The sequence below is a fragment of the Scardinius erythrophthalmus genome (assembly GCF_964197995.2).
Source record: "Scardinius erythrophthalmus genome assembly, chromosome: 16".
NCBI lineage: Eukaryota > Metazoa > Chordata > Actinopteri > Cypriniformes > Leuciscidae > Scardinius > Scardinius erythrophthalmus.
The window spans coordinates 9,413,023-9,485,111 of record NC_138236.1 but is presented as its reverse complement, the minus strand read 5'-3'; the positions used below and the strand labels follow the sequence as shown (position 1 = coordinate 9,485,111).

The following is a 72,089-nucleotide window of genomic DNA, read 5'->3' as shown; positions in this document are numbered from 1 at the left end:
TATTTGACAACATATCTGGCTAAATCAAGTTAGAACAGTATTAAATCTTACTTTACTCTGATGTCAGGAAAAGATGAAACTCCAAAATAAGACTGGTGGCACTTGAACAAACTGTGAACTGTAAGCTGCAACAGAACACACACACACACACACACACACACACACACACACACACACACACAATCTTAATATGATATGAAATAATTATCTGAAACAACATTACATGGGGAGGTGGTGGAGAATATATTTGTCATGATGTAAACAAAAATGGACTCAAACTAACCAAACCAGTACAGTATTAAATGCTGTAGTGTGGACCAGTGTCAGTATTTGACAACAAATCCAGTTGGAACAGTATTAAATCTTACTTACTCTGATGTCAGGAAAAGATGAAACTCCAAAATAAGACTGGTGGCACTTGAACAAACTGTAAGCTGCAACAGAACACACACACACACACACACACACACACACACAGTATCATATAATATTAATTATTTTTTTGAAACAACATTACATGGGGAGGTGGAACTGTCAAAATGTAAACAAAAATGGACATGTTATACCAGAAATTCAGTGAAAAACGTAAGTTGGGTAACGTTAGGCCTAACATGATAATATTGCCTGACATTTTAACGTTACTGGAGGGGAGAAAATACGCGATCAGGGTGTGATAAAAATCCGGACAGCTAACGTTAATTAAATCACCTAACCTCCCAGACAGAAAGAATATACCATCCAAATAGCTTTTTACTCAAAGTTATTAATTATCAAATACATTTTTACTCAAATCTACGCTAATGACAATTTGCTAACTTCGTTTGCCACAATCATTTCAGAAATAAAATCATCGGTATGTTGAACGGTATGAACGGTAATGTTTTACAGCTAAGTAACTGTACAAATAAAGCATATTTGAACCATTCTTACCGTGTTCCGTGCTTGTCGACCTGCCGGTTAGCTTTTCCACAGAGCGGAGAATGATTCTGTGACGATGGCGACAGTTGAAATTAGGCGCGTTTGGTCAGCGGGTCCGCCCAGCGTCTGTAGCGAGTCCGCGAGGTGACAGTGCGTTAGGGGGCGGGGCACATGTTAAGGCGCGTCCGAAGTGCGGATCCGTATGTGATCCGTTCTGGGTCCGCCGATTAAAACCGCAGGCTGGGCCGATCCTGGAGGCGGGGCTGATCCTGTTAGCGCAGCGAAAACGAATCTGACAGTCAGGCGGATCTGGCGGCTTGAGGGCGGGTCCGCCACGGACTCCTTTGCTGTGTGGGTAGCTTCACGGGAATCTTGATGCAGCAGAGGAATATTGCTATTGTAGACTTAAATATAACTACGTACATTGATCATTGCTTTTAGCTTAATCCTGAACCTCATTTTTCTCTTTGCACAATATATCTATTTTTAGACCATTCTCATTTATACGCAATGTTTATCGTCTCCACAGCATCGCCAAATAACTGGTGGTTTTTTATCACTCACTAATAGAAGTAATTTAAGAGATTTTGTTACCAAATATGCTCAAGTAGTCATTCTGCTATGTAAACAACATAAATTGCATTATTTTATTTTAGAGGGGTTGTCACACAGACTACGGAGCCCCTAAATGGACATGGTGTTGTAAAAAATATGAGATGGGAGGGGGAGGGGGGTATTTTGAAAGCTTTTGCATACCCCCAAGAAACTTTGCGTTTGCTCGCAAACTTTTTGCATTCCCCAATAAAATTTGTGTTCATTCGCAAAACCTTTGCGTTCCCCCAAGAAACTTTGCGTTTGCTCGCAAATAACTCAAATAAAATAAAATTTTTTGAGTGAATGCAAAGTTTCTCAGGGGAATGGAAAACATTTGCGAGAGAACTCAAAAGCATTGTCAAATAATTTTTCCTCCATCTCATTTTTTTTTTCATTACCATTCTTTCAGCTTACTCAATGTGTTGACTGTTGAGATTAGAGACCTTGATCATTTCAAAATCTGTTGTAAATGTGTTTCAAGCAAAACCCACTTTACTGATTTTTGCTCATTACCCTCATTTCACTCTGGTTATTCAAAGTACACTTGCCTGTTTACATTTTGACATCCAGAATAACTCGCACAGTCCATTTGTTTATGTTTATATAAACCCTTTTTAATGAGCTGATTTTTTGTTATTTCAGCAATCATGGTGATCTATTATACCTGAATGCAGCTGTTCAACAAGTACAGGACCCTGGAATTTTATTTTTGGCATAAATGTCATGTGACTATAGACTCTGCAGTTGCAGTGATGCGCTTATATGATGATGGCACCACAAGGACATGCAAAGAACAGTATATTTCACACTTGTAAGAGCCCTCCAAAATATCTATGCAATGAAATCTAATTTATAAATTGCAATATTAAATGTTGCTTGCAAAAAAACAATACATTTCTTAAGAGTATGGCTACTTTTGAATAGCTGTTATCAAAGAAATATGCTATTCGCAGCCAGATGGTGTAGTTACAGCATACTAGCAGGATAGACAGATGAAGCCATTCTAACCAGCGTAACCTTTCCCCTATGGTTTCAGACAAGAAATTTTGAGATATGACAGTTGTTTGTGTGCCATGAAAATGCATTACCACTCTGAATGAGCTGCTCTTCAGCACTCGAAGCATCTGAATCCAGTTGTCACAGCTAAATTGAATGATCCCATCATATCCTTATATGTGCCAATCACTCAGATGAGGGGTGAGCCCTCTGGAAGAGCCCCATTGTTTGATTTGAGTACAGTTAAGAGCTCTTCCTTTGAGTTGCAGCTGTTGGCCCGAGTGGACGGGAGGGAGGCTACGGACTGCAGGTATGTGGAGGTGAGCAATGACAGGCTTTTTAAGCCTCCTCTTTGATGTCCTGCCCCCCTCTGGGAGCTAAAAGGGTAATGTGAGAAGTCAGGGAGCACAATGACTCTCTCACCTGCACCCTTTGAAGATCCAAGCATGCCTAGGACATCTCCATCAGAGGATCCACAGACGTTTATGGGCCCTTTTTCTTTCTTTCTTGTTTTGAGTGCACTAGTCAAACTACTCCCGAAGTCTTTGTGGCCGTGTGTTTCTCAGCACTCTGGTTACAGCGGCTCTTGTTCGGGATGAGACCCGGTGTCAACCTGTTCCATGGCCCAATCAGCATCAATCGTTCAGCCTCTGTATGTCAGTGAACCTTGAGGGTCACCTCCTGCACTGACCAATTCTCCAGCCAGATTCTCTTTCCAGGACGGTTTCTCACGACTTACCTCTGCAACTGTAACCTGCCCTTTTATCTATAAAATACTGTTGCTTCTCAAAATTTGCCTTAGGTATAGACTTGCAGCTGTTGCATGTGATGCAAACTCCGGTTTGCCATACTTCCTAGGCAGAAGTCACAGTGACTGACCACGAAATTGACAAAGTTCAAGTTAAAGCTGTTTCCTGCACCACTATCATTATATTTTAGAGAAGTGGTTCTTAAAAGGACATAGGTTAGGGCGGCAGAGTAAACTCCAGGGAAAAAACATTCTAAATCCAATTTATTTTAATTGGCATGTTTTATTAACAGTTAGTAGCATGTTTTATTAACAATTAGTAGCATGTTATGTTGCTAGGGTGTTCTGTGGTTTTTTTTTTTTTTTTTTTTTTTTTTTTTTGCATGTTATGGTTTCTACCACTTAGCTTGGAGGTTGCTAAGACTTTCTGAGAGGCTGCTATCGAATTGTAGGAATGTTACTAGGGTGTTACTATAGCTGCGTCCCAATTCAGAGGCTGCATCCTTCGAAGGCCGCGAAGTTTGGACCAAGCATTGTTAAATAACGCGCAGTGAATTCTAGGATCAACCTGTTGTATCCTCAGGGCCGGCGCTAGCCATTTGGGTGCCCTAAGCACAAATGCTTGGTGGTACCCCCCCCCCCCCATGGGGGACATGTTACCACCACTTTTTAAAACATCTCGCGACACGAATGTACCAATTCTACAAATAAATAAATCTCCAGTTAACTGACAGAGCATTCATTTCGTTCGTTTTTTAAAATAAGATACTAGCTGAAATTTGTTTTTGTTTTTAAATCAAGTGATCAAAGTGCTCGTTGCCGCTTCGATCAGTGGCACGGATACAGTGTTTTCTTGTGTGGCTTGCGCACACACTGCACTGTCTTCACTCGACGCGCGCTTCAATCCATTGTGTTGCGCATACTCTCTATTCGTTCTGTTGAAATCACAAAACATAATGCAAACGTTTGCGTGTCCCTGCTTGATATACAACCACTGATGAACATAATCGTTTTGATGAGAGAAAAAAACTATACGAGAAAAAAAAACCTATACAAGGGTGGATTCGAACTCACACCCTCTGACACGACTGGCGAAAACTCTACCACTAGACCATCAAGGCTACATCTCATTAAATAATAAATTAAACCCCATCTAACCTACTATTTAAATCAATTGCTGGACATCGTAATGTTATTGGCGTCCATCTTCATTGAATTTTGAAATCAGATAGAGCCGGCCAGAGCGCTGCATAATAAGTAGCCACGCCGGCTTATTCAGTGGAAATACACACCGACAATGACACGCCCCTACTGCGTGCTAGAATCTCCGAAAAACAAGCCGATTTCAAACTCAAAACGTACGCTTTTAAATATACCAATACTGCTATCTCAAACATGCAGAGGAGGATCTTAACTGACAGATTCTGCAAAAAAACGAAAATCACCAATTTTGAAAAAAAAAAAAAAAAACGCTTCTTTCTCATTTTGCTCGAAAGTTGTGTTGCTGACTTGTGTCCCTGATTTCCGTGACGGATCACATATTTTATTTGTTATTTATACTAGTAGCCTGTTGTGATTGATTTTTCAAGACCCAGATTTTTTGGTGCCCCCCCCCAAGGACTTGGTGCCCTACGCGCAGTGCGTGATGTGCGTGTGCGGAGCGCCGGCCCTGTGTATCCTTCATTGCCCGGGAAATAAAGGATGCATTTTGAGGCCACTTTTGAAGGAGCCTTTAAAATGGGACAGCCGTTGTTGCGCCATTGGGCTTCCAGTGGAGTCTTCGAAGGATGCAGCCTCTGAAATGGGACGCAGCTTATGCCGTTTTAATGTTGTTTGGGTAGTTGTTAGGGTGTTGCTATGAGGTTGCGAATAATAAACTTTCATATTAAGCAAAACAAAGCCATGTCCAAAGTTCAGTTGATTTGCACAGGCTATGAATTTTCTTTTTTGTAAATTTTCTTATTCTTATTCAGCCTACATGTCATGTTAATGAGTTTGAGAGTTCGCCCTATATATGCAGGGCTTGGTGACATGAATCCATTTTAATGTTTTAATTTGTAATAGAATTTGGAGGAAAAAAAAATCTTCACTGATCAGACAGGCACCTCTAGCCCTGACATGGCCACAGGAGGGAGTCGGAGGGTCAAGAACATTTTCCAGCTTAGTTATTTTAAACGGGTCTGTCTCTAAAAATTGCTGTACTAACGGATACTCTTGTTGTAGGATGCTCTACAGCCAAACCAGAGGAGCCAGTGTGAATCAAAGCAACTATAGCCAATGGCAACAGTTCATGTGCAGACAGGTGAAAAAGATACTTCTGTAGGTCAGCACAAGGTCATCAAGCAGAAGACAGATAAGTGACTCTGCATGAGGTAATACCGCATCAACCACGCACACCTATTTGGCTTGGCAAAGGGAGCTCTTTGTTAGTGCATCGAAGTGCTGATGGCTTCTGTCCCCCTCTGGTAGGGTCACAGGGGCCCTTTTCTGAAACAGAATAGGCCATGCACCTGACAAAGATCCAGCATCATCAAATATTGATCTATATTTACACTACCAGTCAGGTTTGGACTTGACTGAATTCGTTTTATATGATTTTAAAACGTTTAGATTTTTCTCATGATTGCTTGAAAGTAGATTTGTAGACTTAAATGGTGCTTATGTATTTATTTTTTAGGTGAGTTGAAGTGTACATGCAAACTTCAATGCTGTTCAATATATATATATAGGCCTAACAAATTATATTTTTTATTTTATTATTAAATATTTAAATTTATTTTATTTTTAAATATTATTTATTAATATTTAAAAGTAATTTGATTTTTTAAACTACAGAATTCCCTTATAATTCCATTTAGTTATTTATTATTAATTTTAAATTAATTTTATTGTTTATATAATTTATTCATATTTAATTGTAATTAGATTTTTTTTAAACTAAAGAATTCCCTTTATATTCCATTTTGTTATTTATTATTCAATATGTATATGTATTTTATTTTTTATATGATTTATTGATATTTAAATGTTATTAGATTTTTTAAAACTACATAATTCCCTTATAATTCCATTTTGTTATGTAAAAGTTTTATTGACTTTACTATTATTCAAAAATGTGGAAAATAGAATGATTTGTCTGTTCAAGCTAGACATGAACTATATCTTCAGTAAGAGAAATGCAATTGTATGCATGCATATTATTTTGGAGGAGAATGGGGTAACGTGTCACCCACTTAAACTGCAAAGTGATAACATTTTATTCTTTCTCCTTGCAGTTTTGTGTCACTCTCCGAGTCCTATCCTATTTCCATCTGGAATTAATGACCACATGAATCTGGTCTCTCTGTTACTCATCACCCATAATTCCCATGCTGCGACCTCTATGACCCTCACCTCCTCTTGTGTCTGTCCTCTTCTCCTCCTCATCCTCTTTTCCAGCAGCATTCACCTCTGAATGACTCGAGGCTCTGGCAGGGTGACAGCCCCTGTCTGTCTTTCCCGGACCAGCCTGAACCAACACCAGCCTAATCCCCGGGATTACCTTTCCCCCATGGGGACACAAGTGTGGATCAGTGGGACAGAGCTCCAGGAATCTCCTCATTTAATTTGGGTACAGAACCACGCAGCGCCATACACGAAACATCTTTATTAGAACAGATGCCATATTTTGAGCCCCATTTAATGAAAGTTGGAACAGGCACGTTTTGGTACTCAGGTGTGTCCTTAAAGCTGTAGTCCGTAACTTTTTTGGGTTAAAAATTATCCAAAATCAATTTTTGAGCAAGTACATAACCAGCCAGTGTTCAAAACGATCTGCTTGCCTTAGCTCGATTTAAAATGGTAAGCTTGTAATAATGTTTTTAATTCCAGTGGTACTGATGGATTTCCGTGGGAAATTCGAGCATGTCTTTGCGTCATTACGTCACATCTGTATCTGTACATATAAAGAAGGAGTCTCGGCTAGTAGGCTATGTTGCATGTGAGGATGTTGGGGTTGGAGATTTATAGCCTTTTCTCACAGCACTTGATATAATTGAACTTATCAATTTGATGACGGATTCAGAAAGGTTCAAACGACAATCACCAGTGATGACTGGAGATTCACCCGTTGTAAAATGCAAAAGACTTCGCAGAGACAGCTTTTTTCTGCTGGACAGGTAAGAACCAGCTCTAAGGAACATTAATTTGTTGGACCGTCTGACAATTAGAAATTAGACTGCACAGAAATGGAAACTGAACTACAGGTAGCCCTAATACACATTAAATGTAGTCACGCAATGCTGATGTTGTAACATTAACAATTTGAGAACAAAGTATAATTTGCACGGTTTGACGTGATATGATGAGCGATCGTTAGATTTAATCAGCGCAATTTACTGCAATGCTTTTTTCCCTTAGTTGGTCAGAACAAAAGTGTACTTACTCGTTCAAATTACATTTTACGGTGAAAATTCTAATGTTGGTCATACTTCCAAAAAGTAAAATCTGTGATTCCGAATGACAGTATCCACACCGGCGCGGTGACTGACAGCCGCACATTCTCCTCAAAACATTGGATTCATTCGCGATGTGCCGTGCCGAGGCACAACCCACGTAAAGTTGATGATTCCGCGAATAACTGAAATTGCAGATTTCGAACAGAGATGGCGACAAAGAGGAAAAACTATGGATTGCAGCTTTAAAGGGATAGTTCACTGAAAAAGGAAAATTAAGTCATTATTTACTCAACCTCATGTTGTTCCAAACCTGTATGACTTTCTTTTTTTCTGTGGAATACTAAAGGAGAAAGTTAGTGGAATGTAGATGGAGCTGTTTTGCGTATAAAAAAAAAGTAAATGATAACGAGACTCTCATGTTCAAGAAATGACCACAGAAGTACTATTACAGTATATTCCACAAGTTCTGAAGCTATATGGTATGAATTTTTAGCTGTTATTCACATTTTCTCCTCTGCTGCAGATCTCAAATATCATTTATATTCAAATGTCACATCCAGGCTTGTCATCACAGATTTGACATCAGTGGTGATGATTGTAATTGGTTCTCTTTTGTCTTGTGACCAATTGTGATTTGCTAAATTGTAATATGCATGTATTCAAATCACATAAATGTCACATAATGACATTTCTGATGATCTCATAATCACACAATTGTGATTTGAGAGCTGCAGGGGAGGGCAAATTGTGTTATTCTTTCATATACACTACCATTCAAAAGTTTGGGGTCAGTAAGATAATTTAATGTTTTATAAAGAAGTCTCTTAAGGCCAATTCACACCGCACAGACAATCATCAACAAACACGTTTGTTGGATTTTGTTGGATCAGTGTGTTACATCTGTTGGTGTTGGTCTGGGTTTGTTTTCACCCGACTGAACATGTTTAATCAGTGTCGTGTCTGTTGTGGCAGTGTAAACATGACAGCTATTTTTCAGAATTCTAAATCCAACGGCCAACTTGTTTGTTGGCTTTTGTCTGTGCAGTGTGAATTGGCTTTTATGGTCACAAACTGTTTTCTGTTTTAATATATTTTAAAATCTAATGATTTTTCACCAGCATTACTTCAGTCTTGATCACATGATCCTTCAGAAATCATTCTAATATGCTGATTTGGTGCTCAAGAAATATTTCTAATTATTACTTATATAATTACAGGAGTGTAAAGTATTTTATATTTTTGTGAAAACCGTGATATACAGTACTGTGCAAAAATCTTAGGCACGTTAGTATTTTCACCCCAAAAAAAATGGTTTTAAGGCAGTTATTTCTATATTTTCCTGTAGTGTGTCAGTAGGAAATATCAGTTCACATTTCCAAACATTCCTTTTGCCATTAATTGTTATAATCCAGTGAGATATTTGTATGCTCAAAGAGTCTGACAACAGCCGATATGATCCACACAGAGATCTGATCTCACCATCATCGAGTCTGTCTGGGATTACATGAAGAAACAGAAAAAACTGAGACAGACTAAATCCAGAAGGACAGCGGCAACATCTCCAAGACACTTGAAGATACCTTATGTTTCTTACTTACACACAACAGCAAAAGATATAAATAACTGGCTTAAAACCTTTTTTGGGTGAACAAACGAATGTGCCTAAGACTTTTGCACAGTATTCTACTGTATTAGGATTTTTTTGATTAATAAAAAGTTAAAAAACAGTATTCATTTGAAAGTTTTTTTTTTGTAACAATGTAAAATTAACTTTTGAGCAAATAAATGCATCATTGCTAAACTTTTAGACGGTGATGTATTTAACAATCTACTGAGGTAAAGCACTTAAAGACTTAAAATCTTATGCAGTTTTATTTAATTTTGTCATAAGATGTTGATATTTTTAATGCAAATATCAAATTATTAAATTATTTTATTTGCAGTGTAAATCACGTCGAGTGTGCATCTGAGTTCATATTCAGATTATTTTGTTGGTCTTGCAAAGCATATTATAGCCTATTAATGGTACCACATCAAATAGAAATATATGTATCTATGTAATCTATGTATCATCTGATATGGTACTGAATAATTACCATTTTCATATAGCCTGCCATGATAATTGCATGACACGTCAAGGAAGAACATGATTACTTTTGTACAAAAAATTATTTACTTTCAACTACCAGCATTGCTAATACTTTTTGCTTGGTAGGATGAAAGCATAAAAGGTTCAAAGACAGAAATAATTTGTTTCGGATGAGTTTGACAAAAACTGCTTGATTTTGTAGTGCGGGGGTGTTTCTTGCATCTGTATCTGAATAATTTAGTTCTCCATAGCTGACACAAGCTCATCCAGATATAGCACTCGCACCAGAGTGGAGTGGTGTCAGAATCAGTAGCTCTCATGAAAAACTACTTGCGTCTGCTTAATTTCACTTCCCTTGTGACAAGTCAGAGAATGAATTACCAAGAGGGAGGATTTATTAGCCATGCTGATTTAAACCCATGGGTGATCACTCTGTTTTGCGTCTGTTGGACTGTGAGAAGCATACTTACATAGGAAAAAAAGCGCAAGTCGAACGCTAAACTTCTGGTGTCCGATGGTCGGTAAAGATAAGATCTAGTACAATGGAAACATTTCGGATGAGGAAATACCCTAAGACACCAGTAAAGGAGAGAGGGTGGGGGGACTTCAGTCATGAGAGGCATCTTAGCTCTGTACACTCATATGTTCACAGGCTGAGGTCAGTGAACCTGAGAGTAAAACAAACCGTTAAGCTAACAGAGGGCGCCATGCATCACTGCACATGCATTCTTGTCAGTGGGAGATCTCATGGCTCACAGAACCAGACTGGTGGATGCGTTTTTTTTACAGCATGGTTTACCAAAGTCAAGGAGACTGCAAAGATTTGCACATTAGCCTGGTTAGATATTGTGATGTGTCTTTGCCAGCATAGTCTCATAACATATGGTAACACTTTATTTCGATAGACATTCTACTTGTACTAACTATCAGTAACTTTACAACTACATGTCAACTACCAATCATTAGTGTATTTGAGACAATCTGCTTAATAACACTTTATTTTAATGCACTCCAACAGATTACTGATTATAATTAACATTGCAGGTACTGTACATGACTACATGCCTACAAACCCTAACCCTATCCTAACAGTTTACTAATACACTAATACTCTGATAGTTAGTTTGCATGTAGTTGCAAAGTTAATTATACTAGTAGAAAGGTAGTTGACGTAATTGTAAAGTTACTTATAGTTAGTATTAGTAGAATGTCTAAAGTGAACTATCGAAATAAATTGTAACAACCTTTTTTTTTTTTTTACAGCAGGATGCAATTACTTGCAAATAGTACTCAAATACTCGGTTGATTTATTTTTTGATTACTCAAGTAACTGAATTGGCCATCTCTAGTTTGAATGCTCTTCTGTATGTGTGTTTGTCTGTGTAAGGGTGTGTGCTCCCACCCTCTGTGCCCCCTCACCCTGGTGCCCTGTGGTTAATTGGATTCAGACAGGGCTTGTTGATGGGAGGGAAGAGTGTGGCTGCATTGTTATCTGAGGGTCTCGGTGCAGCATCGGCCTGATAACATAAGCTTTGCACTCCCTGAGCACTGACCCCTCAGCACAGAGAGACGCGCTTTTACACAAGACTCCGGAGCATGGCACAGCCGACCGGATACACACACACACACACACACACCACAAACATGCTTCATCAAAGAAAGGAATCCTGCTTATTAGGAATGGGAATTTAACTGACTCTGTTTCTGATTCCATTTGATGCTGTAAAATGTACATAATTGGAAATACTACCACTACTGTTTAAATATACTATCATACTAAATACTACCTCTTTTGTAACATTTTAAATGTTTTATTTTCACTTTTGATCATTTTAATGCATCCTTGCTGAAAGTATACATTTTCTACAAAAAAACAAAAACCTCACTGACCCCAAACTTTTGAACAGTTGTCTACACAATGTGTGACCCTGGATCACAAAACCAGTCACAAGTCGCATGGGTATATTTGTGGCAATAGCCAACAATACATTGTATGGGTCAAAATTATCGATTTTTCTTTTATGCCAAAAATCATTAGGATATTAAGTAAAGATCATGTTCCATGAAGATATTTTGCAAATTTCCTACCGTAAATATATAAAACATTTACTTTTGTGAGTGAATGCAGTACAATCGCAAACATAAATGGACAATTTTAAAGGTGATTTTCTCAATCTTTTGATTTTTTTGCACCCTCAGTTTCCAGATTTTCAAATAGTTGCATCTCGACCAAATACTGTCCTATCCTAACAAACCATACATCAATGGAAATCTTATTTATTCAGCTTTCAGATTATGTATGAATCTTAATTTAAAAAAATGGACCCATGTGACTGGTTTTGTGGTCACATATGTGAATATAAACAGAAATATAAATACGGGGTCGTATTTAACATGATAGCTCTATGTTTATTTTGCGTCCTTTTACAACAGTACAGTAGAAGAAAGTCATATGGGTTTAGAACAACATTAGGGTAAATGAATGAAATCAGCATTTATTACAACAAAACTCCTGTATCTTGAGTAACTTCAGTAACCCACCCAGTTCATTAATTGATTAATTTTAACCGAATCATTAAAAAGAACCATCTGAAAAAAGTGATTAAAATGTGAATAGGGCTATATGACCTTAATTTATGTAAATCATTTGGGTTTTATCTTTTTTTTTTTTTTTTTGTCTGGAATAGTTTTCAGCCCAAATGCTCATGATCTTTCCCTGGTCTCCTGAGTTCAGGGAGGACCAGAGAAGGGAGAACAGCGAGCAAATGTGTATTTGTGGATGTTTGTGGGTGTTCATTGCACAGGGGTGGTAACTCAAGTTTAGACAGTTTTATATAGTTGAGTACACTCTGAAAAGGTGCCGTAAATCAATTTTATTTGCTGTTTGCTCTGATCACACCTCTCTTGACCTTTGACCTCCTCTGCTTGACAGATATTGTGCAGCTTTGGGTTTGCTTGAGCAGTTATGCCTGTTTATGTTTTCCTTTGTCAAATGCATGTGACTTTCTCCCTGCACAGCATTTTAGGGGGAGTTCATGCAATTCCTTTGTCAGAATTAAAACTGAGGTTCATGCAATTTTTCACTCCTTTTGTACTTCCAGGAAGAGAGAATATAATACAGGATTGGGTGTGTAAGGAAATTATATCAAGAAATAGCCTGTATTGACTGTTTCTAGTGGTTGAGGCCTAGCAAGCACTGTATGTTGAAACACTGTTATACAGTGGTGGGAGCTTGTGATGTTCTGATAAGACAGTAAGCTAGTTGGAATATTCACTGTGTCTCTGACTCCTAGGAATGTCATCAGATAACAAACCATATGAAGTGAGACAGGAGTGTAAATCACTGTAAAGATACACAGCGAAGAAGGAGAGAGAAAAAGAATGAGTTAAAAGAGATGGATGAAAGGTCAGTAGAAGCGTAGATGTGGGAAAACCACTGCAAACACTGTGCTTTTCTCTATCATGTCTGGCTTGAATTCCCAGACAGCAAAATATTGATCTGTTAATGGGTGATTCATCAATTAGGGGAACTTTTTGTCTCTGAAGATGATTAAGGGAATGCTTAAAAAATATATTTAAAATGTAAAATTCTGATAAATCAGGAAAGTTCTATGTTGCACTAGATACCAAAATCCATTTGAATCCATTGAAGAATCCCTGATATACTTTGCCAGCATTCTTTAACATAACTGCTGCTTCATTCCCATAACAAATGGTCCATTCTCTGATAGTCTCTTTGTTTTTCTTCAATCAGAATGGGTTTGCTGTGTTTTGCGGCCTGTTTAATCCATGATCTTGTTGTTATTTTTCACGGTAAATGCAGGGAGTTCCAGTGTCCCCCGTTCACACGACTTCAGTCTGGCATGTCGTCATGCACTGTACCGCAGTGGACATAAACATAAAGGGGAATGCAAACAGCGCGCACGCTTTCTACTTTAACTCACTCTCACTCTCAAAATCTCACTTCCACAAGTGGTTGCATTTCAAAAGGCCTCTCAGACTCAAACTCTCGTGAACTCCTCACGAGAAAACGATGGATATAAGCTCCGACTTGATGGATTGGGTTTGCAACTAGGCCATTTAGTTATTTTAATGGCATAACGGAGAAGTAGGAGACATACATAGACCAGGCAGGAAGTATCAAAGCAGCCAATCAGTATTGTCATGACATCATCCTGCAGTTCCAGAGTGATCAGTCATGTGACATTTACTCCTCAGGTGATTGGCTAAAAATACCCATGAAATGTTGATGCTGTTTTCATTCCCATTCTGTTGCTTTTAGAAAAACTGTTGAAAACACACACACCCACAGCATTATCAGATGCATAATGCTGACATATATTTCACATGCAGGTTCATAATTTAAACAAAGACAGGAAGCCAGTGAGAAAAATGTTGAGTTATGAAACTCCCTCTAACCTTTTTTCTTCTCCAGGGATGAGATTCATGCTGAATCAACACCACTGGTCTCAGAACAGAAGAGATATTGTCCACATGGAGAGCACACTAACATGTGAGTTCCTTCCAGTAGTAGAATGAAGGGATTGAGCAATCAGAATGAAGTATCCCTGGAAGCATTAATAAGTTATTCATCTCATTACAGAGCAAGTGTATGAAAAAGATAATTTTCTTTGTTTTTTTTGCCCTCATGTTCAGTCTCTTATGTTCACCAAGGCCACATTTATTTGATCCAAAATACAGTAAAAATCAGTAATTTGTGAAATATTATTTAATATATTTTCAAATTAAATGTATTCCTGTGATGGCAAAGCTGAATTTTCAGCATCATTACTCCAGTCTTTAGTGTCACATGATGAAAAGTGGAAAGTTGCTGTTGAAAATAATGTGTCCTTGCTAAATAAAAAAAAATCTTTAGATCTTATATAATGTGAGTTGCAGAACATGATATTTTCCAAGCAGATGAAAATTTTCTGTTGAAATTGACTTATGAAAATACACTCACCTAAAGGATTATTAGGAACACCTGTTCAATTTCTCATTAATGCAATTATCTAATCAACCAATCACATGGCAGTTGCTTCAATGCATTTAGGGGTGTGGTCCTGGTCAAGACAATCTCCTGAACTCCAAACTGAATGTCAGAATGGGAAAGAAAGGTGATTTAAGCAATTTGGAGCGTGGCATGGTTGTTGGTGCCAGACGGGCCGGTCTGAGTATTTCACAATCTGCTCAGTTACTGGGATTTTCACGCACAACCATTTCTAGGGTTTACAAAGAATGGTGTGAAAAGGGAAAAACATCCAGTATGCGGCAGTCCTGTGGGCGAAAATGCCTTGTTGATGCTAGAGGTCAGAGGAGAATGGGCCGACTGATTCAAGCTGATAGAAGAGCAACTTTGACTGAAATAACCACTCGTTACAACCGAGGTATGCAGCAAAGCATTTGTGAAGCCACAACACGCACAACCTTGAGGCGGATGGGCTACAACAGCAGAAGACCCCACCGGGTACCACTCATCTCCACTACAAATAGGAAAAAGAGGCTACAATTTGCACAAGCTCACCAAAATTGGACAAAAATGTTGCCTGGTCTGATGAGTCTCGATTTCTGTTGAGACATTCAGATGATAGAGTCAGAATTTGGCGTAAACAGAATGAGAACATGGATCCATCATGCCTTGTTACCACTGTGCAGGCTGGTGGTGGTGGTGTAATGGTGTGGGGGATGTTTTCTTGTCACACTTTAGGCCCCTTAGTGCCAACTGGGCATCGTTTAAATGCCACAGCCTACCTGAGCATTGTTTCTGACCATGTCCATCCCTTTATGACCACCATGTACCCATCCTCTGATGGCTACTTCCAGCAGGATAATGCACCATGTCACAAAGCTCGAATCATTTCAAATTGGTTTCTTGAACATGACAATGAGTTCACTGTACTAAAATGGCCCCCACAGTCACCAGATCTCAACCCAATAGAGCATCTTTGGGATGTGGTGGAACTCCCGCTTCGTGCCCTGGATGTGCATCCCACAAATCTCCATCAACTGCAAGATGCTATCCTATCAATATGGGCCAACATTTCTAAAGAATGCTTTCAGCACCTTGTTGAATCAATGCCACGTAGAATTAAGGCAGTTCTGAAGGCGAAAGGGGGTCAAACACAGTATTAGTATGGTGTTCCTAATAATCCTTTAGGTGAGTGTATATCTGCCCTTCTCTTTTACCCCATGGAATATGAGTTTATATCCAGAGTCGTCCCTTTGAAGTTTTACTAGCAGAATTCCAGAGTTCAGGGGTCCATGACTGACTGATCATACTTGCAAAAAAAAAAAAAAAACTCTGAAAATACCTTCACAGACCTCCTGTGGCGAAAACCGCCATAAACGCAGTTTCTGTCCAAGAAACATACACTCATGATCTAATACAGCCAGGAATCAAAGACTCCCATGATGCTGCAGGAAATGTATTAGCCAATACTAAGATTTTCCATGGTAGCATCTTCAGTGTTATCTCCACCTGTGCCACAGTTAAACATGCCAACATGTGATTTGCTTTAATCATATGGAATGAGTTTCAGTTGCCCACAACCATGTTGACAAGGTTATTAATCCCATCATCTTCCATGAGGAGGATGTTCCTTTCATCTCTTAGGACAAGCAGACACATGTTTTAAATATAACTATTTTAAAGTGTTAAGTTTAAGATATTAGATATTTAAATGCGGTCATAATGGCTATGTGTGTTTCTTTGTTAATAACACATTCCGAACAATGTGTATACTAATGAAATGTATAGCTTGAATGTGCTATAAGTTGTTTTGGATAAAAGTGTCTGCCAAAAGAATGAAGAGTATGCATTTCAATAAAATATTTCATTATTGATATATAAAATGTATTTAAATGTTAAATAAGTACAGGGCACAATGATAACATATTGAAATCCTTATTTTGCACCTGTTCACAAATCCGTATGTGGAGCATATTTACCAAGGTGTTATGACATTCAGCAGGAGCTGAGAAAACCCTTAACACGTTTCTCCTGCAAATATGTGTGATATACTGCAGCATTTAAGCACCTGTTTTAAGTTACAAATCAATGCTGGAGGTCCATATCTGATTGGTCCCTTATCAACAATGTTGAAGCCTAAACTTTGATGCACAATTGTTTAGATCTGTGCGCTAGTATCCATTTCAGTAAAAAAGCTTTAGATGTCAGATATTATAGTGTTTAAATGCTTGTTCAGAATATATCTATGTAGATCATATGTTATCTTAAAGTAATATCTGTAGAACACCTGTTTTAAAAAGCTTGTTCTTTATCAAAGTCTTGCAACAAAGTACATAAAGGCTGTCTGAAGATTTATAATCCATTTACTCTGGTTTAAATTACGCATTGTGGCAAAACTTCAAACACTGGTTGCTACATTTATCAGCTATGATAAAACAATTTCATGACCCCCATTACTTCTTCTGTTGACCTGCTGTGTGCTTTATTTTAATACCGAACAGAGCGCAACACAAATTAACCTTCTTAGGTAGCATTTCAATGGGTTCCTATCACTGACTGAAGAGCTGATAAATTAGATGCACATTGGGACAATGTTTGGAGAAGGTAATTCACTTGTTCTAATATACGGCCCCTTCTTAGACCCCTTGATCTATCTGTCCACTTTGCTTGATTTACCAAAATGGTGATATCCACATAATAATCCACATAATATTATAAATCTGTGGCTTCTTAAGTGGTTGGGAGTGATTAGAGCACACATCTAAAACTGAAGTATTTCACCAGTCACAGTCTGCGTTTGTGTAGCATTATGTCTGTCAGCCTTTGAAACATGTGTCTGCGGTCCATACTCTCACCTAACAAAGGCTGCAGTGTGGAGGAGGAAACTGAATGAAAGCTTATCACCTCCATAACTGCTGCTTTCTGTGAATGAGACTCGGCTTCACAAGATTAATGTAGGAAATGGGATGGTTGGGCCTGGTAGAATAAAATATGGTGGTGTTAGTAGCTGTGTGTGAAGATGAGTGTGATAAAGCTTTATTTCCAAGAGTTGCCACGGCAGTGGTCTCGAGTAAATGATGCATGAAGCTTTGGCGGAGACTGCCAGCACATTCCATCAAAACAGGAAGTGGAAAAATCTGTTTAGATGCTGATTAGATGCTATGCCTAAAGAGCATTGTTCTTAGTGCATAATTATTTGTAATAGACATAAAAAAGTAGAAACATACCAAAATGGAACTGTTATGTTTATATGTATTGTGGTGTTAAACAGGGCTTAAGTTTTTTGCTCACCAGCCACTGTGGCTAGTGGTTTTCCAAAGTTACAAGCTCTCAGCATTTTCGCTGGCCACAATTTTGACCGATACCATGGGGAAAAACTGCCACTTAGATATTTTTTATGTTTTCTCATAATTTGGCAGCAGATATTTAGGCCGCTGTCACTTTAAGACCTGACGCACGGACCCATTACACCAGGGATCAGCAACTCCGGTCCTGGAGGGCCACTGTCCTGCAGAGTTTAGCTTCAGCCCTGATAAAAACTCACCTGCCTGTATCTATCTAGTAATCCTGAAAACACTGATTGCCTTGTTCAGGTGTGTTTAATTAGGGTTGGAGCTAAACTCTGCAGGACAGTGGCCCTCCAGGACCGGAGTTGCTGATCCCTGCATTACACTGTTACACACGCTTTCTTTATCAACTGTTTACGGTCATTTAAACATAACTGACTGTGTTTAATGGAATACTCTCCAAGACCGGCATTTTGACATTGTTTGTGTGTGTTTGACTGTTTCAATGCAATAAGCAGTGAAAAAGAACTCAGTTTAGAACTGAGAGGCGGCTTTGTGCACGTGCTTTGAGTTTGAGCCCTGTAACAGCAACAATATTTGAGTGAGTGAGTGGAGGCGGTTTGTGTGTCAACCCGCTGTCGGAGAGATGAGAGAGCGAGAAACCGCAGCTGTATATTCTGTGGAAAATGATTATTGGAAGCGTTTCAGATGTCAATATGTTTTGAAAAATCTAAATTTGACACCACTACATTGCACTTGTTTCAGATGCCTTTTTAAAAGACTACAATTGAAAAATGTATGTTACAAATAAATTTCAACTCACCAAAGTGGCTATGGAGTGACTGCATTACACGGTTGTCGGGTGTTATCAAGCCCAGGGTGTATATATTTTCCTCCTTTTGAAAAATAGTTTTGAGGTTGACGATGTGTCTCTATTTAGCCACCAATGCCACTATTTTACTGTACATACTTCTCATTCTCAATGTGTTTTAAGTACTTGGGAACAAAATCAAATCTGTTTTTTTATTCTCGTATCAAAATATGGCAAGTATTAAGTTAAGATATTTTCATTTAGTTCTGGGTGAAATTACTTGTGCACTCATCCATGTAATTACAAGAACCCTCCAGCTGAAAATATCTGATTGTGTATGAAAATGTCTCGATCCAAAAGATTCTTAGAATCTGTAAATGAAACCCACATGAAATACCATAACAAGAACTACCACTAATCAGTCCTTTGAAGTGTTGCTCCACTCCTTGTTTTTCTGTAGAAAACTCCCACGCTTACAAATGATGTTGTTTTAGTGGCATTCTGAAGTTAGAGTAAAATTAATATATATATATATACATGCAATAAACACTTAAAAATAAGTTTTCAATTACAGAAACCACATTGTTTCTTAACAGCTCAGTTGTTTTGTATCACAATTGATCAGTTAAGAAAGATCTTAAGCAGATAAATGAATCAGAAATGCAGATATGTTTTAAAAACACATTTTTGCTCCATTAAAGGGGAGAAATGGCCGTGCTTTCACAGTTGTATTACAAACCTGTAGTGAGAATGGGGGAAAAATGAGTGGGTCGAGCTGATACATTTTATTAGTGAATAAGATGAATAAAGCCTGGGGCTATTCTCTTTCATTTTCAACTCAGCCAAATGCCAAAGCCCAGAGCAATTAATAGAAACCATAAAACATTGCCATTAAAATGGACTCAAAGTTCTGGCAACGGTTCAGCTCCATCTTATATATTAATTTATTTTTAATTCAACAAATGCTTTGCAGCTGTTTTACATTCTTTGAGCTCAGGGGACAAAAAAGTAGCCTACACCTAAAAAAAGAAAGGAAATAAAAGTCTGATCTACAAAAGCTTTATGTCTTGTTAAATGTTTAGTTTATTCTCCTGTATTGTATTTTATATTGTTAATTTCTCGGTAGGCTATTATTTTTTTTTATTACCATTACTGGCATTTTTTAAGCTATGGCAATAAAGTAATTTGCAATTATTTGAGTTATAAAATAATGACATTCTTGTTGCAAATTAAATAGCTATAATACCTACTGAGGGAATTAAAAGATATCCTTAACAAAAAGGGTAAAACAAGACAGACTCTAAATTTACACTTGAGTAAAATCATTAGGCAAAAAGCAGAATCAGATGAATAAAATAAAAAGTGTCTGACTTTTTTTAATATATATATTACAATTTCTCCCTCTGGTCTATGTAAACACGCACAAAGCACGTGCTGGCGAGAGGGGCCATTGAGCTCTTTCTACGTCATCATCAGGAGCCGGTAGTGAAACGCGCGGTTTTTTGAATAAAACAAACACAAACAGACGCTAGCTTTACTTTCGATCTTCAAATCCGTAAACTAACGCTTTCAAGCAGCCAAAACATGTCAAAGAAAGCACCGAGGGCAGCGCTGAAGCTCCATATGAAGAAGAATGCTAGTATACGGATAGGAAAAAACGCGGACTTGATGGTGAGTTGATGAAAATGAAACACACCAGTTTCCTCCGTACAAACGCGCGTCACATTCGCGTGAAAATATACTTTCAGATTAATCAAATGAGTAATTTAACTGCCAACTGACGTGTACTGGTTTGCAGTTGTTGTGTAGTCAGAATGTTGTCTGTTTCGTATGTAGGATACGTCATATTTATTGAGTTGAATGTACATGCTGTCTTGGTCTGTGTTTCAAAATCTAGTAAGCTGCCTAGGTAGGCATCATTTTAGGAAGCTCGGAACGTTTCAAGCGCCCTATAAGCCCAGAAATGCTGTCTAGGTAGGGAGCTCCGTAGGTTTTAAGAATCAGATAGGTTGTCATTAAGCAGGTAATTTCGTATTTTGAGCGACTAAAAACATCGTGCATATTACAATTAACGTTTACACATTACAATATTTTTTTTCTTTTGAGTGTTATGTTCTGTTAAAAGATCAAGATCTGGTCAGATGTGATGTTAGTGGTGAGCTTTATAATGCTGTAATGTGAGGTCGCAAATTTATTAGGTTTCCTCTTTCAGTTCTGCCTGTATACTTTCCAAGACATTAGTATAGGTAAACCCCTTATATATTTGAAACAAACATTTTATATATAGCTTAGAGCATGGGTGAGTCTGTTTAATGAAAGGAGTACAGCTGATGTAAATACATGTGGCTTCGTGGGCTCCTTTCATGTTGTCTTTTTGCAGACCTCATTATGGCAAAGATCATAAAGTAGCGTTTTCCAAATTAGTGCTTTTCACATGGAGGTGAATTTAAATGTTTAATGCAACAGTAGTCTGATTCATTTTATTGCTCATTTGCATTATTATCAGGGAGCACTTGCTCTCTTCCATCCAGCCGCATGCAGATCGTAACTTTCAGTCAACACACCTGAACTCTTTAAGCAGATAATAAGCTACATAAGTTATTTTTCCCTTAGTTTTTAATGATTTTTGTTTGGTTTTTATGTACTACTACTAATAATCTTTTTGCTACTTTTTATTGCTATATTTATTATTATTATTATTATTATTATTATGTGGAGTGGGACTGGTGAATTATGCTAGCCATATTCATTCTCACATGTCTCCATGAGCTCCATATATGTGCAATAACTGCAAGACCATGGCTCTGACAGTAATGACTTGTTTGCCACCAGTGTGCATTTCTTGCCCATCTTGTCACTTAGCAAAAGATCTAATTCTAGGATCAGGAAACCACAAATGGGCAGACAAGCCATTAAATCCAAACCACCATGTTGTGACTTTTGAAGCTGGTTTTATTTGAAGGAACTTGGCCCCAGATGTTTACATTTGTTTAACGTTTTATATCCGAACAGCACTGATGAAACCAATTTGTTTTATGCATCATCACGTGAAGTGGCCACTGTAAATGTTGTTACATGCAATAGATGTATAGCAATGTCGCATGCCGCCTCTTTGATTGCTTGATACTGACCACTTCATAGCTCATGATGATTAAAAGGAACTTCTATTTTCAAAAGGGGAGTCTGGTGGTTTAGGTTGATTGAGGTTTGCCTCTCGGCAAGTTTGCCTAGTGTTTTTCGTGGGAATAGGGGAATTGCTTATCCGTTGTTTTTAAGTTGAGAGGCACTGTACATGGTTGATTGTACTCTGTGTGTGTGTGTGTGTGTGTGTGTGTGTGTGTGTGTGTGTGTGTGTGTGTGTGTGTGTGTGTGTGTGTGTGTGTGTGTAGGATGTCCGTGCACTAACAGGGTCCTAATTAAAGGTCCATTGCAGCTGGTCTCACTTTATGGAGACTGGAGGTGGGGATGTTAAAGCCGCCTGAAAGGTGCTCTGCTTTACAGGGGTCTAATCCAGCCATTAAACTAAAAGGAAAATTCAGGAAAAAATGAAAGAAAGGCTCATTTTTTGCCATCCTATGAATATGTCCTGGTTTGATCTGGTTTCCTGTGCTTTTAATGACAAAGTACCAAATAAGGCCCTTCGCATTTTGCTTTGTACATCTACTTGTAATTGTTGGTCAAGCTATGATTGTGTTTTTGGCTTTCTGATGAAGCCGTTTAGTCTTGGTTCTCTGATTGTAGACCTACAAGTATTTCCGCCACTGATATTGAATCCCTTTCTTTTTTCTTTTTTTTTTTCTTTTACTGGATTCACTTAAAATTCAGTGTAGTCTGATTCGCAAACAAATGACTATTACCAACCAGTTAATGTAATGAATCACACCAAAAGACTCACAAACTAGACAGTTTGGCTGCATGTGTCCTTACTGAGTAATAACTTGTTTTGAATAAGTAATTACTTCACAACTTCTAAAAAAAAAGTTGGCCTATGTTCTAAATAGTATGAATGTAATCCGGACATACACATCCTGTGGCCTCATGGGATAGTAAAGTGTCCCATCATATGTGCACTTCAGAATCGTGCTGGAAATCATCTAGGTCAGGGGTCACCAAACTTTTTTCTCTGGGGGCCACATTATCGTTCCTGACTGTGATGGGGGGCCGGGGCCCGGGTCAGCTATATAACATAGAATTGTATGACCCAGACCAAAATGACCACCAGCAGGCCTCATTGTGTAGTAGAGATTACTATCCCCACTACTATATCCACACTACTATATCAACACTTGATTCCTGGCACATATTTGTTTATCTTTACTAGTGGTTTGCAAAAGTTGTAATCGAGTCTTCACACTTACAAATAATCGTTGGTCCACTGTTCTTTGAAAACTCTGCACTCTCTTTTAGGGGTGGAACGGTACACAGAAGTCACGGTTCGGTTCATACCTCGGTTCAGACATCACGGTTGGGTACAATGAAGGGAAAAGCAAAACAAAAATGCAGAAGGCTTGTGCATGTCTCAGGCTGGCCCACCAAAAGAAAAATAAATGTCTTAAGCCTTGTATTTTTTTTAAAATAAGTTTTATTAATAAAGTAAAGGCATAGAACCAGTTTATTTGTAGTGCACTGACAATAGTTTTATATAATTAGTTCATTAATTCAATTAATAAAAATACCTTGATATGTTTGGTAATTGTACCTGAATTAATTGAAAATGAATCTGCTACATTTCCGATTAATATATTTGTTTTCCTTAAAAATGTAATTAACAGTAACTTAAACACTTTGCAGTTTGAATGATGTCCTGCATAAACTAAATGACGGAGTATGTTTTTATGTTTCCACTGTTCGATCGTGGCCGCGCCCCACACACACACACACACACACACACACACACACACACACACACACACACACACACACACACACAAATATAAGTAAACACTTTACGACTTTTCGATCGCGCCCACACCTCTCTCTCGACATATTCCAGCATAGCAATCTTTACACCGCAGCCTGCTTCAGAGCTTCAGAGCTAAGGCGGAGCTACAGATTAGGTGTCCCTAAGAATCCGCGTATCTAACAGTAGTTCCGCATTACATTAATTAAATTGCACGCAAGTTTTATTTATTTTTATACCGTGTATTCTCTGTGTAAATGTATGCACCAAACTGTGACGCCCGTACCATGACGTACCGTCCATGACGACTTTTGGGGATTGCCTCATAGGGCCGGTTCAAGTAGTGGGGGGCAGAGGGGCTGGGGGGCCAGTCAAAGGGGGGTGGCGGGCCTGAGTCGGCCCGCGGGCCTTAGTTTGGTGACCCCTGATCTAGGTCATTTAGGTACTTTTTGCTACTCTTTCGTGAGGACTGTGAATTTGGACATACTCGACTTGTCATACACTGTTTTTCGCCTTCTAAATAGTAGGGAAGTATATGATGATTTCAGATGAAGCCTTTAAATTTGTCTGATGAATCCTTCAGTGTATGAACATTGAATCCTTCAAGTGCTTACTTAATTAAAATCTTAGTCTATATCTATAATATATTCTATGTCTCGTGAAGTCATTTAACAGCTTGGTGTGTTTCTGAGGAACAGACTGAAATTGAAGTCATATGCAAAATCTTTCTGTAGAAAACAGAATAATGTGTTTTGCAGGTATTTATATAGTTTACAGAGGCAATTTTAGGCCTTAGTTAACTTAAATAAGCTGTTAGAGTAGATGTCAAAATGTCAAATTAGAAACAGAGATGTTTACACCCACTGATTTGAACTGTAAAACAATAACAGGAATACGGTTTCACTTTCCTCAGAAACTTCAGATCCAGATTTCCAGGACAATCACCTTGATGGCTTTTTCCTTATTATTCTGTGCCCTATCAAATGTGCTTAGACTCATGTTTTCTGTGTCCTGCATCAGATCTTACTGCATGAGCACCGAAACAGCTTGAGAGATTATCCCGGACATACTATTTCATCTCTCCTGTTTATAAGTGCGTCCTGCCGGGTGGAGCAGTGGCTTAGACAGCACTTTGTTCCCCATGCCGAACTGAGATAGCCTATGCTGCATTTGATGGTTGATTGAACACAAAAAATAATCAGCTGCATCCTGCAAGGAAGCTTTGAAAGTGTCTGTTTTCTTTTTCCAGACCACCCCCCAAATTTTAGACCCACTTTTGCTCCCCGACAGCAAAGTTTCCTCCCTGGTGTTAAGGATCTCTGGGAAAGTGGAGAAAATCTTGGGTCTGTTTTGGAGGCCCAGGCCAAGAGCTCCTGGCGTTTTCACACCAAGTCATTAGATGTTGTGCCTGGCTTGTGTTCTGTAATTGGATGATGTGTTCCTGAGAGCGAATGAGCTGAAGTTTGTGGTTGCAGGTTATTCAAAAGTGTTTATTTAAGAGCTGATAATGCAAATATTAGTCTGTTGAATCTGGTCAGGTGAATAGTTTGAATTTGTGCTCCGCAATTTTTCTTCTCACACCATGTAGGTAACATACAGACTTCATTCAAAATGTTTTCACTTTAGGTGTGCTATTTTTAGTTTTTATTTTAAACTTAAGGTGAAAATTTTGCATTGTTACAATGTATTTATTTCGCTAGAAGTTTCGGCATGAATTGCTGTTGGTCTTCTGTGTTTTATTTATTCGCATAATGAATCGAGATTGGACTTTTCTTTGTTATAGCCTATTTATTAATTATCTAATAGGGGTGCATTTTAATTTGGAATTTAAAAAAAATTGTCAATATTAGATTGAATTGTGGGTGCTTATTTACAGTAATCTTTAAAAGTACTAATAATTTTCACAACCAAAAAACATAATCAGAGCTTAAAGTCTAATAAACACTAATAGTTTTTGGTTTTGTTGGATCAGAGTGTTAACTTTTCTGGCGTTTATTGGGGCAGTGTGGACTAGGCTATAGCCTTAAAACTTATGCTTACTTGAAGCTTTAACACTATTTGTTTGCTGTTGTGCCGTATAAGTAAAGAAATGACCTTCAGGAACTGTAAATCCAGATTCATCTTGTTCTTATAGTGTGTTTTTTACACACAAGAACAAGATGAAATTTTTTGGACAGATCGCATTTGGATAGTGTGACTTCTGCTCTGCACTCTCTAAGGACTCTGTTCAGACTGGTTTTTTCTGCACTCCTTTGCCCTCGGTGAGGATTCCATGTGCTTTCCGTGTCTGCGTGAGTCAGTAGAAACGGCCTCTTCTGTAATCAGTTCAGCTCGGCCGTTTTGTTTTGGCAAAGCCTCTGGCACAGGGGAAACCTGGGCTTCTCAGTTTCCTTCTCGAAAACGCTCTCAAGACCAGCTGTTGGAGAAGTATTCAGACGCCCCAGAGATGACCCACAATTATGAAAATTAGGTATTAATAGATTTAAATTACATCCAAATGGCTGTCGTGTAGATGCACAAGGAGTGCTGCCTTTTTTCAGCTAAAATCATTAAGAAAACTAGCTGGATATGGTTCAGCGGATCTGGTCACTGGTTACGTTTCTCTGTAGCAGTTAGTAGTCAGTACTCAGACCACGGTGCAGGAAATAGGTTTCTCATTGTTATTATGAATATCTTTCTATTATTTTGTTATTATAAAGCTCCTTCCCCAGTATACTCAGTCAGTTTATGAAAGCTAAGCTGTAAAAACAGGCCAGTAATCATCAATATTATAATGTTAGAAGTCTTAAAGGTACAGTAGCAAAAACAGTCAGTTGAATTCTAAGTGTCAGTTGGAGAGTCCTATATAATATTGGATATTTATTAATGACATTGTATGTTTAATGGCCTGTTTTAATATTTAGATGACTTTTGCCTTCAGTCAGTTGTAACTTAAAGGCAAATGGCAACATTAAATGTAACAAGTCAGGGCTCCAGACTGCGACCAAATGGTTGCATTTTGCGACCAAAATTTGAGAGTGTGCGACTGAATTTTACATCCAGTCGCACATGTGCGACCAGTAAATTTCATCTTGTGTAGTGTGTCATAGTGGGCGACAACCGACGTCGCGTCTACGATGATTCAGGACATCACAACAAAAAGACTAGCATGTTTAATTTTTTAACGGTCCTCCATGACGGGTTCATGAGTGTGTGTGCGCGCGCGAGTGAGTGAGTGAGAGTGTGTGTGTGTGTGTGTGTGCGTGAGTGAGTGTGTGCGTGCGCAAGCGAGAGTGAGTGAGTGTGTGAGTGAGTGAGAGCGTGGTGTGTGTGTGTGTGTGTGTGTGTGTGTGTGTGTGTGTGTGTGTGTGTGTGTGTGTGTGTGAGAGAGAGAGAGTGTGAGTGCGTGTATGTGAGTGAGTGAGTGCGTGTGTACATATATGTGCAAGTGAATGTGTGTGTGAGATGACTGGTCGTAAAGCAACGTGTAGTCTGATATGTTTCTTGTCTACGACATGACAAGATTTTTAGGAGTCAAAATCGTGTAATCTGACACAGTGACTATCGTAACATACAAAAAAATTGTGTAATCTGAACCAGGCATAACTATAACTATGGTATACTGCGGTTATAAAAGTAGCCTACACATCTTTTTCCAGCACTTCAAAACTATATCATATTTAAATGTTATTTTTAATGTGTTGACCAAAACATTTTTGTTCATCCTTTAAAGATTGTCTCTATTTATAAAACTCAAAGTTTCAAGAAGTAGGAAAACTCACACTTATTTAAAAAAAAAAAAAAAGACTAAATTACCATTGTAAACATGGTAATGGTAAACATGGTAAGGGTGCTTATTGGCTATTTTCACTCCCTAATATCTATTTTGTCACTCATTTTGCTTTTGAATTAATAAAGACATTATGAATGATAATAATTAAAGTTAACTTTATCTATACACCTCAAATTAAGCTCAGTGCTTTGTCATCCCACAGTGCTACCAAACACTTTCTGTAGAACTTAGTGCTGCTGCCCTCAGATGTTAGTCTGGAGCCATGTGATCTTAAAATAAAACTGCACCATAATTTCTGTACGTTAAGTCTATTTATTATCAAAGCATTTGTCTGTAATAGTTATTTAGGGGGAAAATGTGAAGGTGTGCCCCTAAATTTTCTGCTTGCGCTCCTAAAATTTTAAGTCAGGGGCTACAGCGCTCCTAATAAAAAAAGTTAGTCTGGAGCCCTGCAAGTTGTGTTGTCTAAATTCACATAAAAAATACTTTACATTTTTTTTTTAAATAAAGTAGTAAAAATTTATAATATCAGCCATTTATTGGTTATCGGTCATAGAACGAAAATTGTTATTGGCTTTTTACAAGAGATTATGTTGTCATGCAAAGGAAATGAAATGCTAAACAATGAGCATTTGAAGACTGGACACAGTGACATTTGGGAGATTGTAATGGCAAATTGTGATGTACACTCAATAGCAGGGCCATGTGATCTTATTATGTGTACAGTGAATATTTATATAGGCTACATGGCTTCTAGGCGAACCAGTGACCACCAATAACGTTTAATGATGGCAAATATCCCTAGCAATGGAAGGACACACCTGTACATTGACACAACAAGCAAGCTACACAATGAAGACACCTCTACGTTGAACTAGATTCAGTGACATTATATTTCTTTGTGTTTAGTTCTTTGGATCATATTGTTGTATATAGAGTAATTTATATACAATGTTGTCATGTTAGCACATGTTCCAGTGCAAGTAGGGCTGATTTTAAATATGTAAGCCCAATTTGAGCTCAAGGCTGATCTGAAATCAATCCACCTTTCAGCATTAAGACAGATGAAGTGCTGAAAATGAAACAATTTCCTGGTCTAATCCGACAAGGTTGCACAAGGGCCCTTGTCTTTGGGGAGGGCTGGAAGATTTATCCTTCTTGGACACCCTCCTTCTCCTGTTGGACCTGCCTAGCAGTTCCTGTAACATAATCCTCCTTTACTGTGGTACTTCTCTGTGGATCCATGCACAGGTATAGGGAAAGCTGCAGCATACTACACCTGGTGGAACAACAGAGCATGATATTCACTTGAGTCGCTTAAAACATCGAATGGTCCTCTTGATTCCAAGCGTTTGGCCTTTTGTGTGGCAAGTCACTAAGAGCCTCTTGAAATGATTAGGCTACATGGTTGTCCATCACTCAAGCATTGTAGTTCTTTTTTCTTTTCTTTTTTTAGTTCTGGCTTGGTTTTAGTAGCGTTTTTGGTTAAAGGAAACTGATGTTTTCTGCCTTTGCATGTTTATTTTGAGATATAAAGGCCATTTGTGCAATAATTTGCAGTTTGGAAATTCTGCAAACATTATTTCATACATCTTGACAAATTGAACCATTATTTAATTAACAATTCATTTGCTATTAACAATTGTTCTCTGTGTTTTCCATTCACATGCTGTGGTCCCTGAGAAAGACACTTAGGTTATGTTTAAACTTTGTATGATTTTTGGTCGTTTGTTTACACGACAATGGCGTTTTTGGGGCCTGAAAACGTCTAAAAACAGGTTTCAAAGTGCAAGGTTCTTAAACCGATATGTGTTCGCAGGGTTTCTTGATGCATAATACAGCCTTTTTACTAATTTTTTCACAGATCCGCATGCATGTGTCCGTTAAGTCCATGAGACTGTAGGGTGTCCCATTTGTCATTTTAAGTTTCAGAAGGGTGTTCACGAGCACTCCCTTTGCGGTCAATATGCGCACTTTTGCCAAGCCTGCCCTGATGCGAGCTTCGCAACAGACTTCTTCCCGACAGTCAAAGCGCCATTACGTCACGAAAGTGTGGACTCGTAGGAAGACCGCGAGTGCTTAGGGTGCCATTTGGGACAGGGCCTTAGTGTACTGTAATTTATTTTACATAAGTGTCAGCTAAATAACAAATTAATTTACTTTCCATTGTGTCCACAGGCCCAGCTCAACCTCCTGATTGTCCTGCATCGTCTAGCAGAGGAGTCCAAGGTGAAGGCCTTTGAGGAGAAATCAGCAACCATCAAAGTTCACCACGTCAGAGCTGTTGCAAAGGTATCCAGCACCACCATAATAATTTAGCTAATTAAGAGCCCTATAAGCTGCATTCACTAATTCACTAATCACTGCATTGTAACCGGGTTCTAAATGGACAGATATTTTGGTTTGATTATACATTTTTATATTGTCAATTTTATTACTACATTTTTATTTTATTTTTGTATGAATTATTATTATTATTATTATTATTATATCATTTATTTTGTAAAGCATTTTTGTAGTATTTATTGTCATTTTTTTCATTGTTGAATGCAAGGCAACACTGTAAAATATAGTTTTTTTTTTTGTGCATATACTGTATCTTTACTTACCCCAAATCTATTGAACATGGTCTTTTGCACAAAATATGCTACTTATATTGAGGACTATCCACATATTTGTTCTTGAACCTTTGTTCTGTGAGTGTAGGTCTCTTATGTAAACATTTAGTTGCATTTAAGTGACTTTTATCTCTGGTCTCTGCGCCGTTGAACTATCAAACAAAGTGTACTTCTAACTTCCCTCCTTTATTCTTCAGTTGATTTATTTTAGCCTGAGGTCCAACAATGTGTTGAGGCAGTGATGTTCTCTAACAAGCACAGTGGGTATCTAATATTGGCTGGGTTAGGTTTCCAATGCATATTAATTTAATCAGGCTGCATTGTTAGCAGATGTCACCCGTGGCCGCCCTATTGATCTTCTCAACAGTATGTGTTACAGCAATCAATTTGGTCATTAGTGAACTGCCAAGAGATACATTATGTGAATGGCAGCTTATCTCCAAGTCTAGTCTACCATTCCCATTGCAGACTATTTTTTAAAGTGAGACTGGATGAGTTCACATCAACGCTTACAAATATGAAGAAATTGGCAGCTGTGTGCACCCCTGTGCTGATTAGGATAGATTCAAATATAACATTAAACACCATGCTGGAGTGCATGGAATTTAGTTTTAAACAAAATCAGTACAAAATAGCAGAAAAACACACTCCCACTCACCAGTTCAATTACAGGTCAAAAAAAGAGAACAAATTATATTTTCCGTAAAGAATTCAGGTCTAATTTTAGGACCGTTACGATTTTTTCCACTGATATATTGGTTTAACCTGTATATGTTCTTAGTGACATTCACACTAAAGTGATTAAACATTTTTTTTTCTTTCTTTTTTCACTCAGTTTTCAGGAATGAAATCATGTGTTTGATCATGAATGCAGTCCATTCTTTGGCAGAGTTGACGTGTTGATTGCTGTTGGATTTAGTTTAGATAGCTGAATCTCCTGTAATTTCTATTTATTTATTCATCTATTGTTTTGAAGTTCAGGCCTTTCATGACCTGAAAAAGGAATTAAGGCAGCAAATGAACTTGCTCATATTGCAGCCGGTATTCGGCTACATCATCTTGCAACCGCCCCTTTGATGGATATTTTTTCTCCAGCGCTATAGATTTGAGCAGGGCACCACATCAAATGAGTCACAATAACACTGAACAGAGATCCGGCCAATTTTGAGTCATCGTGCTGCGTTTATTTTCACGAGGGAAGGCAGCTTATTTGATTAAGATGTAATTGTGTGCAGAGTGCTCCTTGTACAGATGCACTTGAACAGCAGGGGCATGAAAAATTCGATGCTTGTTCCAAATCAAGACTAAGTCATGATGGCCTGTCACAACTAAACATGTTAGGAATTACACGCTTTGCAGAGTTCAGGCGCAGACTGGTTCAGCATGGCCGCCTTTGAAAACAGGTGTGTAATGTAGAGCTCTGCCATGGAAAGTGGGAATTTGAGGAAAAAAATGGGGGCGTGACTGAGAAACTGGGTGTTACCACACGATATAGGCTATTAGTAGCTTCTCTAAATCAGGGGTCAGCAACTCTCTGTACATGAAGTGCATTTTTAGTAGTTTCACTGTGTAAATCTATTGAATCCATAAACACAATTACATATATATCAGTTCAGTTCATCATATATCTTAAAATACATTTAATGTTAATGATATATAATATTTGATCTACATTTGATTTACATAGATACATACATGAATATATATGAACACTCAAATACTGATAACTTCCAAGTATTTTCCAGAAAGCAAAAAGCTGAACAGACCATAGGCTATCAACCATGCAAAGCACACTGGTTTACTTGCAATACCCACTGAAAGTGCAGTGCTGCCCAAATTGATCAGAGGGTTGTGATGCCGAAGTTTGTTGAATATTTCAGTTTCATCACCCTTTGATAGTGTTTGGCTTCCCATTCAGCTCATAGCTAAGAACCGAGGAAGGATTACTGCAAGAATTAGATTGACATACAGGTGCAAAGGTCATTTTTAAAATGTGTAAATAAAACCAATAAACAGGCTATTTATCGCGTGCCAATGATTACCCCTCAGTGATTTCCACCTCCGGTGCCGACCCCTGCTCTAAGTAATTATATTTCTTCTCTTTGTTACAGAAACTGTTAAAGAGCACACGTGGATAACAGGAGCTCCCCACCACAACCCTTTGTTTGTTCTACAGCATTGACCCTGTGACCTTAAATTTACTTAAAGACTTTAGTATGTATGATCTATGGTATGAAGCACGCTACAAATTTGGGACTGGTGAAGATGAACATTTTATTTCTATTATTTCCTTGGAATACAATGGAATTTATGTTCCCTTAAGTTGGGCCCGTTATTAGGCTGTGATCCATGATCATTTTTTCTTCATGACTGTTGAACTTTTGCTTTTTAAGATTTGTGTGAACCATGAATGATAGACAGTATCTAACCCAGATATCTAAAGTAACACATGTGTCCCTCATCTCTTTGGATCATATTATGACTTAATACCTGTTAATAAACAATTTGTACCGCTTAACTTGGGTAGCACATGGTTGAGTAACAGTGTTTCTTTCCTCGCTCTGTAAAGCAACAAGATATCTGGCTCTCGGCCACTGACAACATTGGGACCATTATCAGTGGCTGCTCACGAAAGCAGGTTTTTAGCAGGAAAGTTTGCTCGGATGATATTTCGCTCTCCTGTGTTGACTCAGTATCAAATGGACATCTTGTAATTTTCATTTCAAATTTAATCGCTACTATCTAACTGACCTATAAGAAAATACTTCAGTAAATCTCATGAAAATAGTCAAGAACATGTCCTTTTTTTGTGTTTCTGACATGTTCAAAAGTTTAGGGTCGATAAGATTTTTAAATGTTTTTGAAAGAAGTCACCAAGACTGGAAATATTTGATCAAAAATACCATAAAAACAGTAATATTGTTTCTAATTTAATGTCTTAAATGTAATTTATTCCTGTAATGGTAAAGCTGAATTGAATCAGCACATGTGATACATGTGAATCAAAGGTGAATCAGCATCATTACTCCAGTCTTCAGTGTCACATGATCCTTCAGAAATCATTCTTATTTACTGATTTGGTGATCAAGAAACACTTTTTTTTTTTATTATCAATGTTGTAAACGGTTGTGCTGCTTAATATTTTTGTGGAAACCTTGATACTTTTGTTCAGGATTCTTTAAAGAATAGAAAGTAAAAAAAGAAAAGCATTTATTTGAAATGGACATCTTTTGTAACAATGTATCTCTAATTTCGCTTTTGATCAATTCATGTGATCAAGTCCTTGCTGAATAAAAGTATTAATTTCGTTCACAAAACTTTTTTTTTTTACTGACCATAGACTTTTGAACAGTAGTGTATGTAATTTCTATATAATTGTTCTCTTCAGGTGTCGGTCAGTTCTGTGCTTGCATTTGCTCCATGCTTCTTGCTCCATGTTGTGTGGGACCATAGGGCTTGACCTGACCCCAGGACCACAGGAAAGTAAATGTTTGGGTCTCACTTTTCGGGTGTATCCCACCAATGATCACGGGACATGGGAGTCACTCTCCTCTAATCCTTCTGTCAGAATTAATTGGGCTGCCAGGGATTGATCAGTGTAGTGTTTGTTCTTTCTGCCCGCCTTCGAGTTTTGAGAAGAGTTGCCTGTTGATAACAGTCTAGAATGTTCTCCAGACCTCTGAATCCACCTCTCTTATCTTCATCTTTCATGTGTCATCTTCATCCTGTTCATCCTCACCCATCTACATCCTCACAGTGGGAACAGTGCTGTTTATTCTTCTACTTTTTCATCATCATGCTCTTTGAGATGTAGTATGTCTCTTTGACAGGAGCAAACTGGGAAAGCGATCATGATTAGCCTTGTCATGCATGACCAGACGAGGGCAACAATGAGAATATATCCAACATGTAGACAATTTTTTTTATTTACACTAAATACTTAAAAAATTGTCTGTTTCTCTGAATGCTGTTAAAAATGGATATCACACATGTAAATATAACTTTTAACATTTAAAGACATTTCTCTCAGTCCATATAGATCCATATGTCCAGAACGGCCATTAAGTGTTGGGGGTTTATTGTTATTATTATTATTATTATTATTATATTTTATGTTTCAATGCTATATAGAATCTGTTGGGCATTTATGGATATAAAGTAGGGTTACGTATACATTGTCTCAACTTTGGTCATAATGAAGAGTTAGTTGTGACTTGTTTATATCTCTCTTTAATGAGAGCGATTCCTAGATTCCTTGGTTAAGCATCAGCTTCTGGACCATTTCAATGGAAAAGGATCCTATATCCTATAGTTCTTCAATCAAAAGAGTATGTTGTCATCTGGCTAAAAATTTGAGGAGGTATACTCTCAGGAAAAAAAAAGGAACAAAAGCTGTCACTGGGACAATACCCTTTAGAGAGAAAAAAAAGTACCTTTATGCCTTATTTACCCCTAAATGGTGCATATTGCTACTTTAAAGTCGTCATGAAATGGAAGTTGTGATAGTCTTTTCTTCCCTATTGTAATGTATATCTGAGTGAGATGGCTTTTCGAACTAGATAAAATGTAGAGCGGAACTTTATCTCATCCACTGGGAATTGATTGAATTGATCGTTGTGGTTTGCTATTGCCGTGATCTCATGTGAGTGACAGGTTTTCCCGCCCTTGTGCTTCGCGTCAGTAAACATGTCATTAGAGAAGAGAAGAAATGTTGCTGATTAAAGATTATGAGGGCACAAACAAATAATGATCTGTACAGAATAATCATTTATAATAAATACATACTATAATCCATTAAAAAGTACCTAAAGTGTACATTTTAATACCCAAATGGTACCTTTTTGAAAAAGTAGTGCCGCAGTGACAGCTTTTGTACCATTTTGTCTGAGAGTGTAGATGTGAGTCTTATGTTGTCATATTAGAGACTAGCTTCATCAAAGAGTCCAGAGTCTATCAAAGAAACAAGTCTCATATACATTTCTCTCAGAATTTCCTGGTTTTCCTTAAAAGGGAACTTAACTCTATTGATGTGTCTTTGCAAACTCCTAAGGTTTTTGTGACTCATGCAGCGCTGAGCTAATGGAACTTACTGCCATTGCGATGGGGTATGGTGATGGTCCTCTTGGGGAGATGGTCCTTCTGCTTTCCCAGCCCAAACCAGCTTCAGGAGCCAAACGCTCCCTATCCCTTCTTTGAAGTAGCGTAATGGTGATGCCATAGAAGCTGACCCTCTGTGGCATTGCGGTTTGTGGTAAGGATTCCTCATCCCCACCTGCTTATGTTACCCAGCGGTCTGCACTGACCCTTGGCGTTACATGATTTAAAAGGGCTCCAGGCCCTCTGATGTCATGCAAGGTGTTCATGTGCCAGATGGGTGCCGTGCATAGATTATTCTTTTTACTTAACCGAGGCTTGCAAAGCACTTAGCTTTTATTATTGAGCTAGAAACGCACCTTTTCTCTCCAAATTATGTGCCATGATGCATTGGAAAGATATTCACTATGGTAAAATACATGTGATGTTTCTCGGCCATAGAACATTGATCATTTAAAGTTTAAGACAAAGCTGGTTTCTCAAAACACTTTTTTAAAGCTCAGTGTGATTTACTAAATTTATTGCCAATTTTCCAGTTTTATTTTATGTTACTCTCGTACCAATAGCATCCATCACAGAACACTAAGAGATTATTATTGTTGTAATTTAGTTTTTTGACAACTTTTCTGTTTTTCTATAATATATTATATTTTCACTTTGTCTATTCATTAAGTTTATTGTTCAGTAGTTCCCTTTCATAGGTTCACTCAACGATGCGGAAGCCGTTGCTATGGGAACACCTTCGGTGTGATGAATGTCTGAAGCCCTTATATCATCACAGCATTTTTTTGGCCAGTAGGGCTTAGCACCGCCCCAAGAATGTCACGTATGCTTCATATCAGCGTGCTACATGCTATTTCATCATTTAATTCCTTCAGGAAGCGGATTTTCTGCTGCCTTTCAGAGCAGTTTTCACTCTCAAGTGGACACGAGTTACAGGAGATGCATCGACATGTGCGACAGGTTCATCGCAGTAGGAGACACTCATGACAAGTGTGTGCAATGCTTCAGCATGCTCAAGCTTAACGGCCTATCTGATTGTCGACAATGCAATAGTCTGTGTTCAAAAGTTTTGCGCTCGAGGCTCGCCTCCTTTCTGAGGAAAGAAGGTTTGTCTAACCCCTGCCATTCTGTTTCTGCGGTTGCCGAGACTCCGCACGAGACAAACGCTTGGGGTGATTACGAGTCGTGCAGAGCACATCTCCCCGAGCTGCGACTGTTTCTTTCGGTTGTGGCCCATTTGACGTTGAAAAAGGGCTTGCAACCCAGAGAGTGAAGGCTATATCATCATATGGCAGAGGTTCAGCCGAGCGGAAGTGGATGTGTTTGCTTCGAGCATGCCTCTGGGAATAGATGCTCTGGCTCAGGAGTGGCCCAGGACCAGACTTTTTGCCTTCCCACCATTTTGTTTACTCTCAGTGGGTGCTGCTCAGAGTACGAACAGATGAAGTGGGACATCTGTTGTTGGCTGGCCCAGTTCTGGCCCACTCAGATATGTTTTTCAGACCTGTTCAGTCTGTTAGTCAGTCCTCCTTGGGTGGTTCCCCTAAGATCAGACCCAGGGTATGATTTGGCACCCCCTTCCAGACTTATGGAATCTGTGGGTGTGGTCCCTGAGCGGGGCGCGTTAATGTATTCTGGTCTCTCGGCTGAGATTGCAGATACTATTCTAAATCTTAACTCTAGGGCCCCTTCCTCAATGCATCTGTATGCTTTTAAGTGGAATCTTTTTGCCTCTTGGTGCAGGCAACGTGACCTGGACCCAGTTCATTGCCCTGTCGGTTCAATACTGGAGTTCTTGCAGAGTCGCTTTTCGGCAGGGACAGCCCCAGCCACTCTTAAGGTTTATGTGGCAGCTATATCTGCTGAGCATGTGCTTAAGGGGCTGTTTCTGTTGGTCAGCCAGAATATTTTTAACTTGCATGTTAAAAAAGGTTAAGAGAATAGGGGATCTACAGGCTCTTTCAATCAGCCCTCTTGTATGGATTTTGTCCTGGGTTGGATAAAGTCTTGTTGCGACCTAGGCCAGGTTATGTTCCTAAGGTTGCTTCGACTCCTTTTTGTTGCCAGCAAGTGGTCTTGGAGGCTTTTCCCCCCTCCTGATTCGGAGACCGGGAGCAATGTGCACCCATTTGCAATTGTTTGTGTGCAGAGCAATTGTTTGTGTGTTTTGGCGTTAAAAAAAGTGCTGCTGTCTCCAAACAGAAGATGTCTCATCGGGTGATCTAAGCTATTTCTGCGGCCTATGGCACATGGCTTGGCTTCACCTCCAGTTGTGCGTGCTCATTCCACCAGAGGAATGGTTTCTTCTCAGGCTCTTTTTAAAGGCTCTTCTTTGGAGGATATTTGTGTTGCTGCAGGATGGTCCTCTCCGAACACCTTTATCAACTTATATGGTCTGCACATGAGGATGGCTCCTGGCTCCCAGGTTTTATCTGCTTGAGCAGACGCTTTCCCCGGTCTTCCAGCTACTCTCAGGTATGTGAAGGCATTATGGTATATCGTTCCCATAGTAACTGCTTCCGCAGTGTTGAGTGAACCTATGAAAGGAACGTCTCGTTTACGTATGTAACCTTGGTTCCCTGAGTAGGGAACGGAACGCTGTGACGCCGGCTGTTCCCTTACCTTTTCTTGGGACGGTGCTAAGCGCTACTGGCTAATAAATGGCATGATGTATAAGGGCTTCAGAAATTCGTCACACCGAATGTGTTCCCATTTTCAACAGATTCTTCCTGATGTGTGAACTGGCCCAAAACTCTGGCACATGGCCTTGGGCCAGTGGGCCATCCTTATTGTTAAACCCTGCGCTGTTTTTTTATTTATTTATTTATTTTTTATTATTAATGTGACTATCTTGATACTCATTGGAGCCACTGCAAACCGTTAACTTCAAGTTACTTTAGACAAGCTTTAAAATCTTTTGGTGTACCAACTAAAATATGAACCTGCAAAGAATGAATCAAAACAAACAGATTAGACCCTGTGATGCAGCTTTTAGTAAATCTGTTTCTGCAGGTCATGGGCAGAAGAAGAGTACTGAAACGTATCTCCCACGCTTTGTTTCATTACACCACAGAAGTCATTACATTTAAATGGCTTTGCATTTGTTTGTTTGTGTTACACATGCCCTGATGCAAGGCACCCAGCCTGAAGCACTCTCAAAACATATGTATTTGCACAGCTGGATATTTACAGATGCTGTTCCAGGTGAAGGAGTTTAACACTGTTCCTTACCTCACTAGTTAACCAGCTGGCTCATGGCCCACCTCTTTGTCTCTGGGCTGTGGTATATAGCTCTTTTACTCTTTCATGCCCCTAGGCCCTCTCAGATCTGCCTCTTCTCTAAATGCACATGACTGGCCTGCTTCTAATCTCACTTTTCTAGGGTCTTGGTTGTTTTACTTGTCCAGAATCCCACATAGCTCTTACAATGCCCGGGACCAACTCGAAGCATGCAGATTTAATTTGATAACCCAATGAAAACGCTGAAGAATTGAAATTGGACATGGTGTTTGGAGCACGCATTTGTGGCTTGACTGCAGCCAGTGACTTTTGTGAAAAAAAGAGAAGCTTTTATTTATTTATTTATTTATTTTTTAAAATAATTGCATATACACAGACTACAATATTCTTCCTGGAGAGCCCAGTGTGGTCAGTGGCTACAGTGTCTTTTAAAATTCTGGAATCACCCTAAGGCAAAGTGGGCTTTGGAAAATATCAGCATGTTCTGATGACTTTGCTGTGATAAGAGAAGACATAAACAATGAAGCTCATGTCAGTGCATAAAAATATACAAGTTCGAAACATAGAAAAACTATTTTATGTCAAGAAATGGTAAGGATTTGCACAGATATGGTCTAAAACCCCATTTTGAAACCAAGCTCAATGTTTCCATCCAAGTTACAAATATCCATAAAGTTATATATTGGAATATCGAAAAAACTATTTGCGAATAAAACAGAATATCCATTCCTTTTTGATGAAAGCCTTTGGCTCTGACATTTTAAGAATGACCAGAGTAATTTCTCTCAGAGTGTATTTCATTTTCATTTATTCCTTTTGGCAGATGCTTTTTTCCTTCTCATTTTTCAGTTCAAGAATTTAACCCATGATCTTAGTGTCGCGTGCACCAAGCTCTAAGATTTTAGCTATTCAGTCACATGACTTGAGGCACAGTCACATGTCTTTTTTAAATGCATATTTGGGAATGTATTCAGTAAATGTGTTTATATCACAGTTTATGTGCGCGTCTTCTAATGAAAAACATTTTGGACATTTCATCTCTGTGTTTCAATCCAGCATTTCAATTCGAAATCTTAAAATTCACATTAAAATGTGGATGAAAACGTGGCTATTGAGACCAGGGCTGCGTCCGAAATCGCATACTCCCTTGAGTAGGTACATATTTTGAATAAGTAATAACTTTACGACTGCTAGTCATCATGTGACCTACTAGCGTCAGTTACGTCGCTTCACTTTCATTGATAAATCCTCTCCTGTGGTCTCGTGGGATAGTAAAGTGTCCATCGTATTCACACTTCAGAATCTCGTTGGAAGAAGTAGGTCATCCGGGTTCTTTTTGCCTACTTTTTTTTTTTTTTTTTTGAGTACTGTGAATTTGGACATACTACTTTTGTCACATACTATTTTTCACCTGCTATATAGGGAAGTATGCGATTGCGGATGCAGCCCAGGTCTTTATGTGAAATTATCCCTCTAGAGCACTGATGCAGAATGGCCCTTGATTTCAGAAAATGGATTTGTTTTACTTTAAGAGGCCTATATGTGTTAGATGAGGGGGAATCAATCACAGCTAAAGCTCTAGATCCTTCTGGCCTGTAGCCTAATGTTTAGATGGGTAATGGGATTACCCATATAACTGTCTACACCCTGGGTTGAAGCCAAAACCATATCAGTAACAGATACCTTTTTTTCTTGATTCATCCTCTTTTCCTTTGTCTTAGGCAAGATGCCAGTTATAATTTAACTACAGTACATAAACAGTCAATATTGCAGGATCTCCTTGATCCACATGGAAATTTTGTTTTTAGTCTCTAAACCAGCTGTTTTTATTCCTAGACGGTTGATTCCAGTGCAAAACAATTCAGTATGCCAGAGCTAAATAACAACTGTTTACTCTGGTTTTACCCCTAAGCAGCCCTGGTAAATTCTTTGGACCTCATTCTCTAATAACAGGGATTTTAATATTAACATGATCTTCAGAGAGAGTTAAAACCTGCACGATTCAGGTGCATTTGATTACAGGCAGTTCCAGATCTTCATTAGAGTTATTGGAGGTGGAGAACATTTGGAAGGCCCCGTGTGTCTGTGCTCTTCTTTCATCTAGCTCCCAACCCGCTCTTTGTGGATCATCTAATTTAGCCCTCTGTACCTGAGCTGAACTTTATTACTGCTATCATTACGATTGGTAATCAAAAATAATTTAATATCAACATGCATTAGGGCTTGCAAATGTTTTTTTTTGTTTTTTGTTTTTTTGTGTGTGTGTGCTCATTACCCATGCAGAAATTTCAGCCATGATGCTAGGGTTTCCATAATTTTTCTTGTCTGCCAAGCAAAATTAGTTAACAACGCACCTTTCCTTAAAAATCTGCACAATTTGAGTCATTCTTGTCCGTAGCACACACACATACACATGTTGTACCAGCAGTTTCGATCTAATAAAACTGATTCTGAGAAGTCACTTTTGTAAATTGCAGCTCAGTAATTCGTGACATGCCTAAAAGAGACACTTGTAAACACTCAATGTAACGCGTTGTACTTCTCAAAGTATTTTGGGTTCAGTGTAAATGATGGTTGTGTTATTGTATCATATACTGTTGTAAGAAATCCCAGATGCTGCATTATTAAAAAAGCCAAACATCTGCTCACTGGCACATAATGACAGATCTGCAGTAGATTGGTGTAATGCACGAATTGACTTTCGCACAAAAAAAACACACATTTAGTTGTCTTTTCGAGCTCATTCCCACACTCTTCCCCTGTCACATGATTCCTGTTGCTTCTTTGCTTTGAAACATCTGTTGACAAGGGAGGAGTGTGTTGAATGGCCGAAATACTCCAATTCGCCTGATATTTGACTTCAAACAACACACCGACGGTCCAGACGATGGGAGAAGACCTTCTAGAAGTTTTCACATGGTTCAACCCAATCAGTTAAGATGATTAGATAATATAATTACGCAGATGCACACGAAACCATGTTCCTTAGTTGTTGCACTTGGTCGTTTGCCTTTGATGAAATATATTAGTTCTCAGATAATTGAACAAAAATAGCATTGCCACAACTGGTTCATGTTTTAATGACTAACCCCTATTGAGCTAATTGTTTTTACAGGTCAGATACATAGCGGATCCAAGGTGTGAGAAGTTATGCATGGTTAGTTATCTGCAATGTTTATACCCTAATATTATACCCTATTTAAGTGTTGGCCTTATCTCAACAAAGTTCCTCTGTTTGCAGTGCAACACCTGCGTCTCGTCCACTTCTTGAACTTGCTCCAGCATAAAATTGTTCTCTTTATCTTGGTGCACAGTCAAGGACATTGTGAAAGTGAGATGGCAACATTGCTGATGTTTTTAAACTCAAACCGCTCTCTCTCTCAAAAGTGTGCAGGAGGGAATCATATGAACGGGCGATTCCAAGAGAAACGGACCTGTCACTGATACAAGCCAATCAAAACTGAAGGTCACTATGATATATCATATAATGATCCCAGCAGGATGAAGACAATCACATAAAAATTCCAGGTAATGTTTTCTAACGGGAGTAATTGTTTGGCGTAAAAGCCAGCAGGTTTGTGTTTGAGCAGATGGGGGAGAATTGGCCACGATTCCCAAGGGATGAAATTTACTCTGCCATGGAGCCCGCCCCATGTTTATCTTTCAGCTTTATTGGATGTTGATGTTGGCCCAGTGAGAGAACCTCTTGTTTAAGGCTATTTTTAAGGGGTGAGCAGAAGGGGGTAGTTCTTGGACTTGAGTCGCTGCAGACCATTGTGCCGTCTCACAAAATTCAGTACAGAGGTAAACCTGGTAATCCTCCATGAAAAATACCATGGACTACGTTCAATCACCACACATACAGTGTTGGACAGTACTGCCCTACAGCAGTATTCTCTGTACTATACACTATGATTTTCTGGTCGGTAGATCTTTATCAGTTATTTATTTATTCCTCCATTGGTGTATTTTAAAATATCCAGCTGCGTTTATGTTTCTTCAAAGCTCCTTTAAAGATCATCCAGAGCCCAAAGTCTAGTGCAACTGGCAGACGATATGAAGTAAAGCTTACCCTTTGTCCTCTATAGTGTTATGGGTGTCCCACCAGCTCTTCACAATATTTAAGTAACCATAGAAACCAATCCAAGAAACACTTTTTGAGGCTAAATATTATTTTTGCTGCGCTGGCTGTCCAGTGAGTGGATGACATCACACGATGTGTGTAAAACACTGGATGAGGGCACTGCGCACCTGAGCGGAGTTTATAGATGACTCATGGGAAAACAAACCCTAGGCCCAATTGCCCCTGACTGTGACTGGCGGGCTCTGCTACACTAACTGTTTAGCGCAGGGCAACATGGATACTGACCTGCTAATCTGAGGTTCTTCACCAACACGGTTAGCATAGTGTGTGAACTGGTTGTTATTTTTTATCTTAGAAGTTGTTAGAAAAGCAATTCTGGCAATTTTGAAACTAGTTTTGTATACAATGGAAAATTCAGTTAAGTTATTTCACAAATCATCTGATGCTTTATTTCCTAAGCATGCTTTGTTTCTTTTTTTGCACACATTTTCCAGAGTTGAGAAATATTTCACAGCGATATCTCTGCATCAAGGAAACATTCTGAAGTTTTTGGCTGCACTTCACTAGTAATGAGGACTTATCACTATTCCATGGTTTCCTATGCAATTATGCTGTTATTTTGCATTAAACAGGCCAACATCACAATCCAACCTGTTTGAGTTTTGTTCTTAGTCCAGGCACAAGGGTTTCTGTGAGGTTTTTGAACAGCAATTACTTACGTTGGATGTTTTGGTGATAAGATAAAATAATTTTTGACAGATGTATAGTGATTTACAAAAACATTTCCTGTTCAGTGTTTACAGTGAGTGCTGGAGAAGCTAAAAGAAAGTTCAACCATACAAGTTTGCTATATTATTTAATATTTAATAGTTTTTTATATTTTTTGCATGATTTTCCTTGAGTAAGTTAAGTTAGATGTTTTGTTCATAAAATAGCATCTTTTTTTCAGCAAGGAGTGCTAGAGAGGCAAAAATAAATATAGTTGAACCATCCAATATTTCTGTTCAATAAATTATTTTACAAAGCATCGGATGCAGAGCACCTAAGCGATTTGTTCTCTTTTTGGTATATCTTTTGTGTGCTTTTCTTAGTAAATATTGCAATTTCTTAAATAGGATGTTTTGTTGAGAAAATCCTTGACAGATATTCCAAGGTACATTTCCAATGGTTTTTTTTATGTAAAAATTGTTTATACAGTGTATCATTTTAAATGGTTCATAGTGATTGTTTTTAGATTTTAGCATGTTAATTTTGAGAGTTTGTGAAGTTTAAGCAACAGTGTTTCCAATGCACTCTACAATCCCTTGAGCACTCTGGGTAACGCACTGGCCAGAACCTTTTCAGCTATGCCTCAGTGTTAGCATGATTGCCAAGCAAAACATAGAGGTGTATTTGGTTTCAGAAGAGCAGAAAAAAAGCTCCAAGTTGAGAAATGTGGCATTGGCTTCGTCTTAGTTTTGCTTAGTCTGCAGAATAACATGCTTTGTTGAAGAGACATGGACTTTACTCCGTGCCTATTTCAAACATGTTCGCAAGACCTTGGCGCACCAAACTATGATCAATGTGCTTTTGATTGGAGCACTAATAGCTGCATTCAGAGATGTGTTCGGGACCGTTGACCTCTCTTTTGAAGAACTGGCCTATTGGCTATAATGTCAGCAGGTATTTTCCTAATGGCATTGCTTTTATGAAGATGCTGCTGAGGTTTTAGCAAACTTTGACAGACCTTAATCTCCATATCACCCATTGTGATATTTATTAGCTGAATTGTGAGAAATCTGTTTGACGCTATTGTACGAACACAAATGGTGAAATATATAATGCCGGTTGTCCGAGCCATCCAAGGGCTTTAATCACTGCTTCCTGACACTTAAATCCTGTAAAGAGCCCATTTGGGGGGGGAAATCACTTCTGGCAGGACATTGTTTACATGTGCTCTGCCCCTCTTCACTCTGTCTGTCATCATTTATGGCTTTTGTCCACTCTCCACAGCCATACACGCTGCAAGACTTTGACCGGTCGGGTCGATGGCCGGTTTGAAGTAAGTGTGGGCCCATCTCCTCTAGCGATGCCATGCGGCAGCAGAGAGCAATGTGATGATGAACAGCCGTTATCAGTAGATGCCATCTCTGCCTCTGTCAACGGGGCCTTGCTTGGTCAGGGAGAAACTGAATGCACCGTGGCTCCTTTTCAAAGCATGTGCCAGACGTTCCCCTCTCTTTATGCTACATTTATTACTCCACTTAGATGATATCCTGTATAATTGTCCTTTTTATAAGGTAATGAGGTCATATGGCAGTGACTCAGAAACCACTATACTTTGGAATATGGAATGTGTTGAAAAGCACACTTCACCTCTAATGAAAACATTTTTGCAAATGTTCCTCCCTTTCACCCCACTCCCCAGCAAAGAGCCAGGGTGTGTGTAAACAGCCGTCAGTAGTTCGTTTGGCTCGTGGATTAAATAAATATTTAAGGAGGGGCGGTAGAATATGTTGAAGTATATTACATTACATAAAATTTTGTTAGAAATATGATGGGATGCAACCAGGGGAGATGCATGTTTTTTCGTGTCATTGACCTAGAGACCCTTCCAAAAATGTTTTTTGTGAAGTGCAGGAGATTCGCCTAAATGATTCTAAATAATTTGTAATTCCATGTACACATACACTACCTTTCAAAAGGTTTTTTTTTATGCTTTAAATGCTTATGCTTATCAAGACTGCATTTATTTGATCAAAAATACAGTAAAACAGAATTGTGATATATAATATTACATTTTAAAATAACTTTTCTATTTTATATATTTTAAAATGCAATTTATTTCTGTGATGGCAAAGCTGAATTTTTAGCAGTCTTCAGTGTCACATGATCCTTTAGAAATCATTCTAATATATGGATTTGGTGCTCAAGAAACATTCTTATTATCTGCTTAATATTTACAGTATGTGGAAATCATGAAACATTTCTTCAGGATTCTTTGAGTAGAAAGTTCAAAAGAACAGCATTTATTTGAAATATACATTTTCATAACATGTCTTTGATGTCAGTTTTGTTCAATTTAATGGATCCTTTCTGAATAAAAGTATTAATTGCTTAAAAAAATCTTACTGACCCCAAACTTTTGAACGGTAGTGTAGATTTCATTTCATATGAAGGAGGTGTAGATAGGAGACCACACATCACCAATGAGTGACAAAAGCCTCTCTGGAAATCTGTCCTCGCAGTGCAGGTTCCAGACCATTAAAGACCAGACTCTCACTGAGGTATGTGAATGCATCATTTTGTACCTGGTGGTGCAGACCCTGGAGAAGAGTTTTTCAGTTCTTAAGTCATGCTGAGAGCTGAGGGGTCAATGGTGTTTTTGGACGTTTATCATTATTTAATGAGTTAGATAATTGAGATTTTGAGATGTCCTGAAGGTAAATTCCCAGACTTTAATGAGGAAAACCTTAAGTTATCCCCAGATATCAAGCTATGCTCATTGCTTGGAGATGCATGTTTGTGTAGAGCCTATCAAATTTGTTTTTTATGTGATTCAATATTTCTCAAAACATTTCCAAATAATGACTGGGCTTGACTGTTTTCTTGCCTTTTGTCTCTTTCAACTATGAACCAAAACCAGTTGTGAGAAGTTTTTCTACACAGTATTCTTTTCCAGAAAGTTCGCTTTGGCAAGCTGTTTCAAACTCCCACACCAAGCTAACTACTTTTTTGCCTGATTGGTTCAAAATGATGTCACACCAGTTTGTTATTCGATTTCGCTTGAAGTAAATTGGGGCGTTTAGACAAAATGTCCGTGTCTAATTAACATCTCAGTTTGGTTTCGTGCACATTATGTAAATTGAATGTTAATGCGATTGCCACTTCCTGAAAATTACAGAACAAGATTGAGCACTCAGGAGAGGAGTGAAAACCGTATTTAGCACTCTTTTTTAACACTTTTAGCACCCTCCAGTTCTGTTCAATGGAAATTTTTGCTCATCAACACCCTTGGTTTAGCTGTAGTAGTTTTTAGGGAGAATGCTGAGACTAGTAATATCCGGGGGTCTTCTTATTCAGTTGCTGTTTGTACACTCTTCTCTTGAAGAGACCGGAGCATCCTGGAATATAAGGAAGCTCTGGTAAGGAGGTCAGATTCTTCGAGTAATACATTTTAAAACCCTCAAATGCATCCCCAAGAGAGCTGACCACAGTCTCGACGGAGCCTGAGCGCTCTCCACCACCACTCAACACTTACAGGATAGTGTAGCATTAATTTAATATTGTTCAGAATTATAGCTCATAGTTCAAACAGTGAAACAAGACTTTTGCAAAACCAACACTAGATAAAAGCAGCTGCAGATGCATACGTCAAATTCTTTCTCTTTTTTTCAATTGAAAACGTCCCACTTCCCTATAACATGGATACAGACCTACTTGTGGCACTGTGTCTGCTCCACAGGCTTGATGCAAAGCAACAAATCTAGATTGCTCGCAATTTACATAAGGGGAAAGTTCACTCAAAAATGAAAATGTAACTATCCCTAATGATGCTGTCTACACACTGCAAGCAGAGTAATGTTTAAAGGGGTCAAGACATGGATTTTTTTTTAATTATTATTTTAGTATGTTCCTTGAGGTTCACTTATAATATTAATAAAGTTTTTTTGCACAGAAAATCAATTATTTTCAACCTTCATTCTGACCCTCAGGAGTGGCTCAAGCTTGTCAGCAAACAGCCACAGCTATGACTGTATCAACATCCACTCGCTATTGCACGAGAGTAAGTGTCTTGAAAACATTAAGCGAATACAACGGTCATTTACAGACAAAGCATTATGAAATCATTTACTTACAGTTTGTGATGCAGCTGCTGTCAGATCCAATACAGTTGGTTGTTTCATTAACAAAATATTCTTTGCAAACTCTCCATTACACTGTGCCTCATGTACAAAACAAAATGCTCTGAACAAACATATGATCCTCCAATGAGATCTGGAATGCCATTTAAAGGCACAATATGTAACTTTTTTGCTTTAAAATTAGCAAAAATCACTATATCTACGTTATATATTTTTTTTAGTTGTGTACTTACATTATCCCGATTGTTTCCAACAACTTTCAAACCAGGAGAAATTTTAATTTAATTTTTAGACACGGCACGTTTCTTTATTTCCATTTTGTCGCAGTCAATGTCATCATATCCGCGTTGTCCCTGGTTTCCGCCTATGGTTTCCGCTCGTACTGCCATGGTAACCAGAGCTATGAGCAGAGCCCTCTGATTAACCAAAGCGACAGACGCAGACAACTGTGGAGTTCTCAATGCCTATTTGCACGCTGTTGTTGTTTCGTTCAAACATTACGGACCATGGCAAGCAGACTTTGGATAAAAAAGGAGAACTAAAACGAGAATCAACATCAGCGCGGTGTTTTCGAGATGCCGAGAGCGTATATAAACAAGAGCTCCACGTCCGAGACTTCGACCGCTCCTACATGTACTTATTAAACAGGTGAGCACATTTACATAAAACTAATCAATGTTATATAGTTCAACAATGATAAAATGTTAGAATATGATCTGTATGTTATTCTAATGTTGATCTAGCTTACTGCTAGTCTCATACAGACAAACTAACACATACTTTTCAACACATTCAAATGCAGTTTAGTGTGATAGTGTAATGTTAGACCAGGTGAAACAGCGCTGCCTTACCTCACAAGTTTAATTTGTCTAATAAACTGGCCTGTGAGTAGTATCGATGTATTCAGTCAACCATAAACATTATTAGATCGGCCGGCTTGACGTTGACGACAACATCCATAATTCTTAGCATGTGTTGCGTCATCAAACTACACCTTTGTTATTGTAAAGAGGTTAGCGACCCCTAGTGGTGAAAAATTCCATACTGTACGTTTAAAATAAACCATCCAGTTGTGTCCTAATGCTGGGATCCTTGTGAAGCCTGTAAAGAGACACAAACGACCTGTTTAAACTGGACAAAGTGAAAGTTCTTTCACTCTTCCAATTTTCCTGTTGTCAACAGGCTGAAGCGCGTAGAGTGTGTCAGAAACTGTACATGCATAACAGTGTAGACAGCATCAGTGATTATAATGGTTTTATTTGCTTTTGGCACTCACATACAGTGTAAGCAAATGTCAGCCGTTAAGCGACTGAATACTCTAAGTTTAAAGACTCTATCTTTAAATCATTTAAATATTTGCAATTAGGTTTCTGGTATATTTTTAAATATTTAATAGTTAAGAAAACATTAAATAAAAAAAACTAATATTTAAGTAGTGTCTGTATAATTGGTTCCTTTTAACATTTGGAGTAAAACATATTTTTAACATAGTACTTTCAAAGGTAATGTTCCCCATCATTGTTTGCACTTGCTCATTCCCAGTGTTTTGAGCTCAGGTTGTTTTCATTGCAGACTTTTTGCCATCACTTCCTCCATTACCATTATATGAAATGCCTGTCATTCTTTGAGAGCAGGAAAGCAGGATGTGACCCTGCTTCTATGCACAGTTTTTTTTGTCAAGTGTGTTGTATTATCTCTTGAAGAAGCGAGTTAAACGAGGCCTCTTGTCGCGTTGTATCTGAAGCTCTGCAGGACGTCCTAGCATCACCCTGAGCGGGTTAAGCGCCTGGGAACCACCGGGGAGAGTGTAATTAACTTTAGTTGGTGCCCTGCTTTGCTGAACCATGACCTCACTCGGCCCACCCCCTGTGAGTGGCATGTTAGAGCAACATTAGCAGTAATGAGCTTTTATTTGGCAGGTCTGTCTGTGGCAGGTTGCCTCCCAACGCTCACAGTCCGATACCGAGGGAAAATGAAGGCTCGAGAAATGATGCTAGTGGGAGGATGGAATGCACTTTTAGAAACAACGGGGGCGAAGCACAGGAGGTTCTGTGGTTGTGTGTGAGTGTGTGTGTGTGAGAGTGTTTTCATGGGCTCCTAGGGGCCACCCTGGATGTTTTTTACCGAACGAAGGTATTCACATAACATTTAAATCATCTCAGTGTGACTTAACCTGCAGATGTAGAGAAACCGAGGAGCATGGGAACAATGGTAGAGGGAATTCTGCAAGGGTCATTATCCGAGAAAGGGCCTAAAAATGACTGAAGGCTGAATCCGAAATCACATACTTCCTTCTATATACACTCTTAAATAAAGGTTCTTGATGGTTCCATGAAGAACCTTTAACATCCATTGAACCCTTTCAATGCATTAAGGTTCTTTATACTAGAAAAAGTTTCTTTTAGATACAAAATGTTCTTTAGGGAACCCAAAATGATGGTTCTATGGCATCTCTGCAAAACCCCACTTTTGTAACCTTTATTTTTAAGAGTCTAGTACAGTGTTTCCCAACCCCGCTCCTGGAGGTAGCCTACCCCAACACTACACATTTTCCAATTCTTCCTATTTAATCACACCTGAATCAACTCATCAGCTCGTTAGTAGAGACTACAAGACCAGAAGTATATGGGTCAGTTAAGAGAGTCATCCAAAATGTGCACTGTTGGTGTACCTACAGGAGCGGGGTTGGGAAACACTGGTCTAGTAGGCAAAACATATTTATAAAAAAGAGTCATATGTCTAGATTCACAGAGCAGTTGGCAAAAAGTACCCGGAGAGCATTTGTGAATGGCAGTGAAGCTGCGCAACTGATGCTGGTAGGTCACATGACAATTACGGATAGTATATGTCTGGTTTACTTTCATACTAGACAAGATTTTGGACGCAGCCATAATTTTTTTTTTTTTTTTTAGATGAAAAACCAACTGTAGTGATGGGGCTGTGGTGTGGGAAGTGTGATTAGCTTGGTCGTCAGAGGAATAAAGCAAGCAAGTGCAGGAATCTTGACCTGCGGGTTCGGTCCTCGTTGCCTGCCGGGCCAGGAGAAAGAGGCTCTCCACAGAGGCGGCCTGGAATCCCAGTCCAGCCGCCCTCCCTTTCATTACTCTAGTGCTCCCGCTGTGGAGTTAGTGGGCATCAGCAGCTCAGTCTCCCCCTTCTCTTCATCTACACCTATAGATGAGGTCCCGGTCCTGAAGATGGAGACCTCCTGCTCCTCTACTCCCCCGTGTCCTCCTATTGTTGGGAAGGGAAGGGGGGTGAGTGTCTACCCTCTTGAACACACAAAGAGGGAAATGAAAGTTGTTTCCAGCATGTCTGAGGTCTAGGTGGAAGGCTTTAGCGGCCTCCTCTCAGGGGCCTGCTTACTGAGATGAAGCACAGCATGCTTGTGGGAAATCACCTTTTTTGTGTGTCTTAAAGCTTTTCTTCTGTGATATCTCAGCTTCTTGTTGTGTAGGCTCACAATGGTTCACATGAAGTCTGAGGAAGGTATCATAGCATGTAAAAGCATGAAACTCAATATGAATAATATGTTTTTTGGATGTCTTAAACCATCCGTTGGTGCACTGCGGTTTACAATTGGTTACTTTAGAAATGTGGCTTAATGTGATTTACAAAAGGAATAACATTCCTCTGCATCAGAGCCACAATCAGATTTTAGGGTTAGACATATTTGTCATTGGATAATTATGAGCTGTAATGTAAAAAAATTATCATAATTTTGCACAAAGACTGTAAATATAAAGATAAAAACCTGTTAAATGGTTAACAAACTAATGGCACATTTCATGTCATTTTACAATAAAATACTGTTAAATGTATTTAAATGTTCCTTTTATTATTTGCAATGGAAAAAAATTAAATTGACATTCCCAGAATTCTCTGTGTGACAGCTCACATATGAGAAATAACTGTTTCTTCTTAGTATTTTTTTATAAGTTATGTATACATTAGGGTATTGTGTTACATTTTATGAATAAAATAATTAATTTCTCTAAAAATAACTTACCCAGAAGTTTGGAATGTAGTATCTTTGAATGGGATTCTGTTATTTGGGATTCTGTCATTGTTCAACCACAAAAATGCATTCAACATAATATTTTATTCTGTTTTTATTTTCTTTAATACCTTATTCAGATAAATGCATATATTGGTAAAAATTATATCTTAAATTTACCATATTCTGCAAATATCAGATCACGGCTAGATAAATTGGCCACTGGGGCTTCTTGCCAGATACAGGATTATTTTCCCCAAGTAGGCACGATGGTCCTTTTTATATAATATATTGAATGATGTATCCGTGTTGGACAAACATTTTTGTGCTTGTCTATGAGTATGTTTGAATTTTAGTAATTTTGTAATGAACCCATTTGACAGATTTTAGTGCAGCGTGTGTGTGTGTGGTTTATGAGGGTCTAAATTTGTATAATGACATGGGTATTACAACGTAAACATGGTTTATGAGAACACTTCCTGCAGTGCCCTCATAAACCAAATGGCTTAAAATACATACTGAACTGTTTTTTTTTTTTTTTTCATATTTTTCATTAAAAAAATGCCAAAAGTTTTGTGTGATGGGTAGGTTTAGGGGTTGGGTTGATGTAAGTGAAGAGTCCCCGTAAACCACATTTTCAAGAATGTGTGTGTGAACATTTGTGTGTCCATAAGAAAAGCACTTCCTCTCTAATTGATATCATCAGTGGTAAAACCTAACAGACCCAGGAGGGAGGTCTGGAGCCTGTGAGAAGATGTACTAATCCCTTCTTGCTTTCCTCCTCCCCTCTGGATCTATATATATGTGTGTGTGTGTGTGTGTGTGTGTGTGTGTGTGTGTGTGTGTGTGTGTGTGTGTGTGTGTGTGTGTGTGTGTGTGTGTGTGTGTGTGTGTGTGTGTGTGTGTGTGTGTGTGTGTGTGTGTGTGTGTGTGTGTGTGTGTGTGTGTGTGTGTGTGTGTGTGTGTGTGTGTGTGTGTGTGTGTGTGTGTTGTGTTGGTATACGCCTGCTGTTGTTGTATTTGGATGAGTACTCCAAATGGCTTTGACTGTGAGAGCGACTAGGGAGAGGAGATCATTGTTTGTGGCACTTTTCAATACTCCAGAGCTGCACCTCCAGAGAAGAACCCATAAAAAAGCACTCCCATCTAATTGGGGACGATATCACTCCCTTAGGTACAAACAAACAGACTGGGGAAGGAGGTATGGAGCCTGTGAGATGATGCACTAATCCCATATTTTTCCTCTTCCTCCTCATGTGTGTGAAAGGGAGACTGGGGCTAGTTGTCACTTTTCACTCCAGTCAGAGTTTCTCAGTGTATGTTTATTTTTGAAAGTTATTTTCTGTATTGACATATATCTTAAAGTCTTAGTTACAGGATGCTATATTGTATGCACGCCTATGGGCCAGAGGAAAAGCATTTTGGAGGGGCATGTTGTCACATGTTATTAAATGGCTTATTATGGGTTTTTCAGCAAAATGTAAATGGTAAAATGAATATAAAGCCACAAAGTTTACGAAACAAAATGTAAATTAATATTAAACAATTGTTTTGTCCAAAACTTATTGGAATTAATATGATGCCCTGCTCTGATAAAAATGGCATGCCCAGACCAGAAATATGTATGTGTGTGTATGTGTATGTGTATGTGTATATATATATATATATATTGTTATAATATGCTGATTTGGTAATCAGGTAACATTTATTTTTATTAATATGAATTAAAAAAAACATTTACTTAAAATAGAAACCTTTTGTAACATTATAAATACATTTACTGTCTATTTTGATCAATTTAAACAACGCATCCTTGATAAGTAAAAGTATTCATTTATTTAAAAAAAAAAAAAACTAAAAAAAAAAACTTATATCCCAAACTTTTCAATTTTAGTGTAGACCTTGTTGTCGTCCTCATGTGACAACTAGCCCCAGTCTTCTCTATAAGCAGCACCTGGTCTCTCTCTTTGCCGCTTCCACTTGGACATTGAGTGTGTAGCTTTGGATAATTGTTCCTCAGCTTTTCTGTCAGTACACAATGGGACTAGTCTAAAGAATAATGATCGTCTTATTCTAAGTGCATATAAAGACCAAAATATGCTTTTAACAGGGTAATGATTCAAATGTGTTTTGTCAATGTTAGCTCAGCTTCATTTCTCATTTGCTCACTGATGTCAACTCATAAAACATCTCAACACCTCATCAGAACCGCTCAGGCTGCATATAATACGCCATATTTCTTCTGCTGACAATGCCGATGATGGTCTGTTGGGAGTTTGCAGGTCATAAGTATAAGTGTCAAGCAGAGTTCAATAATTAAACCTATTGTAATATTTAAAACATCTGCACATGTTGCATGTTGAATCCTCATCGGCCGTCTTGTCTTACGCGCTCATCTTTATTTCCACTAAATATATCAATGTTTGACTCTGGTCTTTGCTTATTGAGAGCTGAATTGCGGTTCCATATTCTCGATGATGTCTCACCCCGAGAATTTTTTTGATTGAAATAACAGCAAACACCTGGACTGAATTTGCTCTACCTGAAAGCAGCCTATCAAAGTCTATTTAATGCTTCATAAACGTTACTTATTGCACAATGTTTATATCAATATGAGGTCCTGGGGCCTCCATAGCTGAAACCCGAGGAGACGGTTACCACAGCCTGAGTGGCCCATTAGCTTAATGGCTGTCTAAAGTTTCACTCAGGATGTATTGCTGTTATGGCTGAGAGCTTTGCGTTTCCCTTTTTTACGACTCCCTCAGATTCTCAACGCCCAAGAACCGGGAAAAGGAGAAGAACAAAACAAATAGGGAGGGAATGTGACACTTGTTCAGTATTGCTGGATTCTGTGCTGGAGTGTGGTTCGACTCAGCTTGTTAATAGGCTTGCAAGAGACTCAAGGTATGATTTTAAGTGATTGTCCTGTTCAGTGTCCGTTGCACTGAGAACTGCACTGACCTCAGGTCAGACCTTTGACCTCGGTCTCCAGCTGGTGAATGGAGAACAGGGTGAGGTGTTCCCTATTTAATCCAGATTCCCACTTGCTCAGGCGGTGATGGAATGTCACAATCAACAAGTATGCAAGCATGTAGCTCCTAATTAAACCTCAATTTTGTTTGACTTAGTTGGACTAAATTCAATTTGAAACTTTTTTTTATGGCCCGAAATACTGTTGAGTGTATATGTGAGTGTGTGTGTGTGTGTGTGTGTGTGTGTGTGTGTGTGTGTGTGTGTGTGTGTGTGTGTGTGTGTGTGTGTGTGTGTGTGTGTGTGTGTGTGTGTGTATTGTGGCAGGAGGAGCAAACGACGGACACATGGGAGTGGTGTCAGGCCTCAGAGAGGCATTATTAAAGTACACATAAAATGTCCAAAAATGGGGGAAATAAAGTGTTAAAAAAAGGGGATCTGGTGTCCTCGTGGTGCCAGGGAATCGTGAAGAATGGGTAGTGAAGAGATGGAATGGGTCCAGCCAGTTAAGGGGGCGGTGTCCGGCGGTCGCACGCGCTTCTCTCTCTGTTTGGTCTGAGGGCACGAGGGGGCGGCGGCTTCGGCATCGCGGCTCGTCCTCTCTTGGCCCCGACAACTGAGGGGATAGCGGCCTGGCATCCTAGCCCATAAGCAGCGTCACGCATGTTTCTCCATTCCGGACCACGGGTCCGGCGACTCCCATATTGGACGGAGCTGGAATCCCTCCGCGCACCCTTCCTGGACCCACGACGACATCAGTGTGCATGCACAGGGAAGAGACCGCAGTCTCTCGAGGAGAGGCGCGATTAGCATTTTGCCTAATTAAAAAAAAGGCCTATTTGTGGAGAAATATGTCATATTTGAGTAGCATAAAAGCTTTTTATTTGTTTTCTTCCTAATTGTCCTTGAAATGGTGGTCATGGGAATGGTGGTCCCCCCCCCCCCCAACACAAACATGGTTTGGCCACTGATCGAAATTTGATGTTGTCATTTGATTTGAAGTTCAGTAGGCTACGCTGGTGGTGAAGCTGGAACTAGTAAAGTAATCGTAGAGCAAGTTAGAAACGTTAACGATGCTTGTCAGGGGTTTGACATAAATCTTGTGCGATGTCCTAAACTGCCGAGATAATCATACAATGCGTGCCGTAGACCTACAAGTCCTCTAATGACACGTTAATATGCAAACGAATGACTCCTTTGAACCGATTCACTTTAATGAATGGTTAAAACAACTGATCTGGGGTGCGTTTCCCGAAAGCATCGTTGGCCAACTATGGTCGCAAGTTCCGTCGTTACCAATAGAGTTCAATGGACATTGCGATGAACTTGCGACCATAGTTGGCCAACGATGCTTTCGGGAAACGCACCCCTTTCCAACACTGAGCTCACGAGAAGTCTGAATCGGTGTATAAAAAATCGGTAACACTTTACAATAATGTTCCATTTATGGTTAACAACATTAGTTGGCATATTATTAATAAACTGCACTTCTACAGCATTGTTAATTTTAATATTTAGGCTACTAGCCTACATTATTGAAATCAAAAGTTGTATTTGTTAACATAGTTAATGCACTGTGAAGTAACACGAACAAACAATGAACAGAGGAAGAAGAGAGAAAGCAGAGAGGAGAGGAGAGGAGAGGAGAGGAGAGGAGAGGAGAGGAGAGGAGAGGAGAGGAGAGGAGAGGAAGAGCAATGGAAAAGGAGAGATCTGGGCGCGGTGGGGCCCATCTAAGATTATCTCGTCCCGGGCCCAGACAAGACTGTCAGCTGGCCTGACAACAATGTTAGTGAGTAAATCTACTGAAATGTCCACCATAACAGTGGAGTGTGATGTGTAAGATGAGAAAGCAGATGTTAAGTCGTTTGTCATGGTTGTAAAAAAAACAATGGCTATCTGAACATCCAAGCGCAGACCAGTCCAGAAGCAATCAGTAAATTATCGGGGAGGGTCATGCCTTTTTTCACAATCATTTTGGAGGGTCAGAGAAAAATGTATTGCTAGATCTCAAAACTCCTCCGGTAGCCCCTTAAAAAAACGAACAGTCCCTAACCATTATTTGTAGCGTGCCTCTTCTCCAATAATCGCAAATAGCTCTGTGCTTTGTTTCTTCTAAAAGGAAACAATGTGTCATCTTTGAAATTCTGTAAATTTTAGCACGAAATTCAAAAAATAAATGGCGTTTTGACGCTCCTAAATGTGACGTGACGTGACAGATCGCTGTAGCGCCTCAGTTCAAGCAGCAGCGCGGAGCGCGAGTCTATTCTTACACTTTAATACAAATAATATCTAGAAAAACATGCATGAATATCAAAAGGTAAGTTGAAAGATACAGTACAACCATATCTTGTCTCATGTAATCACTCAGTGTTATAAAGATGTCAATAAAACAGCTTGTGAACAACGTCACTTAATGTTGCATTTACCTCAAGAAAGTCATCCGTTTAGCTTAAAAAAAATAGAGAGGAGCTTATTTACTGTTAATTATGTATGTTTGAATAAATTTGCCATGATGACAAGTGCTTATGAAAACTACCTTATATGTGTAACTGAGTTGTATACAAACATTTCAGCTTTTATTTGAGTGTAGGCTAAATATTATATCTGGAAATAAATAGCAGTTTAATATAATGTTGTTAATTTTAACCTCTAATATTATAGTGTACCAAATGAGACGGTTATCTTTATAGTTTGCAGCATTATTTGAGAGAGATTTTATTTATTTTTTTCCAGAAGAAAAACCAAACTATCTGCATCGGCCGATATCATTCTGAATAATAGTATCGGCTGAGAAATTTAATATCGGTGCGTGTTATTATATGTTTAATATATTACAAATATTATATATATATAGGCTGTGTGTTTGTGTATGTGTGTGTGTTTATTTTTATACTTAGTGATATTTCATTTTTTTATTTACTTTTTATTTAAAAAAATATATATTTATTTTTTACTTATTTCCAATTTAGCCTGGACCTCTACCGGTGCCCCCTCAATAAGAATAGGTGCTTGACATCCCTGATTATAAGGACTTCAAAGACACAATTAGCATTATGTTGACATTATCTTGACTCTGTTATTATATTGACCCATTGAAAAGAGCTGTTGTGGTCATCATTACTGACTTATTCTGCATAGTCATGACAGAGTTACTCATACTATAATTGTCATGGACTTGATTTACGGGATACTGCTGTCTTCCTTTAAAACACAAATACAGTTGCAGCTGGGAAATGACACACTGCGTCAGTGGAGTAGCTCTTTCCAGTAAGAGAAATTTCAGCTTCATTTTTATTAGAACTGACAGAAATGTTTCTTGGAGTCATTTGGGGGAAAAGTTATGTGTTATTCTTTTGTCTTGACCTTACACACCAGTTGTCCATCTTGCTAAATGTAAGCAGGGCCAGAAATGTAGGTGTCCAATCATCTGATGCTACTCTTTAAATGTCCAAACACAACTAGCATAAATGAGTACATCTAAAGTAAATGATCAAGTATACTATACAAATTAGTTTTAAGTTACTGGAACTCTCTTGTAACTACTAGACATGCACTTGTTAGTACTACTATTCCTATTTCACGTTACTTAGTTTTTTAAGCGGGTTTTACAGTGTAGAAACTACTGGAACATTTACTTTTTGTGCTTTTTACTGATTGCGGTCTACAGCTAAATGGTGAGGAATATTTTGGATGCAGTCCATCAGTCCATTAATTTTTGTTACTGATCATGTCTTCTTTTAAGTTATGTAACATCCATGGTTTATGAGTCAAAGTCTAGGTCGTGGTGCTTGTAATTGTGTTTTTCTTCAATTACAGGAACATTGGTGTGCTGGAGTTGTTGATTTTTATTAAAACTGACAGATTTTTTTAAATTTGTTTTGTTGGTCATATTAAAATTAAAAAATACTTCATGGGTCAAAAACAACTTCATATTTAGTCATTACTATAACTCATTATTTTGAGCTTTACAAGAACTGAGATTGAGAAAGAAAAGTGTTTGAGATAATGAGGAAATGTTCTCATTTTTATTGCTTGCTAAAAGTAGTCTTTGTCCTTTTTAATTCATGAAATTCTTATAAACACATTACCCACAAACAATCTTGGCACGGCGGCGGCAAAGCCGTTACAGCCCAGTGAGTCTTTTCATGCTCAATAGCGACGGCTTGAGTTTTATTTCGGCTCCCGCGGAGACAACCAGCATGCTCACTCGCATTTGTGCTCCTATACAGAGATGGTGTGATTACTTAGTCTCGAGGCAGAATGGAGTGAACGGACGTAAGGTCTTGCTGTTGGACAGATGGATTTGGAGCTGTTATCTTTCCTTTTTACCGCTGTAAAGAAGCTACTCTCCATCACCCCAGGACTCTTGACCCTGCTTGACCCGGTCTGCCCACAGACCTCTTCGACAGGCTATTTCCACTTGGTACAAGGGGCTGAGTGAGCACCAGGTTTGCTTGCCTTGGGATGGAAGCATCAAGCTTCCTCCTCTTGTCTATGTAAGGCCCTAGAATCTCTCGCACTCACACTTCTATTACCCCAAAACTGTATGTTTATGTGTTTCACAGACCATGGTGTGAGATTCAGCCAAACGCATCAGCCCCTTTGGGGTCATTGCGCTTTTGACCTCGCTAGGAATTATTTGAATGATTTCATAGCTTTTACAGGAGCGATGGCCCCTCTCCTCGGTGTCAGAGAAGGTTTCTTTATATTTACACAAGTCATTTTTGGATAAAGAATTAGTCTTTAGAGGGAAACACTGATCATACCATCTGTAGCGTGCACGTGAGCTATTTGTAATTTGAATGTCATGGCTTCATCATTTGATTATTGACTCTCATAATAAAAGTTGTGCCTGTTATGTTTACAGTTTTTCACAAAAACAGCTGCAGACAGGCAAAGATGGATGTGTCCTGGTGAATTCAGTGCCGCTTTTTTCGGATCACATATTTACAGTGAGCTTGACGACATATTGACTGTGCTTTGGGTACTTGTTGAGTTGTTGTGGAAGAAAGGGAGATGCCTCATGTCAAGCCCTGATTTATGTGCCGCTCGGGGTAAATTATATCCCAAACTCACTTTTCCACTTTGTCATCTGTGATTAACATGCAGTTCACATGCACCCCTAAACAAGCAACCATTTTTCCGCCCGCCTTTGTCCGTCACCCTGTCTCCTTGCAGCGACAGCCACTCACCCCGGAGTCTTCACAACACGTCCAGGGCTCAGAGGTCATATTGGTGTGGTGAAGAGAGAGTGAGAAGTCACATTGTTGAAGAATACTTGTGATAGTGGTGTTTTTTAGGATCATGGGGGAGGGGGGATTATGTCTGCTAAACAGTCAACAACAGGCACATGGGAAGTCATTATTAATCAGTTCTTTTCTCTTCTCACATACCAGCTGATTTCTGTTTGAGCGAGTCACTGATTGATTGAACGCATTGATGATTAATCTGTCTACAGATGCATATAGCTTCAAAAATGAACTGTTTATGCCCTAATTTTGTATTTATCAAAGGTTTTTTGACTTGTGTGGTGTTGAATAATAGTATTTTCTAGAATGAAGACAGAAACTTTTTTTTTAGTTTGCTTTTTAGTTTTTCTACTGAAGTTTTTAGAGTGCATGCAAATTAGGTGGACCAGCCTTGATGCATGATTTTAGTCAAAGAAACAGTTTCTGAAGCCATTGTATTGCTATTTTACTGATGATTTGACACATTGTCAAAAGTTTTGGGTTGGTAAGATTTTGTGTTTGTGAAAGCAGTCTCCTATGCTTACCAGCGATGCATTGTATTGTATAAAATATACAGTTAAATGTTTTCTATTTTAATATATTTTAAAACGTACTGTATTCCTGTGATGGCAAAACTGAATTTTCAGCATCATTAAAGCTACACTGTGTGATATTTTCCCCCATCTAGCTGTGAAATTGTATGACAACCCAGTGAATATTAGTTTCTGTTCCTTTCAATTTCGAGGGCGTTTTAACTCCTACGGTGGCAGTATTATTCCAAGATTAACATGGCTTCCAGTTCGATTTTGTCCAATTGCGCCTTTAAAACTAACACCTGTGATCCGTCACAGCACAGATTTATGTTACATGGTAAACAATACTTTTTCACCATTGACGTGAGGAAAAGTAAGTTATACTAGAGGTCGTTCCGGCGTTATGCACAACCATACTATGGTTAGACAAGCAACTGAACTTCAAATTTACACAAATAGGCTGAATTACCTGTCGAGAAGAAAGCAGGCAACTTCGGCGTCCGTTTTAAAATCTTTGCTCCTCATGAGCTCTTTCCATCTGGGAAAAGTTACTCCAGTATTGACTTTGGTCGCGTTGACGTTTTAATTCTCTCTTTCGCTTCCTTGGCGACTCTGCTACATGTCCTCGAAAATAGGCGTGATCCTCCATCAGCAATCTTTCAAATCTGCCGGCAGTCGCGAGTAATCTCCCCCTCTCAGTTGTCTCTGTGTCACTGAGTGTAAAGCGCGAAAGGCGAAGCTTGAATTTACAGGTATGCCCCTCTTTGGCTAATGTAGTTTCAAGATGGAGGGGCAACATGGCGACCGGCATTCGAACCCCTCACCCGTATGTACTTTCAATGGCAGATTATAAACTTACGAGAATACTTTATTACTTGAAAGAAGTAAATATACATTAATGAGCACATATATTTTTGAAAGAACTAAGTGTTTTTTGCTAAGAATCAACTAAAAAAATTACACAGTGTAGCTTTAATCCAATCTTCTGGGACTAGGACTGTTCGTAGGTTGATTTCATGAAGAGTGTAAACACTATTTGTGATTTTGGGGCAGCACCCCCTGTTTGTTTGTAGAATGGGGGCTAGGTAGAAGGTGGTGGTATTGTTTGGGAAATCTTTTTGGAAACAATCAGTATTTGTGCAATTCCATTTCTCACCGCTAATGATTCAGAAACTGCATGCTTCACCTTTAAGGTGTGAACCAGGAAATGCAGTGCAGTATTAAAGGGGAAACATTCTTATCTTTGCCTGATTAAGACACCGGGCCCCTGACCTTACTCGCCACTTACATAACGCACAGAAACTTCCCAACATCTGCAGCACAGAAGACGGAGAGACAGATGGGGGAGGAGGACTTCTGAAGGTTTTCTCACGCTCTCTGTGAGTTTTAAGTGTGAAAGCATATTTACAGTAGAGGGATTGTGTGGAGCATGTGGCTGCCATTATCACCGATAACCCCTGTGGTCACTGCCATGGACGGAGCCCCTGTGTGGGCCCTTGACGGACCCTCTTTTGATGAGAGAGTAGCCCACACAATACATCACCCCAAAGATGCAACTGATCTGTTGATGAACTCTGAGAGATCACAATTTGATGCAAATTGTTGCTTTTATTTGTCTTTTGTGCCCTGCTGATCATCTGACACACTGCTCCATTTCTGCTCTGAAACTAAGGCGAGATTGAAGCAGTCCTCCAGATATGTTGTTTTCACGCCAAACGGGAGAATTTATTGCCCGTTTTAGGGTCGGTAACAGTTTACTGAGGAGAACGGAGCTGAGCTTCATTGTCCGCCGTCATCTGGTCAGGAAGGCTCCTGGGAGCTGATAAATGGAGAAATTCTATAGTGAGGCAGTCCAGGGTAAAAAAGACTGACCGAAGGTTTCTCTCCGTTACTCATCCTTTTATTTATTTATTTGTTCAGGGAATAAAGTGCTAAATTTATGACTTGTGCTGGCTCCATAATCAGAAGAGGAATTTGCAAGGCAGTAAAACGTGTCATTGTTCCAGTTGCCTCTCGCACACTATAATCTAAAATGAAACCAGTGTTCTTCTGTAAAAGAGGATGATTGTGGACTTATTGACAACTTAATTTGACTCTTCTAATGAAAATGTGGAGAAAAACTTGCAGAACACGTATAGGGGGGCGTTCATCGCTATTAATACTTTTGTAGGAATTAAAAGTTTGATTTCAGTTGGACTAAAGCAATAATTTTTCATAAATACGTTTTAATCTTGTAAAAGATTCGTAAGCATTTCCCTCCACCCTAAAATCATGCTAACACACATTTCTTATGGCTATAATATTTAAACTGTATTTTAATGTTTACAGATTGGCCCTCAAAAGTTTGGGGTTGGTAAGATTTTGAAAGAAGTCTCTAATGCTCTCACATATTTGATCAAAAATGCAATAAAAAAAAATTATATTGTACTTTTTCTATTTTAATATATTTTAAAGCAGCCACTACTGCAGTCTTCATTGTCTCATGATCCTTCAGAAATAATTTTAATATGTTGATTTGGTGCTCAAGAAACATTTCTTATTATTATCAGTGTTTAAAACCGATGTACTGCATAATATTTTCTTGAAACTGTGATAGACTCCTTTTCAGGATTCTTTGATAAAGAACAGAATTTATTTGATATATATTATTTTTTTGTAACAATGTAAAGGTCTTTACTGTCACTTTTGTTCAATTTAATGTGTCCTTGCTAAATAAAAGTATTTATTTAAAATAAAAAAATGACCCCCAAACTTTGAATGGTGTAGCTCATTGTAACCCAGGTTTTTGTTTTTCTAATAGGAAACAATAGACCAGTTGAAATTCATTTTTGTGGTAATCAACATTATTCCCAGAATACTGTCGATTTGACTTGACTTCTGAATACAGAAAATTCTTTTAAAGCTTCAAATTTCCGAGTTACGCATTGTCATGTATACTTGAACAGACAGATTACTGTAACTCGATTAAAACTATGCAAGTAAACACCCCGAATGTTTACGAAGATCTTTGACCTTCTGATTGGAAGATAATTCAACATTAGTTAGAAGAACACCAGCTGGAGGTGACCTTATTTGACTGAGAGCACAGTGACGCATTGATTCTGAGGAGGCTGCAGTTGCTCGCAACCTGCTATCTTGCCTTTCAAACTTTTGAGGTTTTGAGACATCTGTCTCTGTGTTCTTTGACTTGTATATTGTGCTTTCACTTTATTTATTTTCAAGTAATTATTTCCAAGTCCTGCAGCAGACTGATTTGGCACTTGCATGTAATTTGTGATGTAGCTTTTCAGCCTCTTCTAGTTTCCTGTTAACATGCATTGACAGCATCGCAGCCGCCACGGCACAAGATGGATGGGGGAGTCCGCTTGTGACATCTGTCTGTTTATTTGAATTCTTGAGAGTTGTGATCACATTTAAGTAATTCTCTCTTAGATTCACTCGAGCAAGTACTGTGGAAAACCGAGAAACCACTGCGAAATGAAATGTAGTTTTATGTAGAACATTGGTTTATTTAAGTCAGACCTTTGAGTGTGGATGTAATATGGCACTTTTATTTATTTTTGTTTTGCATAGTAGTAACTGATGAATTTGCACTTTAAATGGCAGAACATTCTCCTTGTGCAATTGCCACCCATTATTATAAGCCTGTAGTCTTACAGAGTGAATACTTTTACTCTTGGATGTCATACTCCTGTTTTCATATACCATAAAAACAGTGATAGTCTGGGCAAAGCATTGGGCTGGAGTAAATGTACTTTAAAGCGTATTAAACATTGCAAGATTTAGGCTATCATGAGACCATCATGTTCAAAGTTTTGCAGTCCAATTTTCTTGTTTCATGATCATGTAACTTTGAACCCTGTATAACTTTTGCACAATATGCAGATAGACACCAGAAAGGAATTATGCTGGTAACACAAAACCAGACATTAATAGGCCTAGAATTGTAGTCTCACCACTGCAATTTTACAGGTCAAATAACCCATTTCAGAACGCGAGATGTGCTTTAAAAAGCTTCTCATTTCTGATTTTAAATCCCCTGCAATGCCTTTCCCCATAGACTTCCATTGTAAGTCTAATACTACAAACATGGTTTTTATTTGTATTTACAAGCTGAGGCAATTAAAAAAAATTCTGTGGTATATTCAATTTGAGAACTGCATCAAACTATTTTCTACAAACCTTAAAAAAAAAAAAAATTGGACTATTTGAACGGTATATTTCATTTATTACTCCCAAATGGGGTAGGTAAAGGCTTTGAGGTATTCAGCTGATCGATCAGCTCTACTAGCGTCAGTGGCTGTTCTCGCTCTTAAACACTGCCATCAGAAGGAAGGACAGCAGAGGCAGTTTGTCTGCAGGGGTGTATGAGACGGTTCGCTTCTGTCTGTGAACCCAGGTCTCGTACGGTCACATCGCAGATCAAGACCCCATCCAGGCAAGGACGCACCTTTGTATATCTGCGTTCAGTTCTGGCCAACCAAGTCTAAAGATTTTGTTACTGTAAGCAAGACAGAATGGAAAAAATAAAGTGTGCCCACTCCTAATGCCCTTGGCATCTAGTCCAGGAAAACTTGAGTAAGCACGCCCAGGGTTCTGTCCCCATTTCCACACCTCTATAGACTGATTTTATCTGCTTGCATTTAACATAGCTTGTCGTTTGCATTGCAATATTCCTTTTCTTCTTTCTAGTTTCCTGTGCATTTGTGGTATGCAAACTGGCAGCGTATGTGAAGAGGGTATTTTCCACTCAGACCTCCCTTTGACGTCTAAACTCCCAGATCTGACCACTTGGAAAAGGGTTCTCGCAGATTCCAAACAGGCACTGCGGAGCACAAAGCATGTGCTAAACAGCCCGAGTTGCTGTGTAAAAATTCCTTGTGTAATGTCAACAAACCCCCGCATAACAAGATCTCACCTCACCGACGTTATCACATCGGCTGATTTGCTTATACTTGTGAGGAGAAATGACAGTATGCTTGTGTAATTTTGCTGGCAGAACAGAACGAGTATGTTTAAAAATTCCACTTATTAATGCGTAAACGAAAAGCCCTGAATAACGTCAGCCTTACATATGTTAAAGCATATTTCAAATCCTATCTCTTGGGATTTGGAAATGACACCACTGGGGCGCATTATAGGTTAATATGGGAAAGTGAGGTTGGTTATAAATGGTGAATATTATTCCCAAGAGCCTTAATGGCTCTTAAGACCTTTCCTCATGACCCTGCTCGGAGAGAAAAACAAACCTTGAGCGTTTCCCAACTTCATTCCGACCCCACATCCAGCCCCTACACAAACACCAGACATATGCTTTCTCCCTCACACTTCCATGAATCTTTGAACCTGTTGTATATTCAAATCATAGATCTAAATCTCCTTTATTTGTATAAAAATTGCTTAAATTATGATTGATTATGCACTTTTTTTCAATTTTGTGGAATCAGTTACACTTTTACTTCTCTTCCAGCTCATTTTCCATGACTTATAAGCCAAGCGCACACTGCAAGACCTGTCAGGCTTTCATTTTTTAAGTCTACAACTATTTTGCGACAAAAAGCTCCAGATTGAAGCCAACTTGCAGCATGTGCCCTATTGCTGCAACTAGTCACAGTTGCTACTTATTAATATACAATATTTTTACTCTAAAGAAAAGGTCATACTTGTTTGGGATGACATGAGGGTGAGTAAATTATGACAGTTTTCATTTTGGGTGAACTATCCGTTTAACTCTCAAATAAAGAATGAATTTAAAGACCATAAATATAGTTGAAGAGGCTTCTATCTTTTAATTAAGGGGTTTTCAAACGTTTTGATGCCAGTGACCCAAATTCCTAAAATGTAACGACTGCTATTTTCATGTATGACCCATTAACTATGTGATATAGTCTATATTAAGTGTGATATAATAAAGACAACGTTATTTCCTAAATTACAGGAATTAAATAATTAAATATTTAGAAATCAAAATGAAACTAATATTATCATAACAATTGTTTTAATGATTTTTCTAAACTTGTTTATTGCCTTTTATATAATGTTTTGTTAATATAATGCAATTTAATGATTAAATCTTTAGAAATCAGTAGTGTAATCAAATAGTTTTTTTATTGTTGTGTTAAAGATGCAATTAATGGTAACATTTTGATGGTCATTCTACCAAGTTAATATAAGTAACTTTGCAACTACATGTCAAATTGTTCTACTAACCCAAACCCTAACACATAACCCAAACCATATACTAATACTGTAGTGAGAGTTAGTTGACATGTAGTTGCAAAGTTACTTATAGTTAGTAGAATGTATAAAGTGGACAATCAAAATAGTGTTACCTAATTAATATCTCAAGTTAGCATGTTAACTTTGACATTTAACATTAAAAAAAAAAATGTTTAATTCAAATTCCTCATGCCCCATTTACTCATCACACAACACACTGTGGCTCAAATCTGGTAAATTACATGTCACAATCATTCGCGCAGATGTGGCTTCTGTCTGTTACTGATTTCCCTATCTGTTTCTCTTTTCTCCTTTCTTTGTTTACAGTGACACATAAAGCGTCATCAGGGTGATTACATCTGACAGCACTCCAATACACACACACACCGGCCAGCCAATCACACGGACACAAAAACATATCATCTCATTCATCTTTATGCCATGCAGCACACATTTCGATTATACAAAGAGGAAAAGAATACTGTTTTAGTTTCTCGCCGCTGACAGCTTTCATAAATAGTATCAAGTCTACCGTCAGTCTAAGCAAAGCGTTGCAAACATGAGACCGTTTGATCAATTTCAAACAGACTGTTTGAAAATCGACTCTGTAACATTTCTTTCTATAAACATTGGTGCATTTAGGATATAAATCTTAATCCGCACGTGGGCGGTTGTACCGCGCAAGACACTCGTGTCTAAACACCTTTGTCTCAGCTTCTGAAATATAGTTCAGGAAGTTTGAGTAAATAGTCCTGTCTCCCTAAGGAGTCAGGACATGACGGTGAACAGCGTTGCGAATGTAAAATAAAACCACAGCAACAACTTATTAAAGTTCACCCAAAACTGAAAATTCTGTCATTAATTACTCACCCTCATGCTGTTCCAAACCCGTAAGACTTTCGTTCGTCTTCGGAACACAAATTAAGATATTTTTGATGAAATGTGAGAGCTTTCTGTCCCTCCATTGACAGTTACGCAACTACCAATTTGATTCTTCAAAAAGTTCATAAAGAGACCGTAAAACTAATCCATATGATTTGAGCGGTTTAGTAACATTTAGACTCAATAAGTTTATATGATGAACAGATTGAATTTAATATTTTATTCACATAAACATTCAGCTCACACATCAGTTGTGGAAAACGGAAGCTCAAGCATGTTCGCTTAATGTGTGAGAACCAATGAGGTTCATTTTCGTGTGTTGCGCAGCAGGTCTGAGCTTCTGCAAGAACCAATGAGGTTCATTTTCATGTGTTGCGCAGCAGGTCTGAGCTTCTGCATTTTCATGTGTTAAGTGGCACATTTGAGCTTCCGCATGAACCAATGAGGTTTGTTCTTGTGCGTCAAGCAGGTTCTGTTGAGCCTCTGTTTATGTTCACTGATTAGTTTTATGATCTCTTTATGAACTTTTTAAAGCGTTAAAGTGGTAGTTGCGTAGCTGTCAATGGAGGGACAGAAAGCTCTCAGATTTCATTAAAAAAAAAATCTTCATTTGTGTTCCGAAGATGAACGAAAGTCTTACGGGTTTGGAATAGCATGAGGGTGTCCGAAATTCACGTCCGAAATTTTCACACGTTAAAAAATAAAGACGACTTCATGTTTTGTCAATCACACTTACACACGAAAATTTCATCCGTCATAAAAAAATTCAGATCGGGTTTGATTTTCTGCGATTGTTTTTTTTGACAATCCAGAGCCACCAAATCACGAATACGAAAAAAAGCATACGAAAATTTCGGACTCGTGCAAGGACCTTTAGGGTTTGGAACGACATGAGTAAATAATGACAGAATTTTTCGTTTTTGGGTGAACTATCCCTTTAAGCTTTTTTTTTCTTAAACTTTGAGCTGTAGCCATATGGTCTATAATCTGTCTTGTTTGACCAATAGTATTACAAGTGCAATCACTAGGCCATACAGGCGTGGGAAGACTTAGTAGTTGGTCTATCACACATTCCTTCCCCCGCCTACCTGTATTAGATGACCTCCTAAACAACTCCAATTACCCGGCCACTGACAGACAGACAGATGAGACACTGCTCCGGGGGTCTGCAGACGTCTGAACGAAAGAAACGCGTGAGGGAAGAGAAGGAATGAGGGAATGATTGAGAGAGCAGAGCTCAGACAGCGGAGGGAAGCACTGATTGACATTAGATAAATCTCTCAGCGGTTAGGATCTCTGCTAGACCATTAGCAAAGTCATCATCACGCGTTGTTCTTCACCCTGTATGTGTCCCCCAAATGTGTTCTGTGCCGGTGTCTGGAGTTTCCCCAAGTGCTATTAATTGTCAACTTGTTCAGCGTAGTTACAAAATACACAGTTGATCTCGTAGCCAGGCACCACGATGTTTACCATGATGAGTTTTAGTCTTGGTGGAAACAGCTTAGAGGAGCAGTCATTAATAATATTAAATTATGTGTTTCTCATACACTATATGGGCAGACGACTGTGGGCATGTTTTATGAACATGTATGCCAAAACTTCATTTTACACTATATAATGACATTCTAGAGAGTTGTGTGGTTCTATCTTTGTGGCAAGAGTTATTGGAGGATGCTTTTCTGTACTATGACAATATGCCTCTACACAGGACTGGGTAACAATATTGATTTGCCTGATTTTTAAACGTATTTGTGAACAGCTGCCCGTCTTGCAAATGTCATTGCATTCTGCTGCACTGACTCAACTGCATAGTTTGGCCACGAAAGAAATCAGGTTTTACCTTAGTTGGAAATTAGAGTTTGTAGTCTGTTTTGATTGTGATGTATGTGGACATTATTTGACAAAACTTTAAATAGCAAAAGAAAAGGATTTCTTTTGAGTTGAGTTGTGCAACATGTCCAGTGTAGTCCGATTTACGAATAAATCAGTCCTCTTATCAGACAGTTCTTTTTAGTGAATCAAAAACATGCAGCATGATCAGTGATGTTGGTAAGATTAGTTAAAAATAGTTGTGCTGCTTAATATTTATTAATATTAAAGGGATAGTTCACCCCCCAAAAAATGCATCACTTACTCACCCTCAAGTTGTTCCAAACTTGTATGAGTTTCTTTCTTCTGTTGAATACAAAGATATTTTGAAGAATGTTGGTAATCAAACAGTTGATGGTAGCAATTGACTTCCATTGTAGAAAAAAAAAATACTATGGAAGTCAGTGGCTACCTACTGTCTGGTTACCAACATTCTTTAAAATATATTATTTTGTGTTCAACAGAAGAAAGAAACTCATACAGGTTTGGAACAACTTGAGGATGAGTAAGTGATGGCAAAATTTTTATTTTTGGGTGAACTATCCACTGTAAAAAATTTGCTGTAGTTTTGCAGCTGTTTGCCAGTAACTTACTGTAGATTTAAATTTATGTTATTTACTGGCAACAGTTTGTTCAAAGTTAAATGAACATTAAACATTAACAAGTCTTTGTCTTTAAAGAATAAAATTATAAAATAACAATCTAATGCAAAGCATTCTGGGAACCAGAAATCTTCATCAACCTTTTTCTGTTTTTTTCCTTCAGATTTTGGTTCCCAGAATGCTTTGCATGAGGATGTTATTTTAGTTTTATTCTGTAAAGATAAAGACTTGTTAATGTTTAATGTTCATTTAATTTTGAACAGTTTTTGCAAGCAAATTGTTGCCAGTAAATAACATCAATTTAAATCTACAGTAAGTTACTGGCAAGTAGCTGCCAGTAATACTGTAATTTCTACAGATTTTTCTAACAGTGTCCCTTTAATAATTTAATAAGCAGTGAAATGTTTGAACAGCATTCATTTGAAATGTAACATTGTAAAAGTTTTTACTGTCACTTTTGATCAGTTTAATGCATTCTGAATAAAACAAATGCATGCTTTATAAAAGTATTAATTTTGTTCAAAAAATGAACAGTAGTGTAAGCAATGGACATTATAACTGAAATAGACCCAAATCAGAATCCAGTTGAATCAAGAGCTTGTGAATCAGAAATCTGTTTTGATACCTAGTCCTAGTGCACAAAATGAGGTCCATAAAAAAATGATTTACTTAGACGTGAAAGAACTAGAATGGTATGCACAAAGCGTTGAGGTTGAAACCTTGGAACGGCATTCTAGAATTTCTTGGGTTTAAGTCATAATAAATTGAGCACCAACTGCTGTTGAGGGATCAGGAAGTGAAGCTTGGTCTGAAGATTTATTATTCTCTGAATTTATGACTTCTGTTTTCATATTTCCAGCAAAAAGGCTTTCTGGTGGAATTTATTTCTCTCTGGTCAGAGGTGTAGCGGACTGTAGATCCACTAAGGTGCGACCAGCAGTAAAAGGAAGCCTCATTTAAGTCTTTGAGAAGATTAAAACAGTAAGTCCATTGTCCATACATGCTAGCATACCTTCACCTCTCTCAGATCTCATATAGAGTGCCAAAGCCATTCAGCACAATGGGTCCAGACCCACACTCGCAGTCACAAAACCCGTTTGTAACTGGAGAAAATTGCTGAGTGCAAAATCATATCCCCATTGATCAATGGCACATGGTGGTTTTAGTATCAGTTTCCTGGGATGTAGAGGAAGCATTTGTACAAGATCAGTTGTTGCTCCCAGTGTACTGACACATGCAAAGACAACTCACTTGGATTAGCAGTCATCCACACTGGCAAGCCGATGTATTGGTTTCATCTGTTGTAACTTGGAGGTCCGTATCAGTGTTGCCTTTAATTCCATTTCTGCCTAAAATATTGAAATAACCCTCTTTTTAACATGACTGATGCTCAAATTGTCGACCACCCTGCTGGATGATGCTGCCCCTCAGCCTGAATTGAATTTAATGTAAATACAATTTTAAAAACCCTGAGCTTTGTGAGGTAAAGTGTAGATAAATGGACAGACTAATTGGTTGTATGGAACCAGTCCCTTTGTTCTGCTTAATGTATTTAGCTTGTTGGTCTTGTTTAAATTGTTCTAAAGTTGAATCAGGTTCCATTTTGTTTTTAACCTGTAACTTTGATCATTGAACAAGCTTTGTTACTTATTATATAACACTTTAGCCTATTCGATTAGATTTTAAATGGCTGATCATAAACATTCTGCAAACATTGCAGCTGCATCAGGATATGGAAGGTTAGCTTAACTTCTTTTTTGTCTTATGTTGTAAATAGGTTTGTGGGGTCATGTGTTGGGTGAACTTGTAATGACGATAACAATGAAAGCACACATTTGGCTAACCACCAGCGAAGGAACACACCTGAACATATCTTGGGATTTAATTTATTCCATAAGCTTACGTTTTACTATTATTTTTGAAAAATTGGCCCCTGGTTACACGACCCTTTTTCCTGTTTATTTTGTCCAAAAAGCGAAAGAGCGAAAGAGGTCTTTGTCAGACAGCCCTTCGAGAAGTTCAACAATCAAAGAGCCTTCTCATTGGAAACAGATGACACTTTTTTTCTGGCACGCACCACAGCTTTGGAAAAAGAGACGGGGTTGAATGACCTCTTAGATGCCAGTGCAATTTCGTTTAAAACAACTTCTGAAATTGTTTGCATATTCATATGAATCAGCGCTGTGGTTTGTGTTTGCAGAGTATGAACTATATGACAGCAGTTGAGTGAGTCTGTTGAGTTTATGTGGTCACTGTGGTATTTTGAAGTTTATCATACATACCAGTTTGGTAAATCTTTGGAGTTCCAACTAAATGATGTGTTCACAGAGATATTGAACAGTGCTAAATTATATTAAAGCTTCTCGACCACTGGTGGGCCGCT

At 38.5% G+C, this 72,089-nt stretch overlaps 1 protein-coding gene and 1 long non-coding RNA gene across 2 annotated transcripts in view; one reads left to right on the top strand and one right to left on the bottom strand.

Annotated features, from left to right (window-relative positions):
* Nucleotides 1-1,030, bottom strand: part of LOC308703951 — a 1,745-nt gene extending 715 nt beyond the window's left edge. Inside the window, exons 1-3 of the long non-coding RNA XR_014031760.1 lie at nucleotides 931-1,030; nucleotides 373-434; nucleotides 52-125 (exon numbers count right to left, since the gene is read on the bottom strand). This is a non-coding gene — a long non-coding RNA (uncharacterized lncRNA). The remainder of the gene's footprint in view (nucleotides 1-51; nucleotides 126-372; nucleotides 435-930) is intronic.
* Nucleotides 1,031-20,266: 19,236 nt separating this feature from the next.
* Nucleotides 20,267-34,151, top strand: cenpw (centromere protein W). Its single transcript, XM_081389885.1, has 3 exons — nucleotides 20,267-20,519; nucleotides 29,699-29,812; nucleotides 32,250-34,151. The coding sequence occupies exons 1-3, from the start codon at nucleotides 20,433-20,435 to the stop codon at nucleotides 32,274-32,276; spliced, it is 228 nt and encodes a 75-aa protein (XP_081246011.1). The 5' UTR covers nucleotides 20,267-20,432; the 3' UTR covers nucleotides 32,277-34,151.
* The last annotated feature ends 37,938 nt before the right edge of the window (nucleotides 34,152-72,089 follow it).

Bases quoted from the DNA above. Each gene is read 5' to 3' on its own strand.
- cenpw (XM_081389885.1), top strand. From the start codon at position 20,433: ATGTCAAAGAAAGCACCGAGGGCAGCGCTGAAGCTCCATATGAAGAAG. The intron at 20,520-29,698 runs GTGAGTTGATGA...TTGTGTCCACAG, and splicing joins GAAAAAACGCGGACTTGATG to GCCCAGCTCAACCTCCTGAT. The intron at 29,813-32,249 runs GTATCCAGCACC...TCTTTGTTACAG, and splicing joins ACGTCAGAGCTGTTGCAAAG to AAACTGTTAAAGAGCACACG.